Source organism: Salminus brasiliensis, chromosome 11 (assembly GCF_030463535.1).
Source record: "Salminus brasiliensis chromosome 11, fSalBra1.hap2, whole genome shotgun sequence".
In the NCBI taxonomy this organism is placed as follows: domain Eukaryota; kingdom Metazoa; phylum Chordata; class Actinopteri; order Characiformes; family Bryconidae; genus Salminus; species Salminus brasiliensis.
This window is the reverse complement of record NC_132888.1, coordinates 5,165,422-5,237,510: the sequence shown is the minus strand read 5'-3', so window position 1 is coordinate 5,237,510 and position 72,089 is coordinate 5,165,422. Positions and strand designations below refer to the sequence as shown.

Genomic DNA, 72,089 nt, shown 5'->3' with positions numbered 1-72,089 from the left:
TGCTGTCCATGAAGTTGATCAGAAAGTAGCTAAAAAGGTTTTCAGAGAATAGCTAAGAAGGTTTATCAGAGAATAGAAAGGTCCTAAAGGTGGTGTAGAGGTAGACCAAACAACAGTCATAAAAAATAGACGCAACTGAATGACAGATCTCTGTATTACCAAGTTTTCAATGCACAAGACTTATTAATCCCAACAGATGTCTTTTCTTCTGAGAATTTCTCTCAGTGTTTTTTTTTTTTTTTTTTTTGAAGAGGAAGATTAATAAAGCTCCATCATGGAGAAATCTCACCAACCAAACACATTTGCTGTAAGTAAGTATATTTGGACCTCCTTACCAATATATACTGCATTCAGGTTAAAAATGTGTGTTCTTTTACATACAGCCTATGTTTATAGCCATTCAGATATGTCTTTCAGGCTTAATTTGACATTGTACTTATTTATTAATGTTTTCCAGCCCAACATTTGAGCATATCTTTATACATATAGGCTTTATACATGTTGGCTTTACATTGTCCTTTGGAATGTAAGCTAGGAAAAGGAGATTCCAGCATATCTGCAGCATGAACGTACAAAGAAGTGAAGCTAAGAACAGTGGTGTAATGTATATTTCTTTCTTTCTAGGTGGAGTGATTGAGCTGTGAAGAAGTTTAAAAACATGGCTAACGTGACAAAAGACACTATTGATGTTCTGAACACAGTTTTTGTTATGAGAGGCATGAATCTATCTCGTGAAGGTGTCTATGCAACAATTATTATCGCTCTCCCTGCTTATATATTCTCAGTGGTATGTAATTTGCTGCTAATCGGAACAATCATATCAAACCGGACCTTACATGAGCCGATGTACATATTGCTGTGCAATCTCTCTGTCAATGACATCTTTGGTATCAGTGCACTGGTTCCAAGGTCTATTTTTGAGATCATGTTTGAGTATGGCCTCATCACATTCCCTGCCTGCTTCGTTCAAGCCTGGTTCATACACATTTATGGTGGATCCACTTTACTCATCCTTTCTATCATGGCGTTTGATCGCTACATAGCCATTTGTCACCCTTTAAGATACCATGCAATCATGTCCAAAACTATTCTTATGCGTCTCATAGGTTCATCCTGGATCACTGTTTGCATCCTGTGTTTGATCCTGTTTTGCCTCACCTTGCAGCATCCTTTCTGTAGAAAAGACATTGCCAGCTATTACTGTGACAATGTGACTATTTTAAAGTTGACCTGTGCTACTGACACTACAGTGAACAATATCTACGGCCTGTTCATAACTGCATTTTTTCATGGCATTGGTGTGTTTTCTGTTGTGTTCTCCTACACATGGATTTTGATAACATGCTGCAGGAGCAATGACTCTGAGTCTAAGTCCAAGGCCTGGCATACTTGTGGAACTCACCTCACTGTGTTTCTTGTTTATGAGATTTCAAGTTCTGCCATTGTTCTGGTTCATAGGTTTCCTAACACCCCACCTACTATTCAGAAAATCATGGGATTGGTATATGTAATTGTTCCTAATTGTTTCAATCCAGTCATTTATGGGCTCAAAACAAAAGATGTTAAATCTAAGTTGACAGTTTTTAGGAACAGACTTTTTGGCCTGGATAAACATAAATTATCCAAAACTGAACGTGTGAAGGCCATTTCTTCAGTTTGATGGTGAGAAATGTCTCAATTTTACATGCAATCTTAAAATGAAGGTGCTACAAATGGTTCTTTGAGAAATGTCAATAGAAAAAAAAAACACATTTGGTTCCAAGAAGAACAATGTTTGTAGTAGAGATATGTGAGTGTGAAGAACCTTTAAAGGTCTAAATAAACTTCACTCGATGTGAAGCTTTTTAACCAACATATTTAAAAGTTCTTCATACTCACACACACATGCTTTTTAGGAAACTTAAAATTATAATTTTATGGTATCAATTAAATAACCATTTGATTTAGTATGAAATCTAATCAAATCTGATGTTTTTTCTGTCTTTGATGGGATGTAAAATAACATAAGGGTTTGGTTCCAAAATGTAAAATTAAAATTTCACCACTTGAATTGAGCATTGCTGTGAGGTTGGCACATGCAAGAATTTTTAGTGCTATATGATGGTTGAGGAAAATGTTTTTTTGTTTAAAACAAATGTTTTTTTTTGTTTTAAAAAAGTTTTTCTGATGTATGCAGTTCCATAATAGAAGACCACTCTCATTGATTTAATCCAAATTATATATGTACACCATGTATTTCTTAGATATATAGTTTTTAGATAATCTGAACACCCTCCACCATAATGATTATTAGTGTGATATTTTGTGTAGAAGTTTATTTTAAGTTGATGGAGTTCATTGCTGTATTATGTGCACTCATGGTCAACAGAGTATACAAATGTGTAGCTAATACTGTTTGTTACTGTAGTTAGTACTGTTGATCTGAATAAAGTCTACATACTATAGTTAACTTGGCCCAATAAACAAATACAAGGTTATGGCCAATGAATTTGCATGATTAAATTCAATGTAAAAATGACAATGTATTTTATGTTACGATCAATCTGTGGGAGGAAAATACAGAATAATGAAAAATAATGTAGCCTTTTGTACACAGAAATAAATAAAGCTGTTTAAACTAATACAATATGTAACTGATTTTAAATCAAACAGTCTTTGAGGTCTCAAGGTCTCACAGAAAACTAAATAAACAGAAACACTGCTGACTCAGACATTAGATTGTTAGACGTTATGTTCTGAATAACTATTGCTTACATCCGTAATTCTATGTGCAATCACTAGCTCTTGATGTTTGTTAGGAATTACTGTGGCAAGCAAAGATGTTGACTGTGTCGATAGCATCAAATGGTCCTGGGTTGGTGTGAATAGCACTGCAATTCTTACAAATGAATAAATGTACATTTTTTAACAGTTAAAAATTGTAATAAAAGATAATTATTTAAAGATAAAACATTAAAATGTTAGAAAAAAATCTACTAAGCCTAATGCCCAGAAGATGGAGACGTTTCTCTTCTCATAAGCAGAAATTAATTAACTCTTGTGGCCTTTTATTTCCTCACCTTTTCTTTACACAGATATTTACATGGCAGTGAATAAGACAGCAAAAATTAAGCATTGATTAATCATTACCTTTTTGTTTAAAAGCAGTGCCTTAAACCACAGAGGCAAGTAAAGTAAAAATATATAACTTACACATGTTTCTTATATGCAATATATATATATATATATATATATATATATATATATATATATATATATATATATACGTGTACTCATCCTCTGATTTCTTGACATAAAGGTAAGGAGTAATAACATAAACGATTAAAAAAACTAAAAGCCATCATCAGACAACATCAGCCAACATCAGAATAATCTTAATTTTTGTTTTTTGTTTTTTTTTCCAGAAGAGGGAGACATTTCTTTTCTTACAGCATTTATCAATCTTTACCACAGGTATGTAACTCTGTAACAAAGATTACCCAAAGTGTGATTTATTAAAGTGTTATTCAAGTTAATTTTTAACATTTTTATTTATTTTTATTTATTTATTTTATAAATATATATATTTTTTATTTTTACTTCTGATCAGTCAGGAGTTTATTACACCTGGGTCACTCAGTAGCTATTACAAAAAAAGAAGAAAAAACAAGGTCAAATTCAAAATAATCTAAACAAATAAAAGTATCTTAAGGACTGGTTTTGTTATCATGGCTTAAGACTAAACTTACACACTATATAGACATTATAATGCCAAAAATGTTTCAATATTATTTTACATTTTGAATTTACCTGGTTCTTAGAAACTGGTCCTGAATGAACTTATCTGAACAACCCTAAAGGCTTTTTCTGATGCCTGATAACCCTAGTATACAACATGCTTGTTACAGTTTCTGATGTCAATTCAATTCATAAACCAATCTTAAAAGCATAATCATAATTACTGGTCTTAATTGTTATCAATATATTGATACAACCTTACAAACAATAATAGGAAATGTTATATTAAGTTGTTTAAAAAACAATGAATGAAATTAAAAATTAAAGAAATAAAAAAAATGAAAAGAATGTTCTTTTACTAATTTTACTAATTTTTATGTAACATCATAGATTTTGATGTAAAGAGACTCAAAGAATAAAAGTTGACCTGGAAAATTAGTGGTTTATAGGCACAATGTGAATAAATGTCAGCCTTTTGCTAACAGTAAAACATGGAAACTTTTATGTGTCTGTAAACATTTGTGTGCATAGACTATGAATTCCTGATTTAGTCTTGTTCCAATATGCAGATACTGTCATCTGGCGAAGATACTTACTGATACGAAAACCTAATAATTATGTTACAGAGTTTAGTAGGTGGTCAAGTTGATAAAGAAATGCAAGACTGCAATTATTTGAATGTAGAAGAGAGATTTACAGAGTGAAGTAAAATAAAATAGACAACACAATCCCTTTTAACTACAAATAATACACTTAAGCAAGAATGCAGCATCATATTGATACATACAGCAGATTATGAGGGATTAATCCTTTGCTGGAAAAACTTTAAAGCTTTAGCCCTGATTTCTTTACTTTTTAAGCCATACACAATAGGATTTAACATTGGAGGCAAAATCATAGCAATTACTCCACTGAATCTTCTAAAATAAGGGGAAGTGTTTGTTAACCTGTAGGAAATAATTGTGAATAGGCCTAAACACTCAAAAATGAGAAAGACTATTAAATGTGTGGCACAGGTTTGGAGGGCTTTGCTGCGTGTGTCTGACCTTTTGTTTCTGAAACAAGCTATAAGGATCTGTATGTATGTAAACATAATTGAACTTACGCTTAAGACCTGACACACGGCTACAGTCATGAGTCCATATATGTTATTAATAGTCGTGTTGGCACAGACCAGTTGAAGCAGAGAGGGGTTGTCACAGTATGTATGTGTCAGGAGTGACCTGCACCGTGGTAAACGCAGTAAGAGGATGAAGAGCACAGCTATCATAAGGATGTTGGAGAGCCAAACTAAAGAAATGATTTTCATTAGGTGTGCATTATTCATAATTGTGTTGTATCTCATAGGTCGACATATAGCCAAATATCTGTCATACGCCATAGCAGTTAAAATGAACACTGCACCTGTTATATAAATATGTATAAAGAAAGCTTGGGTGACACAGGATGAAAACTGAATTGTCCTTGTATCCCATAGCAGTTCCTTGATGATCTGTGGGAACAGAGCCGTGGAGCCGATGAGGTCGTTAATTTGCAGGTTTAACAGCAGAACATACATGGGCTCATGGAGGCTCTTATTCACAATGATGGTGGTTAAAAGCACAAGGTTGCAGAAGATAATGAAAATGTATCCTAGTGTTGCAAAAATGAATGCAGGGATGATGGTTCCAGGAGGCAAATCGAAACCTTGCAGTGACAAAGTGGATGATACATTTGAGAAATCGTTCATTGTTAAGTTCTTCTTTGATCTGTCGAGAGAAATCAGATGATTGTCATTCTAGTGGAAATTAGATGCACTCTTCAAAAGAGTGCTACAAAGACTTCTTAAAGCAATGCCACTGAAGAATCACATTTGGCTCCATGAGGAACCAATTTTTCAGTCAAACCTTTTAGAGGTTCAATTAGCCTTTACTTCATATAAGTGTTCTTTACAAATTGAAAGGTTCTCATCTTTTACAAAAAGAAAACCAGGCCTTCGTCTTCTATGGCACTGTAAAAAATCTCTTCTGTAGCATTTTTATTTTTAAGAATGTATTTTAAGTATATATATTAAAATGGAATATATGAATACTGATTTGCATTCTTTGTTACTACACTCTTTTTTATATCACTAATGAGATGTTTTTTACTTTGCAGGAAAATAATGTGCACAATTAGAAATACAATACAAAATTTATTATAACTTACTATTACCTTAAGGAAATCTCTTCAAATCTCTGATAACACCATACAACAACCTAACCTAACCTAACAACCTAACTTTTTTAATGTAACAGTCAAAACTCACCATCTAAATGTATATAATCTGGTATAATGTCTGTCATTGTAGTTATGTTATAGAAGTTCCTACTGTATATGTATGTACAGAGCATTCTGCATGCCTTCTTTCATGAAAACAGTCTAACTATCTTCTTCACCATGACGTGTCTGCACCTTATATTTATCAGAATACTGGTTGTGCAGCAAGGGGTTCAAATGTTTATTTTCTCAGGAGAGGATGTGCACAAAAGTGTACTACAATGTAAACACAATCCTCCCAGTATGAAATTACATCCAGTGCACAAACATAGCATGATGGCACAGAGTTTGTTATTTTATTAGAATGTACTGTGCACTGACAGATCAAGTCAAAACAACATACATACATAGTACATAGTAATTTGAATTTGCCATGGAGTGCTAAAGTTGTTCATGCCAGGTCTATGTTTAAATGGTTAGTGATTGCGCAATCAATAAACAGTAGAGACCTACATAAGGTAAAATCTTCCATTTCCAGCATTTAGGTCTTTTATTTTCTTCAGGAAAGAGCAACATAAAAAAGGCCTTTGTTTTTTTAGACTTTCTTTTTCAGTCATTGGGAGGGTGTTCTTGATATAAACTAAAAATAAAAGTAACTAATGTTTATGATACGCTCATGAAAATGTACTCTCAGGCCAACTTAAAATAATACAGTAATTGTTTAAAGAGCATTTTACAGCTTAGTTCTTAAGCCCAGTAACTCAGCTTGGTTCAGTCAATGTTCTCCTAACATTTTCACTCCTGCATCTCAGTTTACAATTTGCACTTTACAATTTGCGAGTTACAATTCCATTACTGCATAATCTTACTGTGAAGGTGAATATATATTTACCATTAAAATGTTGTCTTTTTTTACTTTTGGTATCATTTGTTTCTTGTTTGTGCAAGGCAATGATCTTTTCTCTGAACCTTTTGGACAACTGAGCTATATTTCTAACATGTACACCTGAAGTAAATATAAATAAAAATAAAAATAAAGGTGCATGTATTTGGCACTGTACAGTGAAATGTGTCCTCTGCATTTAACCCATCTGGTAGTGAACACACACTCACACACACGTGTTAGGGGCAGTGAGTAGACACACACACACACACACACACACACACCCCAGAGCGGTGGGCAGCCAACTCCAGCGCCCGGGGATCAGAGAGGGTAAAGGGGCCCAACAGTGGCAGCTTGCCGAGCCCGGGAATCGAACCCACAACCTTGTTATCAATATCCCGGCGCTCTAACCGCTGAGCCACCACTGCCCCACCAAGTACTGAAGTCCCCCAATGAAGTCCCCCTGTGATTTGGAGAAACCATATTATTCTATTAGTTTTTATTAGTTCTTATAAACTAGATTCAAGTAAAGTCCAGAACAGCTTATATCGACGTTATTTTAATCTGGCCGTCATTCTGTACATGGTGACAAAAATTCCTGATGAACAGACTACATGAAATGCTTCAAACTGAGCTGAAATATAATCTTTTTACACTGACTTTAATAGGTAATGTATTGTTTTTAATGTGGCATTTGGAGACTAGAAGTCATACTCCTCTTTACAGAAACAGCAGCAGGAAAACTAACTAAAATAAAATCCTGTTTAGAAAGTAACTCGTTACTTCTATCTTTAAGGGGATGAATAGAGTACCACCTGCATTACTCGCCATGTTCCAACACATGACCTTTGATCTTCAGATTCTGTGTAATGTACAGAAACATTGTAGATGCCTCTTTCTGTTATTTTACTTCTAAACAGTGGAACTAAATTTTACGATTTAGGGATTGTTAACCTAAGATACAGAGAACTTTCTGCGTGACATTGACTTTTTTGAAACTGTTAATAAATGTCACTTGTCTGTAAAGCACTTTAAGCTGCAACCTGTTTAGATATTATCGCTATCATTATCATTATCATTATCATTACTATTATCACCATCATCATCATCATCATCACCATCATCTCTGAAACCACTCTAAATATTGAAAATGCATTCAGAATGAGAAACCTTTTTTCTGAAAAAGCATAATGATTTTGCTTCTGATTTCTTTGGTTTTAATTCCATAGATGATTGGGTTCAAGGTTGGTGGGAAAATGAGTGTGGTTACCCCAATAAAACGTCTCGAGACTGCAGACAGGTTTTTCAGCCTGTATGAAATAATGGTAAAGAGTCCCAAACACTCTAATAAGAGAAAGACAATTAAGTGTGTAGCACAAGTGTGTAGAGCTTTACTTCGTGTGTCAGACCTATTGCTTCTGAAACAGGCCACAAGAATCTGAAGATAAGTGTAGAATATGAGTCCAAGCGAAATGACCTGAGTGATGGCCGTGACAAAAAGCCCATAGATGTTGTTAATAGTCGCATCTGCACAGACCAACTGCAGCAGAGAGGGGTTATCACAGTATGAGTGAGTCAACTGAGATTTGCATCGAGGTAAACGCAGAAGCAGGTAAAACAGTATGGCCATTAGGATAAAATTAACAACCCACACACCAGTGATTATTTTCACAATGTGGGCATTGGTCATCACAGTGTTATACCTTAGAGGGACGCATATGGCCATGTATCTGTCATATGCCATGGCAGCCAAAATGAACACTGCTCCCCCTCCGTACACATGTATGAAGAAAGCTTGAGTAACACAGGATGAAAATTCTATGGTCTTGGTGTCTAGTATGAATTCCTTAATAATATGTGGGAACAGCGCAGTGGAGCCCATGAGGTCATTAACAGGCAGGTTTAACAGGAGAAGGTACATGGGCTTGTGAAGGCTCTTATTCAGAATGATGGTGAGCAGGAGGATGAGGTTACAGAAGAGAATAATCATGTAGCTCAGTGTTGCAAAGAGAAATGCAGTAAAGCTGCTCTCAGAAGACAAATCGAAACCTTGAAGTGACAGAACTGATGATATATTGTAGACATTCCCGACTGATGCCATTACTCCTGGAACCTCCTCCTGGAAAAACAGGTTGCTCTTACCTAGAACCTTTTAAAAAAAATGTAAACAAAGTAATATTTAACAATCTAAAATTAGTAAAACTGACTATTAAAAAACATTGTTGATGTTATGCCAAAACCTTTTTCATCATCTTTACACTGTGTCACAAATACATGAAAAAACACAAATAACACACATGATAAATGGACTGCTAGAAATACAATAGAAATTAACTCAAATTATATTAATCAGTTCTTGTTCAAGTTTATTGGTTTTAGCTTTGGTATGATGGCATATCAATGCTGGTCGGCAAAAACCTAGAAATCAGAAATGGCAACTTAAAAGGAGAAAGAAAAAAAATTAGTGGATGTCACTGTCATTTATTTTATTAATAAGTAATTCTCGAGCATTTATGTTGGTTCAATTACCATGAAATAATGACAATACATTGGAACCATAAAGAATGACTAACAGATTCAAATTATATCAAAAAGTAAAAAAAAGAAAAAAATTATGTACAAGACTGTGTGACAGCAATATTATGAACAACATATTGAGTCCCAAGATATAAACATAAAGAAGATATAAAATACTCACTTCTCTGAATATTCACCTTTAATGTTTTCACTGCTTGCACGTTGAATATGCTAGATAATAACTTACGATGAAAAATAGCAGTATGAACATACTAATCATTGTAATATGTTGTTATAATATTATATTTGCCTGTAATGATGAGCTCTCCAGAGAACACAGAAGGGAAGCCTTTCAAATCTGGTGAGGGTTTCTGATGCTGAGGTATTTTATAGTTGCTGCTGAGCTTATAGCAGAATGGATTATCCTCTAGAGGAACTCAGAACAAGCATATAGTAATTAGTACAGTGAATCATTATACTCATGTGGTTAAGTTAAATGAGTGAGAATTAGTATTATTTAGAAGCAGAAAAGTCAGTTTTGATGTCAACAAAAATTTCCAAAATATTAGAGTAACCTGATCATTTCTATGAACTGCAATGTGTAATGAATTAGTATGTACAGCTCTGTGCATATGTTTTTGGCATCTGTGAAAATGACATAGAAAGTCATTTATCTGGGTAGTAAATATCTATTTGAGCTAGAATACAAAAGTCACTGATATTCTCAGAGTTAGCAGAGGCTTGGTGAATGATCCCAATTCAACTGAAATGTATTAGTTAAGTGCTTTTTGTGCTAATTTTGTCACTGATTTTGCTGCTTTATAAGAATCCAGTAATAAGACAAAAGATCAACAAATCATAAAACATAAACATAAAAAAAATAAATCAGTGAGCAAGCCAAAGGTGACATCGGCAAGAAAAAAACGCTTTTAAGACTGGAGGAAGATGCCTTGGATTAACCAGACTCAAAATGTGAGCTAGTAATATTAGTTATAATATAACTAATAATAATATAGTTAATATAATATAGTTAATATATATATATATAATTATATATCTAAATCAATTACAACCTTGACCAGTAGCAACATGAATAATATAAATGGTAACGGTCCTAACATAAGGCCTTATGGAATTCCTTATCTCACTTTTGTATAATTTGAAGATACATCTTCATTATGTTTAGTTTCATATAACTTAACCCACGATGGAGCTGTTTCTGTGATTCCAACCATGTTTTCTAACCTTTGTAGAAGCATATTATGACCCTAGCAAAGCAATATTATTGCACCACAAGACAGGCCATGCTGGCAGTAGTGGAGTTTACCTCTTATGTCCACCTGTACTTTCTGGGCAGATCCTTCATTGTATGCACAGATCACAGTATCCAGGGCAATGCTAGAACAAATTGAAGAAGTGAATGGCAGCCTCTCTGAATTTAACAGGCAACCAATGCAATTCCTAATGTTGGACTTCAGAGCAACTGTGTGAGCAACAAAAAGCTGATCCCAATACCCACCAGTTTGGAGTTGGCTGGATGAGGGAAAAGGACATCCTACTTGGAGAGAAATATACCCTACAAGGCCTAAGGAATATTAGAATCAGTGGGACTGATTATACATATTGAGATAATATACATGTATGCATGTTTCTTTCATAATTTTACAAAATCCCAGGCAAATGACCAAGCAGTAACAGAAGCTTATGTGCTCAGTGCTGAATAGGTGTGCCACAATAGGGCTCCTAAGACCATGCACAGAGATTCTAAGTATTTCAGAGAATGTGTCATCTGTTGATTATCAGTCATATGGGCAGGTTGAGCATTTTAGCACCTTGCAACTGTCATTGCAACTGGGATGTCATGTCCCCATTTGCAGTGATGGCTTACTGAGCAATAAAATACAGTTCCACTGGTTTCACACAAAACATGATGGTCTTTGGACAATAAGTGATTAGGACATTTCTAATCTCTTCACTGAGGAACAAGCAGACCAAAGTAAAGTGGCTAAAACAGTGTAACTCCTTGGATGTCCCTGTTTAAATTTCATGTAGTGAGGGTAAAGAATTCATATGGAATCAGAACATACTTCGCAGATTAAGATTCGCACTTCAATAAAATTATCACCAAGAAATACAAAGAGAAATAGAAAGGCTTCAGATAGGTATGACAGTTGTTTCATGTATTGAAAGGAGGGGAAATTTTGTTTACAAAAGATTTTGTTGACAAATTGTTTCTTTTATTATTCATTGGTTGTTCTGGTATTATTAGAAAAACAAAGCATATAATGGCACTGTAAAAAAAATATGTAGCTTTTACTGAGAAATGCATTTTTTAGTTAAAGATGTACCTTCAGACAAACAATCAGAAATGTTGAAGCAGGATAATTACAATCCAGAGACATTTTTTCAAAAAGCAAACAACAGAACAGTACACTGATATTTATTAGCGAGGAAGGAAATAATGATACTACTACTACTACTAATAATAATAATAGCAACAAAATGACACACTCCTGTCTGAAGAAACACCAATTAGCCAATTGTAATGTACAAATGTCTTTGTGGAGGAACACCTTTAGTGGGTTTTTATATATATATATATATAAATATATATATATATAAATAAATGGAGTTGATGAAGTTTAGTAATAACAGTAGATGACAGATTTCTGTTATTTTAGGGATAATTTCTTTTTGTATAAGGCAAAAATATTATTTCGAATTTCCTGTGTTTTCAGTCCATATATAAGAGGATTAAGGAAAGGAGGAAATACCATTACTGAAATACCAAAAGCCCTTCGTAGGTGAGGAGATACATTCTGAAACCTGTGAGCAACTAGAGCAAAGAATGCATTAAATTCCAAGCACAGGAAAACAATTAGGTGTGTACCACAGGTCTGAATGGCTTTACCTTTGGCATCAGACTGTCTTTTAGTGACAACTGTAACTAAGATTTGGATGTATGTGAATACTACAATCAGCAGTGATAGTCCTTGAAAAAAAGCTAGAGTAAACAGGCCATAAACATTATTAAGCTGTGTATCCCCACATATTAGCTTCACCAAAGATGGATTATTGCAGTGCATATCTACTATATTGGTGAAACAAATTTCTTTGCGGAATGAAAGTGCAAGTAGTAAACCAATTATAGTTAAATCTAAGGTCCATATGCTAATTATTATTTTCAGAAGGTTATTTGGAGACATCAAAGTGTTATATTTCAGTGGCCAACAAATGGCAATGTATCTGTCATAAGCCATAGCAGTGAGAATAAGGAGCGACCCAGCTCCATACAGGTGTGTTAGTAAGGCTTCCACAAAACAAGCAGAGTAGGTAATTGATCTATTATGTAACAATATACTAGAAACCAACTGAGGAAAAAAGGCTGTGGCACCCATTATATCATTGATTGGCAAGTTAAATAACAGTATGTACATTGGTTTATGAAGTTTCCTGTTCAAAGCAATTGTTAGCAATACAGTCAGGTTGAAAAACAGAATGGCACAGTACGTAGCAGTTCCAAAAATAAATGCTGGGAAAATATCCGATGGCAATAAGTTTAATGATTCCATAGTAAGGAGAGTTGTATATATTGACAAATTAGATTCCATTGCTTCCGATTGTATAAGTTTACTGAAAAAAGGAGAACAGGGTTATATAGAACAGTTCAATTGAGCATGTATATCATATGCAGCGTCTGTAAGGTTGTTCATGAAGTTGCTCTGTACAGTATTTTTATACTTCATTAATTAGAGGAGTGTCTTTTCTAAACCCCAAGTGGTCAGCCTGGTTCAGGTTTACTTTTAAATACTATGCAGAAGAAAAAAAGTTTGGAATGATACATTTACTAGATACATTGCTTGTGGAATAAAATAATTTTGTTTATGTGGTTTCGTTCTTTGTGGCCCTTGGTACTATAACTTACCTCATAGAACCTTTCAAGCTTACTCAGCTTGAGCTCATTTACAGGGATTTTTAGAGTTTAGGTGTCTGTGATCATCCTAGAAGCTTTTCCATCATACTGATCATTCTTGACCTTTAATTTCTTTCTGTTTTTTATACTCGTGCCATACCAAGAGAAAATATTGTAAGTCAAACCCTCGCAATACATTTTTATAAGCCAGCATTAGAATGTCAGTGCTTACAACAAATTACCCATTTCCTATGCAAATGTAATTGTTGCACAGCCTTTTATAAATATATATTAAAATTAGCTGTAAAGCTTAATACAATAGAGCGCCTATATACTTAGTCATCCACCACACTCCTAAAAACAGAGGTGCCACCAAGGAATCTTAAAGGCTTTTTCACACTCATTTGTCTTTTTTTTTTTAAAACATATTTCTTTATAATAGGTTATACATAATAGGTATAATATAATAAGTTATAAGAGGTTCTTCTGTGGCATTGCTTAAAAATCCTTGGTGCACCTCTTGTTTTAAAGGGATATGACTATAAAGATGACACAGATTGGCAGCTACCACCATTGATAAGAGCCTTGCCACCCCAACTTAAAAAAGATGAATATAAATTGAATTGTTTGGATTAATTACATGTATTTTGAACTATAAACTGTATATGAAATTGTATAATGTTTTGCTCTTTGTTTCAAAATGTGCTATACACAAGTATGGTCAAACCAATGTATTATTCAGTGTGGCCTCTTTCCACATTAAATTAAATTAGATCATAACATCAAACCAGATGCTTGTGGATGTAAAATGTCCAAAACACTTTATTATAAGAGTTAAAGTGGGGCTTCAACAGTCCAGGTAACCCAAGCATGATAAGCAAACCGATCTGAACAGACTTGGGCTTGGCAGAGTCAAACATAAGTGGAAACCAGAAAAACAATCCAACCAGGCAAACAAACCAGAGAACAGTAAGACAAGCAGAGATCAGTACACAATAAGGCAAGTACTAGAGAAACCTGCTCGGTGTCATGCTGGCTAGGCGAGACAAGGGAACACTCGCAGGGACAGAGCAATGCAAGGAAATAGTCTTTAATGACCAAACAAAACAAACAAACACAACCAAAACGAGGCAGCAAAGTACAGGGTCCAATAAACAGAAACAAAACAAACAGGTGACAACTGAAATGGGGCTTAACCTGGAAGACCACCTGAGGCTGGAAAGTAGTCCGGGAGCAAAGCGAGAGGGGACAAATCAAACGGGGGAGGAAGGCTAGAACGCAAAGGAACCAATGAAACTAGCAAACAAAAACCTCACCCCAAACTGCGCTCGTCAGGCGCTGATGAACTTACTCGACTAGGGTGCAAGGGAACCGGACGCCAAATCTCCCTGGTGACCAACCAGTGAACCAGACAGTGAACTCCTGAACGTGAAACCGCTCCAATAGAGCATATACTACTTGAACTCATAGACCTCCCTAGAAGTCTCCTGAACGTGAAGCCAACCTCACAGCTTGGCATCGCAAGAGTAATTCTCGGTGCCGAGGCATCTGCGTTTGCTCCCTTTGTACCCCAGCACTCAGGTGAAACAAATCAGAGATAAACAGAAAACATGGCGTCTTGCTTCGACCGCTGTCAACATAAAAGTCCTTGGTAGACAACGGGTGGTGAAACAGAAAGTACCTGAACATAGAAATCAACTCAACATCAACTTAAAAGACCCCAGGAGCCTGTGGATCGCCCTTCCCAGTCCAGAAGATACTGAAGTCGGCCCCCGCGCCGTCGGGAGTCCAGTACTCGCCGGGGGTCCCCTCCACTTCTACAGGCTCTGGTGGCGTGTCCTCGTCCAGGGGCCCAGGCACCACAGGCTTGAGCTGCAACACATGAAACACCGGATGTATACGTGAGTGAGGGGGTAAACGAACCTTAACAGAAACCTCGTTAATATGTTTGACAACTTCGTATGGACCCATGTACTTAGCTGCCAACTTCTGGGACGGAAGACCAGTCCGCATGTCCCGTGTGGAGACCCATACACTTCCCCAGCTCCTGGTTAGTGCGCTCGCACTGGCCATTAGACTGAGGGTGGTACCCAGAGAAAAGGCTCACGCTTACCCCCAGATGCTCGCAGAACGCCCCCCATACCCGGGATGTAAACTGGGCCCCTCGGTCTGATACTATGTCCTCCGGGATTCCGAAATTCCAGAGGACGTGGTCTACCAGGGCCTGAGCCGCCTGCATAGTGGTCGGCAGCGTAGGGAACGGGATGAATCTAACCCCCCTCGAGAAACGATCCACCACCGTCATTACCACCGTGTAACCCCCCGATTCGGGCAGATCCGTGACAAAGTCCACCGCCAGGTGAGACCACGGGCGGTCTGGGAAGGGCAGAGGCTTGAGCTTCCCCGAGGGGAGCGTCTTGGGGGTCTTGCACAGGGCGCAGGTGCTGCAGGAAGCAACTATACGGTGAATGTCTGCCCACATCCCTTCCCACCAGTACTTGGCTGCCAGTAGGTGGAAAGTACGGGTCTCACCTGGGTGGCCGGCCGTTGGAGAGGCATGGGCCCAACCAATGAGCCTCTCCCGGAACGTGCTCGGTACGTAGACCTTGTCTGGGGGGCACACCGCTGGAACGACAGTGCGGGAAAGCGCCTCGGCTATCTCCATATCTAGGTCCCATTGAATCGCCGCGACTGAGACAGAAGGTGGTAATAAGGGTACCGGGTCGACCTCCCCCCCCCTCCGCCGTTTGGTGAATTCGGGAGAGGGCGTCCGCCTTAGTGTTACGGGAGCCCGGCCTGTAAGTGATGTGAAACTGGAACCTGGCGAAAAACAGGGACCACCTGGCTTGCCTGGGGTTCAGACACTTAGCTTGCCAGAGATACTCGAGGTTCTTATGGTCAGTAAGTACTAGGAATGGGTGGGCAGCGCCCTCCAACCAATGACGCCACTCGGACAGCGCCATCTTGACCGCCAGGAGCTCCCGATCCCCTACCCCGTAGTTCCGCTCTGCTCCTGTGAGCTTCTTTGAGTAAAACGCAACGGGGTGTAAGCGGTCGCTTACCTCCTGTCTTTGTGACAGGACGGCCCCCACCCCTGTACTGGAGGCATCCACCTCCACCACGAATGGCCTACGGGGATCGTAGCGTCCAAGTGATGCGCCGCGGGGCTCCCTTAAGCAATGACGTGATGGGCGCTGGCAAACTACTGAAGTCTCTAATGAACCTCCTGTAGAAGTTTGCAAACCCTAGAAAGCTCTGTACTTCCTTGACCGAGCTGGTATGTAACCCAGAAAAGGTATCTCCGGCACGTGGAACACACACTTCTCTAATTTAACAAACAGCTGGTGGGACCTGAGTCTCGCCAGGACCAGGCGGACGTGGCGCACATGGGTGACCAGGTCGGGGGAGTACACCAGTATGTCGTCCAGAAAGACCACCACGAATCGTCCGAGGTAGTCCTTCAGGACGTCATTAATGAATGACTGGAAGACGGAGGGTCTCCACAGAGGTGGACCCGATGCTAAGGGGGGGCGAGATTGAGGCAGTGTGTGCGGCAATATGAGGACCAAGATACTATCTCCCTGTCTGGCCAGGAGATGTGAGGGTTGTGTTTACTAAGCCATGGCAGACCTAGTATCAGAGCATGCTCGGAGGCCGGGAGTACCAGCAGTGAGACCTCCTGGTGTAAGAAACTCGTGGCTAGGTGGACCCCAGTGGTCACATGGGTAATGGGGCGAGGACCCATGGGCTGCCCATCCAGGGAGGTGATGCGAAGAGGTCTCTGGAGTTCCTCCACCGGGATTCTCAGACGCTCCACGATGTCGGCCCTCAGGAAGCTCCCCTCTGCACCGCAGTCGATCAATGCTGCAACACACACACACTGGGACTGGTAGGTCACTACTACTGGCAACGTGATCGACCTTGACACTAGCCCCGGAATGGGCAGACTCACCGCATTAGTGCGAGGAGTCCCCTCCCCACGCCCATCGGGAAGCCATCAGGATCCTCCTCCGGCAGTCTCTGCAAAGATGCCCCGCATCCCCGCAGTAGAAACACAGCCCCTCTCTGGTCCTACGACTGCGTTCCTCCGGTGCCAAGCGGCCGATACCCACCTCCATGGGCTCACTCTCCGGTGTACTTGGTGAGGCGGAAGCCGTCGTACCCGCTGAACTGGAGAATACTATACTCCCTGGCGCACCTTGGCTGGCCTGCTTCTTGGGGCAGGTGACCGATCCCCCAGCTCCGTGGGTTTTAGGTGAGTAGGGCGACCTAGGAGCTGGTCCAGCCGGATCGTGAGCGCGATGAAGTCGTCCAGCTCCAACGTCTCGCCCCAACAGGCCAGCTCCCACTGCAGACGGGGGTTCAACCCGTTACAAAACAGGGCCAAGAGGGCCGGCTGATTCCATCCGCTTCCTGCTGCCAGAGTACGGAACTCCAGGGAGTTTTGAGCAGCCGACCGGGAGCCCTGCTCCATGCGCAGCAGCAGGTCGCCCTTGGTGAGTCCCTCTCGGGGGTGTAGAAACACTGCCTTAAAATGTTTAAGGTATTCCGAGAGGGATCCTTCGCTAAGCTCCGTCCAGGTGGCAGTGGCCCAATCCAGAGCCCTCCCTGCGAGCCGGGATACTATGAAGGCGATCTTCGCCTGGTCAGTGCCGGTCAGAGAGTCCTTAAAGAAGACCTCGCACTGAAGCAAGAACCCCTCGCAAAGTTCCGGATTGCCACTGTACGTATCCGATTTGCCAACCACGCGCTAGACGGGACTGGGAGAGCTAGCAGGCTCCAACGAAGTCTTTACTAGATTTGTGAGCCCCTGAACGTCACCCACTAGTTGGGTGACTTGGTGCTGCTGGCCCACCTGTTGCTGCGCCAGGTGGCCGACAGTCTCTGACACGCTCTGCAGAGCATGTTGCTGCTGCCCCAAGAATTGACCTTGGGGCGAACAGCGTGACCCAAGGCGTCCATCCCCGCTGTTCGGAGGGTGTCGGCCGAGAATTCTGTCATGCTGGCTAGGCGAAACAAGGGAACACTCGCAGGGACAGAGCAATGCAAGGAAATAGTCTTTAATGACCAAACAAAACAAACAAACACAACCAAAACAAGGCAGCAAAGTACAGGGTCCAATAAACAGCGCCGCTGGGCTGACACTTGGTATGCAACTTTTTTTTTTGTATTTTGTTCCACCCTTAGTCCTTGAGGTTGATATGTAAAAAAAAGTATGTAATTTAATGTAAATATTTCAGGTTTTATTAACCCTGTACATTAAAATTGTTTTAAACAATGTAAGCAACAATGTAAATAGAGACTGTGTATAGCATATGCAGAGTGTGGATTATGTATGTATATGTATAGTATAAATTAATGTAAATATTCAGTAATTCTCGTTAGTAAAAATCTTTTTTTTCATAAGAGATGATGCACCTACATTTTTCACTCACCTTTACATCCGTGTAATGTGACATGACAATAAACATTGACTTGATTTGACTTTTTTTTAATCATCACAATACAATATTAAACAGGATACAAACATTGCTTCAGGTGACAACTATAGCACTGTAATTCAAATAATTTAAGTACAGAATATTTAAAAATAATAATATATGGTTATTTGTATATTAGTCTATCAGAAATGTTTACAATACTCAGTATATGAATTGTCTGCACATAATATGTATCATAACAGCATAACAATATAACAAACCCTATACAATCATGCTATTGTTGTGCACTGGAATTATGTACCAAAAGGATTGTGGTAATGTTCTAGTTATTTTTGCCCATCCTCTCCTGAGAAATGAAACATTTAGGTCCCTGCTGCACAATCAGTATTCTGAGATATATAAAGTGGAGGACCTTAGTGATGAAGAACATAGTTCGATGGTGCTTTGATGATAGAAAGCATGCAGGATGCACTACTTTATATTTAGCTTCCAGCATGAATGTCCAAAACACAATTCTGGTCACAGTCCAAATTTTAGAAGTCTAGGTTTAGAGGGTGAGTTTTTACTGTTTAATGAAAATGCTGGATTCTTGTTGTTGCATGATGTTTTTAAAGATTACATATTTGATGCTACTTGGATCTTGATATTATTTTACTTGGACCTTTTCTTGGTGTGATATTAAGTTATCAATATTCTGCATTGTTTTTCTCCTGTTTGTTGTTTGACTTTTTCTGTAGTTGATTTAGTGTTGTGATCTAAAATGCAGTATTTATTTATCCAATTAGATTCTGTTTAATTTCTAATGATAACTGTCTGATTTCTCACCACAGACCAAAGAAGAACTTAACAATGAACGATTTCTCAAATGTATCATCCACTTTGTCACTGCAAGGTTTCGATTTGCCTCCTGGGACCATCATCCCTGCATTCATTTTTGCAACACTAGGATACATCTTCATTGTCTTCTGCAACCTAGGGCTTTTAACCACCATCATTGTGAATAAGAGCCTCCATGAGCCCATGTATGTTCTGCTGTTAAACCTGCCTATTAACGACCTCATCGGCTCCACAGCTCTGTTCCCACAGATCATCAAGGAACTGCTATGGGATACAAGGACAATTCAGTTTTCATCCTGTGTCACCCAAGCTTTCTTTATACATATTTATGCAACAGGTGCAGTGTTCATTTTAACTGCTATGGCGTATGACAGATATGTGGCTATATGTCGACCTATGAAATACAACACAATTATGAATAATGCACACTTAATGAAAATAATTTCTTTAGTTTGGCTCTCCAACATCCTTATGATAGCTGTGCTCTTCATCCTCTTATTACGTTTACCACGGTGCAGGTCACTCCTGACACACACATACTGTGACAACCCCTCTCTGCTTCAACTGGTCTGTGCCAACACGACTATTAATAACATATATGGACTCATGACTGTAGCCGTTTGTCAGGTCATAACCATAGGCTTAATTGTGTTTACATACATACAGATCCTTATAGCTTGTTTCAGAAACAAAAGGTCGGACACACGCAGCAAAGCCCTCCAAACCTGTGCCACACACTTAATAGTCTTTCTCATTTTTGAGTGTTTAGGCCTTTTCACAATTACTTCCTACAGACTAGCAGATATTTCTCCTCATTTAAGAAAATTCAGTGGGATAGCTGCTATGATTTTGCCCCCAGCATTGAATCCTATCATTTATGGCTTGAAAACAAAAGAAATCAGGACCAAAGCTTCAAAGTTTTTTCAACAGAGGTTTAATCCGTCATAATTTGCTGTATGTATCAATATGAGAACATTGTTGCTGGACATGTGTCAAAAATGTAGTCTTAAATATATAAATATGTATTTGAGTGAGACTGTAGATAAACCACTTCCATTAAGAACCATATTTGTAATACAGATGTAATTGATAGAAGTGTGAAGAACCTTTAAATTGCTAAAGAAACCTTGTATCAAGTGAAGGTTCTTTAGGTTCTTCACCATCTAGATGGAGACTCAGTTACTAATATCATCCTAAAAAATTGTTTCTCTTGTTCTTGAGGAAAGTCCAATAAAAAGACTATGTCAGATTTATTATGTATTTTGCAAAATATATAATTACTACAGCTCTGCTCTTATAAGAAATTATACAAATTGGTAAATGTCAGAAAACTACACATCAGCTTTAAGAAGAAGTTTTTTTTCTGAAGAACAGTTGATGAATAAGACCCAGGGTTCTTATTAGAACCAAATGTGTTTTTTCTATGGCATTGCTCAATAACCATTTGTAGCACTTAAAAGGAGTGCATGACTAGTGTCAGGGATGGTGTTTCTTATTTTATTTTCTATAATCTGTCAAATCTTCCTTAGCAGTGAAAGAACAAAATATTTCTAAAGAAATAACAATAAGCAAACTGACCCTGACTCCTTCTTAACTCTGTAACCTAATTTAATGACCTCATTCTGTTATTTTCTACTTCACAAAAGGTTCTCTCAATTATTATATTTGCTAACTGACAGTGTCTTTAAATTGCATTAAGGTCAGCAGGAATTCATATCCAATGGTTCTTTGTATTATCTCTGAGAGGTCCATATTTTTTAACTTTTATACTGTGAGCAAAATGCTTCTGTTCATTTCATATGTCTAATATGAAATTAACAGAAGTGTCTAATAAGCTTAGTTAACTTTAGTTACCCAGATTCTTTCAAACAAAGGTTTTACAGTGTTTCTGTATCCAGGAATTACTTATGTGGAGTATATCCATTCCTAGTCTCAGATAAGATCTATTGGCACTTGACAATTCACACTTCTGACAATATAATAAAAACACCAATAATGATATTCAGCTGTTCTAATTGGTTTAAAGATTGAATTTCATATCAGAACTTTAGGAAGAAGAACAATTAGGAACCTAATACACTGTCTTTAGGGTAGCTCAGGTAAGTACATTCCCATTGAAATGAAGTCAAAAATTAGGCTTAATATGAGTCTGGGAAAATCTTTTTTTTCTGAAGGGTCTGATTTTTTAAAAATTGTATTAATCATGTCAGTGGTCTCCACTCAAAAGCAAAACACCCACCCAGATTCCTGCTAAAAAAAAGAAAACAAGAATCCTCCCCCAGAATGTAAACTCCTCCCCTTGATCTTTTTACCCTTAATTTACCCTTCTTCTCAGTTTAACTATGTGTCAAAGAAAATCTGCACCCAACTCCTCCTTTTCTACCTTCACTCACCACACCAACAGGGGAACCCTGCTTCATGCGCTGACCACAAAAAAGCCGACCCAGGCCAATCCAAGCTAAAATACTCCATAGACAACACTCCCCTTCTATCTAAGGGAGTGCTCTGCACTAGCATATACTTATAATGCAGGATGAATCCAAACATGCTGAATTCTTGATTTCCCACCAAACAAAATTGACTACTGTCATGCTGCCATCAGTAGTGAGTAATCACTGCTTTACACCAATTCTGCAGTAAGGCAGGGTGTTAATCTATAAACACAGCATTACCCTGCCCCACTGTGCTCGCATATCTTATAGTAACTAACATTAGAGTATCTAAATAATCTAAAATTAAACATGTTTAAACATTTAAAGCTGTAAAGAGTTAAGTATGTTTCAAGAAAGTAGGTTAGTTGGCTATTTGGTGGTTATCATCCTCACAATAGGGATGTCTTTGGGGCGGTGTTTCCTAGCTGACTCCCTCCATTTGTAATAAACTACCCCAAATTAAAATTGTAATTGTTTCCAATAAAAAGCTTACTGTTTACTGATCACTTTGTAATCCATCATTTATTGCTGCATTTTAGGTTTAAGCTTACCTTGAGTGACTAAAAACCTTGATGGCTAACAAGAATTAAGTATACAGTCTTATGAACTGTTGCTGTTTGTAAACATTATTTATTTTATTTTCATGTATATTGTTGTTGTTGGTTTTGGACAGCATTTTTGTTAACCAATAAAGTGCACTAAATGTTAATAAATCCCACTTTCAATTTAATTATCTTCACTACAATGTAAATATTCATTAAAGATGCTTTGGCTAGCATTCTGCTCACTGTACATTAGGAACAAAATGGGTGTGGGAAAAAGTACCATAATCAAATAAACCTCTGACTCTGCCATCCTACATTACCTGTTTATCTTAACTCTTAATCTTCCCAAACGTATTTCGCTTTCACACAATAGATTATAATTACAATATCAACATCTAACACAACATAGTTTTAGCTTTGTTTAACTGGCAAAACAAAGCACAGACAAAAGATCTTGCATAGCAGGGTAAAAGAATAAGAACATTGTGTTTTAATGAAAATATGAAATGCTAATGCATAATTATTTAAAAATAAAATGCATAAATTAATTCAGAGTGGTTTGTTGTGAAGTAGTTTATTTGTAAAGAAATGTACAGACTCTGATGTACAGCTAATGCAAAGCTTTAAAAGTGAAACCATTTAATGTAACAAGTTTCTGTTAGAGAGCTTGGTCATGCTGTTCATTGTTTGTATATATTCCAGAGCATCAGTCAACAGAAGTAGTTAGCATGAAGCTATCCATAAAAAAATATGCTAATAAAAGACAGTGGGAAGAAGAGTACAAGTAAATATAATATCTAAAATTCCTTGCATTAATCCACTTAAATATATTTTTTCTATTTTGTTGGGGAAACTTTCTTCCTGAAGAAAAAAATTAGATGCTGTTGAATTTCCTTTGTTTTCAGCCCATATATTAGAGGATTAAGTATAGGAGGAAATATCATTATTGAAGCACCTAAAGCCCTTCGTAGGCTTGGGGATGCTGACTCAAATCTGTGAGCAATCAACGCAAAAAGTACATTGAATTCCAAGCATAAAAAGACAACTAGGTGTGTACCACATGTCTGAATTGCTTTGCTTTTAGAATCAGACTGTCTTTTATAGACAACTGTAATTAAGATTTGAATGTATGTAAATATCACTAACAGCAGAGGCAAGCCTTGGAAAAATGCTACAGTAAATAGTCCATAGAAGTTACCCAACTTTGTGTCATCACATATGAGCTTCATTAAAGATGGATTATTGCAGAACATGTCAACTATTTTTGTGCTACAAATTTCTTTGCGATAATTTAGTCCAAATGCTAAACCAATCATAGTAAAATCTAGAGTCCATATTACAATGATTATTTTCCATAAAGTATTTGGTGACATCAAGGTGTTATATTTCAGGGGGCAACAAATGGCAACGTATCTGTCATAAGCCATAGCAGTTAGAATAAGAAAGGATCCAGCTCCATAGAAATGTATTAATAAAGCCTGTACAAAACAAGCAGAGTAGGTGATTGATCTATTCTGAGTCAGTATACTAAACATCAGCTGAGGGAAAAAGGCTGTAGTGCCCGCAATGTCATTGAGTGGCAAATTGAACAACAGAATATACATTGGCTTATGAAGTTTCTTGTTGAAAACAATTGTTAGCAATACAGTCATATTGAAGAACAAAATAACACAATATGTAAGAGTCCCAAATATGAATGCTGGGATAATGTTAGATGGAAGTATTTCCAATGATTCCATAGAAAGGAGAGTTGTATATATGGACAAATTAGATTCCATTGTGTGCTTAGTTATGTCTCAACCAAAAAAGACCTAAAGAAAAAATGCATTACTAGCCAAACAGTTTCATAACGTGGTCTTGTTGTAGTAATAGGATAGTTTACCTAAAATATGCTTTCAAGCCAAATTACATCATCACATTAATTACTGAAACTGAGACATAATACACAGAAGGGCTCAGATTTCCATCAGCTAAAAGGTCTGTTGCAGTTAAGCCTTACGTGGCAGTTTTATACACTTGGTTTATCCAGGTACTATCCAAATCCCAGCTGAATACAATGCCCGGGCCATGGCTTTGGAGGAAAACAAACATGTTTGTGGCTGAATTCATCCTTCAAACAGGATCTTTAAACAGTTATGCAACAGTTATGCAAAAAACCCATATTATAAAATATGTTGTTGAAGAAAGGGAATATTAAAACAGTGGTTCAATATCCAATCTGACATTGACAACTTAAAGCACCTGGTGGGACATCAGCAATAAAGGCTTGACTTCAGAGAGGGACATCCTGTTTATAATGTTTTATTTCAGGTAGGACAAAGGGACACATGTTGTGTACAGATGTTTTAGGGTACATCTAGGGCATGCTAACCGATTATGCATCAAAGGTAAAAGGAGCCTTACAAAAGCAGACCTGCAAGCATAGCCAGGACAGGAACCATGGTTCCAGTATATAAGCACTTCAGAATCAGAATCTGATTTTATTGGCCAAGTATGCTTTCACATACAAGTAATTTGTTTTTGGTTACACTTGTCTTTGCTTTAGGAATCATTCAGAGTTGATACACTTACCAAACACTTAGAAACACTGAATTGAGTATATAAACTTTGCACAAAAAGTAAAGGAAAATTGTGTTGGTAGATAATTAGATAATTAGATAAGTAGATAAGCAATCTTATACTATTGAAAAGCCTGTTAATTTTTCTTTTAAACGGTGCCACATTTGTAAAGAATATGCATTTGTGGGATGAGCAGTAGAGCTGAGCATGTGGGTTGTGTCCATGAGAAATTTGCCAAATCCTCTCTGCCAGTGCCAAACAACTTATTCTGCCATTGACTTGTTTGGTGTTTGGTGGACTGGGTGATAGAAGTATGAAGAAACAAGACATATTGACAATTTAACTATATATTTATTTCATAAACAGGAGCCTGTCTCTAGTCTGATGTTTTTTGCTCTATCAAAAGACACATGGAAATACATCAAGAATATATTTGTGAAGTTTACTGTTTTTCAATGGGAGAAAAGGTGAAAAAGCATATTATACGTCACATCTCTTAAAAGCATGGATCACTGTGCCAGTGGCAAATCCGACTTTGTAGTCTGCCCACTGCCCGTTGCATCCACAAAGCAACCAGCATGGTGGATGACTCCACCCACCCTTCACTGCTCTCCCTCCTGCCATCAGGAAGAAGGTACCACAGTCCAACATGACCAGACTGCGCAACAGCTTCTTCCCCCAAGCCATCAGACCTCTCAACTCCAGAGACTGAACTGATGTTTTTTCTCTCTCTCTCTCTCTCTCTCTCTCTCTCACCAACCATTTACCGCATACAATATGGAAAGCATTGTGTATATATTTTGTAATAACTTTACTACCTCACCAACAACAAAAACAAGTCTCAGGTTGAAAAATAGGACTGTTGGTGCAAAACAAGTGATGAAAAGTTTCATTCTATCTAATTCTCTGCTTAAACACTGGCAGGCCACCCTGAAAACACTTCCCCTTGCAATCAGGCGTATCTCATGACCAGTCATTAGATGTTACTGCATGCAGTAACTGAGGGATTTCTGTACTTCTAGTTTTACCCACCACCTATATCAATACTGTACCAGGCTCTCTATGATATGACATAACTGTTACAGTGGGGCATTTAGTCAGCCACTGATTGTGCAAGTTCTCGTACTTAGAAAGATAAGAAGTCTGTAATTTTCATCATAGGTACACTTCAACTATGAGAGACAAAATGAGGAAAACAATTCCAGTAAATCTCATTAAAGGATTTTTAAAGAATTTATTAGTAAATCATGGTGCAAAATAAGAATAGCAATAACAATAACAAAAGCTCAACTCAATACTTTGTAACATAACCTTTGTTTTCAATGACAGAGGTAAAATGTTTCCTGTAAGTCTTCACCAGGTTTGCACACACTGTAGCTGGTATTTCAGCCCATTCCTCCAAGCAGATCTCCTCTAGAGCAGTGATGTTTAGGGGCTGTCACTGGGCAACACAGACTTTCAACTCCCTCCACAAATTTTCTATGGGGTTGAGGTCTGGAGACTGGCTAGGCCACTGCAGGACCTTGAAATGCTTTTTACAGAGCCACTACTTCGTTGCCCGAGCAGTGTGTTTGGGATCATTGTCATGCTGGAAGACCCAGCCACATTCCAACTTCAATGCTCTCACTGATGAAAGGAGGCTTTGGCTTAAAATCTCATGTTACATGGGCCCTTTCATTCTTCCCTTAACATGGATCAGTCGTCCTGTCCCCTTGCAGAAAAACAGCCCCAAAACATCAGGTTTCCACCCCCATGCTTCACAGTAGGCATGGTGTTCTTGGGATGCAACTCAGCATTCTTCTTCCTCCGAACACGACGAGTTGAGTGTTTACCAAAAACTTCTATTTTGGTTTCATCTGACCACATGATATTCTCCAATCCTCTTCTGGATCATCCATATGCTCTCTGGCAAACTTCAGACGGGCCTGGACATGTACTGGCTTAAGCAGGGGGACACGCCTGGCACTGCAGGATTTGAGTCCCTCTCGATGTAGTGTGTGGTACTTTGTTACTATGGTTCCAGCTCTCTGATGGTCATTGGTCAGGTCCCTCTGTGTAGTTCTGGAATTTTGTTCACTGTTCTCATGATCATTTTGACCCCACTGGATGAGATCTCGCGTGGGGCCCCAGATCGAGGGAGATCAATGGTCTTGTATGTCTTCCATTTTCTTACAATTGCTCCCGCAGTTGTTTTATTCACACCAACATGCTTGCCTATTGTAGGTCCTGTAGGTACCCTTGCTCACCATTAGGTGACAGCACCACCAGAAACTCCCAATGCATGTTTAACACCAGAAGAAGAAAATGGGTGTGGCTACACAGGTGATAAAAAGACTGTCCGAACAAAGAATCAATCTCTCTGAGTTTATCTACACAGGTAAACACTTAACAGAGAGAATCAACAGCACTCTCTGAGTTTACCCACCAAGGTAAACACCCAACAGAGAGAAACAAAGGAACCAAAGGAGCCATCAACCATTGTCCTAACAAAGGACAGCCAGCTCTTGATGGGCCTAGCTCTAATCACCTTAGGAGCCTTTAGAATTTCAGCTGGACGTCTGATCAGCGTTTCCACAGCTACTTTCTTCAAGTCAAGCTTGCAACGGGTGGTCACGACCTGAACGAGAGTAAAGCGAACATTTCCTTTACTTGCAACTGTGAACTTTTCCTGGACCAGAAGCCAGAAGGACGAGCATTCCCAGAAGCAGTACCTGGACGGCACGTCAAGAATCTTCATTCTTCAAGGAATGGTGAAAATTCCCTCAAATCAGCTGAGGACGACAACCACTGGATATTTGAGAAAATATCCGTCACGTGAGACTGAACTTTAACATCTGGGCATAGTTTAACAAAAGATTTCTTTATCTTAAGGTTTAATGCAATGCAATGTATTATTTATTTTTCTGAAAGGGCAGTGGTGGCTCAGCGGTTAGAGCGCCGGGATATCGATAACAGGGTTGTGGGTTCGATTCCCGGGCTCGGCAAGCTGCCACTGTTGGGCCCTTGAGCAAGGCCCTTTACCCTCTCTGCTCCCCGGGTGCTGGAGTTGGCTGCCCACCGCTCTGGGTGTGTGTGTGTACTCACTGCCCCTAACACGTGTGTGTGTGTGTGTGTGTGTGTGTGTGTGTGTGTGAGTGTGTGTTCACTACCAGATGGGTTAAATGCGGAGGACACATTTCGCTGTACAGTCCACACTGTACAGTGACGAATACATGCACCTTTATCCCTTTATCAGTAACTGTTAGACCCTGCAAACTCAGATCATACATCGTACATAGCAGCAGCTTTAACACACGTTCTTACAGTCAGCTTCACTCTTTGTTCTAGTTGAAAGCAGAACAAAGACCGACTGACCTCATTTACATATAGTGGCGACCGCCATATTTAAACATTCAAACTCCGCGCCTTTCTCTTCCTTTGTTCACAGAACAAAGTAAATCTCCTCCTCTTATTGCGTCATCGCGCACCGGGAAAGCACACGCGCATACTCTTTTTATTGTTAAGCGCTCTCTCTCTCTCTCTCTCTCTCTCTCTCTCTCTCTCTCTCTCTCTCTCTCTCTCTCTCTCTCTCTACCACACACACTCTTAGCTAGCCATCTAGCTCTGAGACATTGTAAATATACTGACTGATGGTGTAATTTGTGTTTAGTGTAGTTTGTGTTAATAAATGCTTCATTTATGTACACCAAGTTGTTCGTCTTGATATCATTTAATACTGGTTGTTGCCAATAAGTGTAAAAAGAATTCACATTTATTAAAACCTTCAGAACTCAAATCATTAATATAGCTTTATCTAGTTAGAAATTAGTGATTGAGATATTAATGATTTGAACATATATATGAGACTGATTTAACTTATTAATGAGACTGATTTATTTAATTATTTGAGAATTCTGAGGCTGGGTATCCACCCAATTTATGATGCCGTTGTGAAAACGTGCCCATTTCCCCCACAGTCCACTCTTCCCAGCCTGGTGCAGGTCAGCAATTTACTTTCTTGCGTCCTTCGACTGTTTATACTAATATAGTTATAGTCTATTATATAATACTGTAGGTTTCTTTTTCTAATATCCGTCTGACTACTCATTGAGTGATTATACTGTGCTGCTGGGTCCTTGTCAAGCCATTATTGGATCGTAACAGGTGCTGAGGGATGATGACTCCTGAACTGAAGTCTATGAACAGCATTCTGAAGTAGCTGTCTTATTGTCCAGGTGGGTGAGAACCAGTTGGGGTCTGGTGGTGATGGCATTGTGTGTTACACAGTTGGGACGAGACGCAAACTGCAGTGGGTTCAGAGAAGGGGGGAGCTAGTCTTTAATGTGCCTTATGATAAGCCTCTCAAAGCAAGTCAAGTCAAGTGAAGTCAAGTCAAGTGGGTTTTTATTGTCATTTCAACTACATGCAGAGTACACAGTGAAACGAAACAATGTTCCTCCAGGACCATGGTGCAACACAGACACAGTGCATACAGAACACAAGTGCAACACAATACAAGTGCAGACAGACAACACAACACGGTACAAACAGAGAATAATAAAGTGTGCAAATTATGCAGTGTGTAATAGATATTGAGTCCAGTGAGGTAGTAAAGTTATTAAAGGTAGTAAAGCACAGTACCGGTTCATCTGGAAGAGGTGTGGTCATCCTTGCTGTTGTGCAGTTCTGTACTTTAAACCAAACATAGAAGTTGTTCAGCGCATCTGGAAGGGAAGCATCACTATCACAAGCAGAAGATGGTGCTTTGTAGGTGAAGGACTGGATGCCACACCACAAGTGCAGTGTGTCTGCTGTTTCTTGAAAATGATTGTGGATTTTCTTTGCGTAAGTGATTCCACTGTCAGGCGTGACAATGGCGTGACAAGTGAGTTCTCACAGGAGATGTCAAGTCCAGCAGTTCCCAGAATGTACAGCAGCTCTGTCTTGCTGAAGTTGAGTCTGAGGTGATGAGCTGCCATCCAAGAAGAGCAAGACATGCTGGGATGTGGGTAGAAACCTGTGTCAGAAGGTGGGAAAGAAAGGATGAGTTGAATGTCATTGGCATAGCAACAGGTAGCAACAGATGAAGGGCTGTGTATAGATGTTTTAAGGAACATTGGCAGTCTAATTGATTATGCTTCCAGAGTCTGGTTTGAGTGCTATACAAAAGCAGAACTGAAAACACATCCAGAGCAGAAACCATAGGTACAAGTTTACAAGCACATGTTTTTGCCTTCTGAACCATCCAGAATACACTCACTAAGCACTTTATCAGAAAGTGCTATTTCACCCGCCAGTTCGTGTTCTTTTCCTGGTTACAGACCGCTGAACCTTGTTAGTGAGATGCTCCCAGCAGTTTTGGGTTGACTTGGATTAGAGTGCTTGTATCTCTGAGTTTCAGATTTTAATATATCCTGCCTGAAATCTAATATCCTGCCCCCCCCCCCCTACAAATCTCAATGTTGTAACACTTCAAACATCTTCATCTTCCTGGTCATTAGAGGTATTGAGCCTCCCTAAAGTCATTAGATGCAATTGCCTAGTCGTAGGGCCAGTCAATCACAGGGTACCACACACACATTCATTTACTTATGCCAAGTGAAATGAAGTGAATTTATGTTTAACAAATGCGTAACTATTTCTTTGTCCTTTGAATGACCAATGAATTTGTTATTAAATGATGTTATATATGGCAAGCCATTAAAAATGCACAATTGAACATTTATTGTTTTGTATTTTATATTTGTTAAACTGACAGAACAAATCAAAACATGCAAAATAATATTGCTTAAGAAAACATTGACAAAAATAAAGCATTTAACTTTTACTTAAGAATTAAGAAGGTGTTCTTAATTTTCATTTTTTACAAATTTCTGTTTTTTACACTCTTAAAAGTACAGGTAAGCATATTTGTAACCTTTCCATGTAACAAGTTTTTTTGTTCAACACCATGAACAACTCTGACTGTACAAGGTTCTCTAATTCACTTTGAGCTTATTTATAAATAAACTAATACATTATACAGATTTTGTGGGAAATATGTGCATGGCAATGAACATATTGTCCAACTTGATTAGAAAGCTTATATTAAAAACATGGTATAAATATTTGCACTTTTGTATCCCATTAACATCACTAGCAAGAACTGAAATAAACCAACCTTCTTTATTCTTTATTCTTCTTACTTTATTTCCTACATTTTTTGTTTTTGGGCAAAACCTTTTTATTGGAGAAGAAAATTAGATGCCGTCGAATTTCCTTTGTTTTTAGTCCATATATTAGAGGATTAAGTATAGGAGGAAATATCATTATTGATGCACCTAAGGCCTTTCTAAGGATTGGGGATGCTGACTCATATCTGTGAGCAACCAAGGCAAAAAGTACATTGAACTCAAAGCATAAAAAGACAACTAGGTGTGTACCACATGTCTGGATTGCTTTACTTTTAGCATCAGACTGTCTTTTATAGACAACTGTGATTAATATTTGGATGTATGTGAATAACATAGTTAGCACTGTAAACCCTTGTTTTAAAAATGTAATAAGGAGTCCAACATAATTGTTAACACTTATGTCCCCACAAATGAGCTTCAATAAGGATGGATTATTGCAGAAAATGTCAACAATTTTTGTGCCACAAATGTGTCTGCGAAAACTCAGGGCAAACACTATACCAACCACAGCAACATCAAGACTCCATATTACAATTATTATTTTCAGCAGGTCATTTGAGGACATCAAGGTGTTATATTTCAGTGGACAACAAATGGCAAGATACCTGTCATAAGCCATAGCAGTGAGAATGTTAGTTAACCAACCTACATACAGATGTGTAAAAAAGGCTTCCGCAAAACAAGCAGAGTAGGTGATAGATCTATTCTGAGTCAGTATACTAAACATCTGCTGAGGAAAAAAGACAGTGGCACCCATCATATCATTGACCGGCATACTTAACAACAGAATACACATTGGATTATGAAGTTTCCTGTTGAAAACAATTGTTAGCAATAGAGCCATGTTGAAGAACAAAATAAGACAATATGTAAGAGTTCCAAATATGAATGCTGAAATAGTGTTAGATGGAGGTATTTCCAATGATTCCAAAGTCAGGAGAGTTGTATATATGGACAAATTAGATTCCATTGTTTGCTTATACTTCAACTGTGCCAAATGCTGTAATCACAATAGTTAGCTAGAAATGAGGCATCATGGAGAACATTGCCTGAAATGTTCAGTAGTTCATGCCTTGCATGGCAGTTTTATTCACCACCTACAGGAGGCAAGCCCCCTCTAAATCCCAACTGATTGCTCTGTCAGTACCATTGATTTGAAAAACAACAAAACAAATCGGAGCCTGAAAAGCCCCAAACATAAGAAAATAGGACTGTTTGTGGAAAGCAAGTGATGAAAAATGTCATTCTGTCTTGAACCATGCTTAAACACCAGCAGGCCACTCAGAAAACATGGAAAACAGCACAACTTCTCCAACTTCACAGTAGAATACCATCCACAATATGGCTTCAGTTATGTCAGTTATGTAGAGAGGGGGTATTGTTTATTTTGGATATTTTAGAACAAAAGGACAAAAAGCACCTAATACATGCACATTGGGCACAGCCCATCCACTACATCCATATTTGGGTGATTAGGATTAGCAATATGGCTGAAGGGGTTCTCTGGGCCCTATATGTATGTATTCCAGTACCGGTGTCAATGGCGCCCGCCGTGTGTGCTCCAGTGCCAGCCCCCAGGTCTTCTGGTCCTGTGCCGGCCTCCCGTGCTGGTCTCCAGGACAACTGCTCCTGTGCCTCCTTTGACTCCGTGGCAGTGGTCCCGGCTGCCTCCGCTCCTGTGGCAGCGATCCCGGCCACCTCTGACTCCGTGGCAGTGGTCCCGGCTGCCTCCGCTCCTGTGTCGGCCCCAAGGCTGTCTGTTCCTAAGCCTACTTTTAAGCCATCAACAACGGCATCTGGCCACCAGAACCTTGCCCAGGCTGGCTCCTCAGACTGCGCTCCAGCCTTTTGCCAGTCCTGAGCCTAACTCTGCGTTGGTTTCTGTCTGTCCCTCTTTTGGTTCCCATTCCTGCATATGTTCCTGTGCCTGTTTCTTGTTTTGTTTCAGTACCTGCCCATATCACTTTATCTTGGTTCCTCCAGTCCTGTCCTTTCTTTAGTCATGCCTCATGTCCAATCAAGTGTACAGTCTTCTGTCCAGCCTACTCTCTAGGCTTCTGTTTAGTCCCCATTCCATAGTCCCTTCTGTCTTTTCATAGTCTTCTGTCCAAGTTCCTGCTCCGTCTGCTGTCTGAACCCCTGTCTGAACTCCAGGGGAGTTGCACATTTTGGGTTTTGCTTCTGTCACATCTGCCCCTTTGGTTGGCTCTGGTTGTTTTTCAGTCCTAGCATGCACAAGACCAGTCAAGGGAGGGTTGAAACAAAGTAGTACTTATACACAGGGACACATGAGGAACACCTGGGACTAACAAGGGGCATGTCTAGTGAGGAGGCACAGGTGGAAACACTGATGAATAGTGTTTCCACCTGTGCCTCCTCACTAGCCACGTCCCCTGGAGGGCACCGGTACTCAATTCGGTGGTACTAGAGATGTTGTTGCCTATCGTGACTGAGGCCCAGTAGGCTTAGTTTTCAGATCAGGTGCATCAGGGAGGATGGATGCTGAACTGAAGTCTATGAAAAGCATTCTGACATGGTTGTCTTTATTGTCCAGGTGGGTGAGAGCCAGGTGGAGTGTGGTAGTAATGGCATCATCTGTTGAAAAGTTGGGATGAGAAACTGCACAGATGTAGTTGTTGAGGCAGGACACTGGGGACTTCTTTGGCACAGGGATGATGATGGTGGTGGTCTTGAAGCCTGTTGGGACAATTGTGTTGTGAGAGATGTTGTAAGATGTCTGTAAAAACATCTGCTAGCTGTTCTGCACATTCTCTGAGCACTCTGCCAGGAATGGTATCTGGTCCAGGTGCTTTTTGTGGGTTCACTCTGAGCAGAGTTTTCCTCATTTGGACAGGTACAGTGCCTGTTCATCTGGAAGAGATGTGGTCATCCTTGCTGATGTGCAGTTTTGTGCATCAAACCGAGCATAGCAGTTGTCCAGGTGATGGTGTTTTGTAGTTGGTGACAGCCTGGATGCCCTGCCACATGCACCTGTGCCTGCTGTGTCTTGATAATGATTGTGGATTTTCTTTGTGTAGGTGCGCTTCACCTTTCTGATAACCAGGAGAGTTCTGGCTGTTCTGTGGTCTGCCTTATCGACTTACATGAAGACCTTGTCACAGTTTCTCAGCAGCATGCAAACCTCTGCAGTCATCCATGGTTTCTGGTTGGGGTGAGTGGTGAAGACCTTGGAGACATTGTAACATTGTCTTCAGTATATTCACATGTGTTATGGTGTTTTTTTTTAATCATTACATTGATTGTTTCTATGATTATACATTCTTTTAGTTGCTAACATGAAGAAACATATTTTGGACTAACTTTTACTGTATTTGTTAAACCTGAATATATTGGTCAAGTCAAATCAAGTTGCTTTCATTGTCATTTCAGCTCTGTACAAGTACACACTGCATTTTTCCCTGAACAAAGGTGTAACGTTGAACAAACTGAGAACAAAATAATACAGTACACGACAGACTGCAGAAAGTGCAACGTGCAGACATGGGTGACAACTGGAAACTAGAAAGACAACACAATAAATACACAAAATATAACTCATTGCTGAGTTAACGTGCTTTAACATAATTATTTTAAAAAGTAAACTCATTAAACAGGCCTGGAGAGAAATGATGGTACCCCTAAAAATAATGTGACCAAAGAGACATGTTAAATTAAGGCATGTCCACAAATTAGCACCACAGGTATCTACGATCTTGTAAACAGTCAGTGGGCCTATATATAGGGCTACAGGTAGTCACTGTGCTGTTTGGTGACATGGTGTGTACCACACTCAGCATGGACCAGAGAAAGTGAAGAAAAGAGTTGCCTCAAGAGATTAAAAAAATATAGACAAGCATGTTAAAGGTAAAGGTTATAAGACCATCTCCAAGCAGCTTGATGTTCCTCTGACTACAGTTGCACATATTATTCAGAAATATAAGATCCATTGGACTGTAGCTAACCTCTCTGGATGTGGCCTCAGGAGGAAAATTGATGACAAATCAAAGAGATGGAGAATACGAATGGTAACAAAAGAGCCCAGAAAAACTTCTAAAGAGATTAAAGCTGAACTTCAAGCTCAAGGAACATCAGTGTCAGATCGCAACATCCATTGTTGTTTGAGCCAAAGTGGACTTCATGGGAGACAACCAAAGAGGAATTGAATATAAATTGTTGAAAACAAATCATAAAAAAGCCAGACTGGGAGAATGTCCTATGGACAGATGAGACAAAGATGGAACATCTTGCCAAGGCACATCAGCTCTATGTCCTCAGATGGAAAAATGAAGCATATCGAGAAAAGAACACTGTCTCTACCGTGAAAAATGGAGAAGGCTCTGTTATGTTCTGGGGCTGCTTTGCTGCATCTGGCACAGGGTGTCTTGAATCTGTGCAGGGTACAATGAAATCTCAAGACTATCAAGGGATTCTAGAAAGAAATGTGCTGCCTAGTGTCAGAAAGCTTGGTCTCAGTCACCGGTCATGGGTCTTGCAACAGGATAATGACCCAAAACACACGGCTAAAAACAAGTAAAAAAGTGACCTTCTATGAGCCCTGACCTAAATTTTAGTCCAGTCTCTGTAAGTTTAACGGTCTGACTGCTTGTAGAACAAAGCTATTTCTCAGTTTGGTGGTACTGGCGATGTTGTTGCCTATCCTGACTGAGGCCCAGCAGGCTTCGTTTTCCAAACATGTGTGCGGTGTACAGTACATGTTTATTTGGAAGAGGTGTAGTTGTTCAGCGCATCAGAACAGGTGATGGGGTTTTGTAGTTGGTGTTGGCCTGGATGCCCCGCCACATGTGGGACCTTGGCTTTGAAAGACAACAAACAAGCAAGGGATTGGAATAAAAATTAGCTAATGCTGACCATTGCACTGAAGGAACAGATGGGACACCAATGCAGCAATGCAGCTTAGGCCTGACTCAAAAGAGGAACATCATGGTCATGCAGAATAAAACATGTATGCAACAGCTGAAGAGCTGTGTACAGATGTTTTTGGCAACATTGGCACCCTAACTGATTATGCCCCCAGAGTTTGTGTCAAGAGTGCCTTACAACAACTGAACAGCAAACACATCCAAAGCAGAAACCATAGCTACAGTTAACAAGCAGGTTACAATGTTTTGCCTTCTGAATCATCCAGCATATACTTAATGAGCACTTTATCAGGAAGACTGTGCAAATACTGCGTAGGGCCATTGTGGTAGGAGGAGGTGGAAGTGCTGTTTCACTTGCCAGTTTGTGTGTGTGGTCCTTTTCTTGGTTACAGACAGCTGAACCTAGTTGGGTGCTTTCAGCAGTTTTGGGTTGATCAGAGTATGCTTGTGTCTGTGAGTCCTTTCGCAGACATAGATCAAAAGTAGTGGAGAATGCGAGCACATTCCCTTAGAGGTGGGGTGCCCTATTTTTGACTGGAGGACAAGTGAGTCTCAGAGAAACATCACAGCTCCAGGTCTATGCAGTTGGAGATGGGTGGTGGATTGCTTGACTCCTTTGTCCTCCTTTGCCTTGTCTTTACTTCCTCCCTATAACCCTCATCTCTCTGTCTGTATCTCTTTCTGTGGCTATGCTTCTGCTGGATGCACCAGGTGCCACAACTGAAGCAGAGGTCTTCCCGTAATTGGAATGCCTGGAGTGGCCCACCACTCAAGTACCTTGTCAGCTGTTTTGATGTAACCAGCACAGCCACATGTCCCAGTGGACCTGCTTAAGCAGGTGTGGGGCAGAGAAAACCTGACCCTGTTGTAAAACATTTGTACACAGCAACACCACATACTTTGACCTATCTCCTCAGCACCTGCCCATACAACTATATCCCATCAAACACTTAGCACTCAATGAAAGCCATTTTAGAGCTAGAAGTAAGATTTGGCTACTTGATGACAGGAGCTGGAAGTCAGAAGCTCCCCAAAATGTCCTAAACTGAGCGGGTGAATTTTTACTTGGTAAAGGAAGAACCTTAACCATGTAATTTCTTTCAACTTGCCTGGTGCGGCTTCTTCTTTGAGCCTGTCACAAGTTCCAGAACTGCCCACAGCTGTGCTGCAATTTAGCTCTGCATGGGTGTTTCATACACATGGCTACCTAATACCTGCCAAGACACTAAAAATGCTGGAAACATTTTTTTTTCAGATTTCAGATCTTTCAGAGATTCATCAAATCTTTTATTCCATGAACGTAAAAAACATCTCAATATTGTAAATGCTTCAAATACATGCATCCCCCCTCCATTAGGGGTATAGAGCCTACATAAAATAATTAGGTGAAATTGCCTTGTCTTAGGGCCAATCAATCACTAATGAATTTATGAAATTATGCTAAAACTGGCTAGCCATTAAAAATGCATTATTGAACATTTATATTGTTGTATTTTATATTTGTTAAACTGGCAGAAAAAAACCCCAACCAAAATCATGTACATGGGAAATATGCAGAACTATATTGCTTGAGAAAACATTGACAAAAGGGAATCATTTAACTTTTACTTTTGCCATGGCAGGCTTTAAGGCTTTTTGCAATTTAATATTAATTTTCCACATATTTGTGTTTTTTGTACTTTCAAAAGTTACAGGTGGAGCATATTTGTAACCATTCCATGAAACATTTTTTTTGTGACAGACCTTATAGACATTAATCACTAGATGTTCTATTTTGCTGATCAACACCATGCACAATTCTGACTTTACAAGTGTCTCTAAATCACTATGAGTTTGTTTATAAATACATTAATACATTATACAGATTCTGTGTACAATCAGTGCATGGAGATAAACACACTGTCCAACCTGATTAAAAAGCTTATATAAAAAAAAAAAAAAAAAAAAAAACATGATATAAATATTTGCACTTTTGAGTCTCATTAACATCACTTCCAGTAACTATAATAAACAAACCTTTTGACTTCATTTCCTACTACATTTTCTGTTTTTTGGGCAAAACCTTTATCTTGGAGAAGAAAATTAGATGCCGTCGAATTTCCTTTGTTTTCAGTCCATATATTAGAGGATTGAGTATAGGAGGAAATATCATTATGGATGTACCTAAGGCCTTTCTAAGGATTGGGGATGCTGACTCAAATCTGTGAGCAACCAGGGCAAAAAATACATTGAACTCAAAGCATAAAAAGACAACTAGGTGTGTACCACATGTCTGGATTGCTTTACTTTTAGCATCAGACTGTCTTTTATAGACAACTGTGATTAATATTTGGATGTATGTAAATAACACAGTTAGCACTGTAAACCCTTGTTTTAAAAATGTAATAAGGAGTCCAACATAATTGTTAACACTTATGTCCCCACAAATGAGCTTCAATAAGGATGGATTATTGCAGAAAATGTCAACAATTTTTGTGCCACAAATGTGTCTGCGAAAACTCAGGGCAAACACTATACCAATCACAGTAACTTCAAGACACCATACTATAATGATTATTTTCAACAAGTTATTTGAGGACATCAAGGTGTTATATTTCAGTGGACAACAAATGGCAACATACCTGTCATAAGCCATAGCAGTGAGAATGTTAGTTAACCAACCTACATACAGATGTGTTATAAAGGCTTCTGCAAAACAAGCAGAGTAGGTGATTGATCTATTCTGAGTCAGTATACTAAACACCTGCCGAGGAAAAAAGACAGTGACACCCATCATATCATTGACCGGCATACTTAACAACAGAATACACATTGGATTATGAAGTTTCCTGTTGAAAACAATTGTTAGCAAGACAGTCATGTTAAAGAACAAAATAAGACAATATGTAAGAGTTCCAAATATGAATGCAGGAATAATGTTAGATGGAGGTATTCCCAATGATTCCAAAGTCAGGAGAGTTGTATATATGGACAAATTGGATTCCATTGTTTGCTTTGTTATACTTCCACTGTGCCAAATGCTGTAATCACAATAATTATCTAGAAATGAAGCATAATGGAGAACATTGCCTCAATGTTCAATATCCATGCATTGCACGGCAGTTTTATTCACCACCTACAGGAGGCAAGCCCCCTCTAAATCCCAACTGATTACTCTGCCAGTACCATTGCTTTGAAAACAACAAAACAAGTCTGAGGCTAAAAAGCTCCAAACATAAGAAAATAGGATTGTTTGTGGAAAGCAAGTTATGAAAAATTCTGTCTTAAACTATGCTTAAATACCAGCAGGCCACTCAGAAAACACTGAGCACATGCCTGTGGACCACCAGCTTTGTCGTTAGTGGGCCAACGGTGGTCCGCTATCCTGTTGCTATCAGGCGTTTGTATCTCATGACCAGTCACTAGATGTTACAGCACACAAAGTATACTGAGGGATTTCTGTGCTTACTGCTAGTTTCACTCATTACCCATATCAATACTGTTTACTAGGCTCTCTATGATTTGACATAGCTGTTACTCGCTGTTTACTTTTTGTTTCATCTACCATACAGTACAACACAAATGGTTTACAACAGTACAGCGTCTCAAACTTCACAGTGTTACACCATCCACAATATGGCTCCAGTCTTGTTGTAGAGAAGGGGTATTATTTATTTTGGATATTTTAGGAAAAAAAGGACAAAGTGTTTTTAGATCTTTAAAACAACAGTCAGACGAAAATTACAGTATGTCTACTGTAGTCTTTGCACATAATACATGCACATTAGGCACAGCCCATCCACTAAATTCACTAAATTGGGTGAATAGGATTAGAAATATGGATTAAGGGGTTGGCTGAGCCCTAGATCTATATTTTAGGTGCAATTCCTGTGACTGTCAATGAGATTTCTGCACCTCTCAGCAGGTATTTTGGCCCACTACTGAGCAAACTGCTCCAGTTGTCTCAGGTTTGAAGGGTGCCTTTTCCAGACGGCATGTTTCAGCTCCTTCCAAAGATGCTCAATAGGATTTAGGTCAGGGCTCATAGAAGGCCACTTCAGAATACTCCAATGTTTTCCTCTTAGCCACTCTTGGGTGTGTTTTAGCTGTGTGTTTTGGGTCATTATCCTGTTGCAAGACCCATGACCTGTGACTGAGACCAAGCTTTCTGACACTGGGCAGCACGTTTCTCTCTGGAATCTCTTGATAGTCTTGAGATTTCGTTGTACCCTGCACATTTTCATTTTTCCATCTGTGAACATAAAGCTGATGTGCCTTGGCAAAAAGTTCCATCTGTCTATAGGACATTCTCCTTCTTTGGGGCTTGTCAACATGTCGTTTGGCAAATAAAAGTCTGTCTTTTCTATGTATTCAACAATGGTGTCCTCCTTGGTCATCTCCCATGATGTCCACTTTGGCTCAAACAATGACGAGTGGTGCGATCTGACACCGATGTTCCTTGAGCTTAAAGTTCACCTCTGATCTCTTGAGAAGTTTTTCTGTGCTTTTTTGTTCCATTCGTATTATCCGTCTCTTTGATTTGTCATCAGTTTTCCGCCTGTGGTCAAGTCCAGGGAGGTTGGCTACAGTCCCATGGATCTTATATTTCTGAATAATATGTGCAACTGTATTCACAGGAACATCAAGCTTCTTGGAGATGGTCTTATAACCTTTGCCTTAAACATGCTTGTCTATAATTTACCTGTAGCCCCATCTATAGGCCCACTGAGCGATTACAAGATTGTAGACACCTGTGATGCTAATTAGTGGATACACCTTGATTTACCATCATTTTTGTCCAGGTCTGTTTAATGAGTTTATTTTTAAAAATAATTATGTTGCATGGTTCCATGAAGTATGGTTCAAAATCATATTTTCATTTGTTCATTTTCATTTTTATAACTTTAACAGATTAAAGTTATTTCTGTGACCATTGTGGGTTTTTCTTTTATTAACCGAGGGTACCAACAATTTTTTCCACGTATGTACTAATATCATTATAGTATATTATATATTACTGTAGGTTTAGTTTTATAATATAGGTCTGACTAGTCAGTGGTTGGAGCATGAACATAGCTTTATACTGTGCTGCTGGGTCCATGTCAAGCCATTATTGATTGTAACAGTTGCTGTGTTCTAAACAGAGCAATATAAAAAAATTGGTTTAAATACTTAGTTGTTGATATGGGCCTAACTCTGTGAAAACTGATAAAGGGAAGTGCTTAGCTAATGTCCCCTGTGAAGAGTTTGCAATGTAGTGGTCGGTTAGAATATTGGTGAAAAGAAGGGCCCTACATTGGCCCTATGTTTATAAGGTGCAGGATGACTTTCATCTTTTCCTGTAGTATTTTACTTTGGAAATTAGAGTCCAAATGGACAACACTATCAAATTGAAAAGTATAAATCATTACATTATTGATAACATAACTTAACATAGAATCAAGTCAAATATGATGTTCAGTTTTTTTTGAGCAAGCATTCTGATTGTCATTAATATAGTATACCAGAAAAGAGAGGGCATTAGATCTTAATTACTTTTAAAATATCACTGGTACCTCAGAACCGGTGAAGAAAAAGATGGCACAATAGTGAGGCGTGGAGCTTTGCAACATGCCTGCAATGTTTGTATACACCAAGTCCAGCAAGTTTAGCCCCCTGTGTTGCCAAATTTGCATACTGGTGAAATTTTGGGAAGACCAGTTTGAAATAAAAAATGGGTGACATGTCCCATAATTGTCATATGTATGACTTCATTAAAATCTTATGTTTTCATTGAATAACTACTACATAAAATTGCCCCTTTGATTGTGCTATAGATTTAGTGGAAGGCTCCACATTGCCCAAGGCTCTGATCTACCCTGTCATGGGGGAAGAAGAGCGGGCGATGGAGGAGTACATAACTCTGTCCAAGTCTCCTGTAGCATCAGGGTTCTTTTTTATCCAGAAAAAGGGAGGGGGCATAGTCCATGCATAGACTATTGCGCCCTGAACGTGTTAATGAAGTGCTACCCTCACCCCATGCCCCTGGTCCCGTCCGCCCTTGAACAGCTGCAGGTTGAACATACGTACAGGTTGGCCAACGCCCCCTCCGTCTCCCAGGCCCTCATAAAGACTGTCCCTAAAGACTACCTCAGATGCTTTGTAGTGGCCTTTTTGGACGACATTTTGGTCTACTTCCCCAACCTGTCTATGCATGTGGATCAGGTTCGTCTAGTCCTGGCGAAGTTTAGGACCTACAAGCTCTTTGTTCCCTTCTAGAAGTCTAACTAGAAATGCATATCCCATGTTTCCGAGATCCCTTTCCTGGGGTATATCATTAGCGAGCAGGGGGTTCAGATGGACCAGGCCAAGGTTCAGGTAGTCTCCTTGCTCCATTAAGGTGGTCCAGCGATTTCTGGGGTTCGCCAACTTCAAACATAGGTTCATTCGAGATTTTAGCAGGTTAGCAGCGCCCATCACATCCTTACTTAAAGGAGGTCCCCGACACATCACGTGGACTCTGCAGGCAGAGGAGTCCCTTGTGGTGCTTAAGCACGCATTCATGTTGGCCCCATTGTTGCGCCACCCCAACCCCCTAAAGACGTTCGTTGTAGAGGTGGATGTCTCCAATACTGGTGTGGGGGCTGTTCTTTCCCAGCGGCATGGGGACAGCGACAGGCTCCTCCCTGTAGCCTTTTACTCTAAAAAGCTCACTGGGCCGAACGCAACTATGGAGTTGGGGATCGGTGAGCTCCTCGCTGTTAAGATGGCGTTAGGAGAGTGGCATCATTGGTTGGAGGGCTCTGCTTACCCGCTTCTGGCGCATATCCTACCTCCGGCGGTAACTATCGGGGCGATCCAGTGGGACCTGCATACAGAGATCAACCAAGCTCACCACCGTGCACATCACCGCAAAATCTATATACCGGCCCCGCTTCGAGAGTGTCTCGTTGCCTTGGCGCATTCATCCCCGGCCCCCGGCAAAAGGTTCCACTTTGGGTGTGGCCATTTCATTCTGTTCTCTGCATTGCCTTCAGCAGTTCAAACAGCTCAGGCCTTGGTAGATCATGTCCTCCGGAATTTCTTGAAATCGTATCAGATTGCGGGGGCCAGTTTACCTCTCAGGTCTGGGGGCATTTTGTGAAAACCTAGGGGTGAGTGTAAGCATCACCTCTGAGTACCACCCCCAGTCTAACAGCCAGTGCGAGTACACCAACCAGGAACTGGGGAAGTTCTTACAGTTGTACTGTCACAAGTTCTCCTTCTTCTTGGAGAACATTGGAGTTGGGAGAAGATATCATCACAGAGGCACCTAAGATCATTTGTAGGATTGGGGATGTTGTCTAAAATCTGTGAGCAACCAAGACTAAGTGAGTGATCGAGTGACAACAAAACTGGCCCAAGAATGGAACCATGGGGAACCACATATGAGAGGTGCTGAAGAGGACACAAGATCACCAAGACTGACAGAAAAATCTCAATCCAAAGCAGTGTCTTATATACCAACACATTGCTCCAACCGAGACATAAGGATGCTGTGGTCCGTCATGTCAAAAGATAAGATAAGTATTTTTTTTTTTTATTAAATGTTGCACCAAGCCACTCATTTAGTTTATTTATTTAATTATTTTAGTGTGGGCTGGCAAGAATATTTAAAGAGCAGGGGAAGGGATAGGGCTCTGCTGGATGCACCAAGGTTACACCACCCTCTCCTAGTTTAACTAGGTGTGCAACTGCTCCCATGCTCATGCATGATGCCCCTGGCCCTGGGCCAGGTTCACAGGGAGGGGGCAGGCACCAGGAGGTATGTGGGCCCCAACTGAAGCTGAGGACTACCCATAACCGAATGCCTGAAGTTGTTCACCACTCAGGTACCTTGTCAGCTGTGTTAATGAACCAGCACAGCTGCATGGCCCAGTGGACCTGCCTAAGCAGGTGTGGGCCTGGGGCAGAGTAAGCCTAGTCCTGTTGAAAAACATCTGTACACAGCAACACCACATATTTTGACCTAGCTCCCCAGTACCTGCCTAGACAACTACAGCCCTTCAAACAATTACCCCTGACTGACAGCCATTTTAGACCTTAAAGTGAGATCTGACTACTTGACAGAACCTATTGAGCAGAAGCTCCCTAAAAATGTCTTAAACTGAGAGGGTGATATCATTTGCCTTGATAAAGGAGGAACATCGACCATGTCATTTATTTGTCCACTTGCCTGGTTCAGCTTTCTCTCTGGGCCTGTCATAAGGTCTTAGGGTCAGTCAATTACATCGTACCACACACATTCATTTTCTTATGCCTAGCCTAAATTATGCTTAATGCATACGTAACTATTACTTTGACCTTTCAACCAATGAATTTGTTATCAAAACATCAAATCATTGAACATTTCTTGTTTTGTATTTTATCTTTGTTTAACTGACAGAACAAGCCACAGAATGATTTAGCATGAGAGGGTGTCAGTGTGTGTCCCAATGAGTATTAGTATTAAATACAAATGCTGGACCTTATATTGAATTTATATAAATGATTAAGTATGTATTTTCATTAAAAATAAAGATTTCCTATGTAAAACTGGGCAAACATATAATCTTTAAAATAAGAAAGAGTTGTAAACAATTTATGATAATGTAGATGTATACTCCTGTGTACATATTAGTATTAGTAATCTTGAATATTTATGCTTTTGTAAGCACTAATAAAATACATGTACAATAGTTTCCATGTCCTGTGCTTAATGTTTGTATAGTTATTATTATAGTGTTTTGTACAGTTAATTATTTAGTGTTTTGTTAAAACTATTGTCTGTATTTAAATTCTTGTTAAAAATTGTCTGCTGTTCTTTCATGGTACTGTAGCACCATATTCGAATACGAATATACGAATATACGAATACGTGCACCTTTATCCTTTATCCTTTAACCTTTATATTCGAGAATCTCAACATGTTAAGAAGGAATGACAATACATTTGTTTTAAAGTGAAATAGTAAAATCAAATACCTATAAAGTTAAAATGATTAGGCCATCTTTTTAAATAGGATTTTATTAATTATTTATTAATTACTCATTGCATGGAATGTGGTCAGATCAAATAACAAATTACATTCCATTCATTCATCTTATTTGCTTCCTCCTAGTCGGTGTCACAGTGAGTCCAGAGCTTACCTGACATCACTGGGTACAAGGCTGGAATGCCCCCTGGACAGGACAATCGTCTATTAAAGACCATCCCAAAATGGACTTGGTGTCAGTGAAGTTTTACAATCCATATAGTTTCATATATATAGATCCACATTGTTTTATTTTTTTTTTATGTACATGGGAAACAAACAAAATTAACTTGCAGAAATATATTGATTGACAAAACATTGGCAAAAATGCATTTAACTTTTACTTTCATTTTAACTAATGAATCTGCTACTAAATGATGCAATGACAGGCTTTAAGCTGTGTTTTTTTACACTCTTAAAAGTACAGGTAGAGTATATTTGTAACCATTTCCACATGTTTTTGTGACAGAGCTTCTAGACTTTTATCACTTTAGATGTTTCATTTTGCTGATCAACACCATACACAATTCTGACTCTACAAGGTTCACTGTGACCTTATTTATATATAAAAAAAATACATTTAAGCCGATTTTGTGTGCATGGAAAATATTTTTTTGTCCAAATTGATAATACAGCTTATAATATATATATATATATATATATATATATATATATATATATATATATATATATATATATATATATATATTTAAGTCATATTAACATCACTAACAGGAGCTAAAATAAATAAACCTTAATTTCTACTTTTCTTTTTTTGTTTCTTGGGGGAAACCTTTTTCTTGGAGAAGAAAATTAAATTCTGTCTAATTTCCTTGGTTTTCAGTCCATATATTAGAGGGTTAAGAATAGGGGGAAATATCATTATGGATGCACCTAAAGCTCTTCTAAGGCTTGGAGATGTTGACTCAAATCTGTGAGCAACCAGGGCAAAGAGTAAGTTGAACTCAAAGCATAAAAAGACAACTAGGTGTGTACCACATGTCTGAATTGCTTTACTTTTAGCCTCAGACTGTCTTTTATAGACAACTGTGATTAAGATTTGGACATATGTGAATAACACTGTAAGCACTGTAAATCCTTGTTGTAAAAATGTTGTTAGAAGCCCAAAATAGTTGTTAACCCTTATGTCTCCACAAATGAGCTTCAATAAGGATGGATTATTGCAGAAAATGTCAACAATTTTTGTGCCACAAATGTGTCTGCGGAAACTCAGTGAAAAAATGATACTAATCATAGTAACATCAAGACTCCATATTAGAATGATTATTTTCAACAGGTTATTTGAGGACATCAAGGTGTTATACTTCAATGGACAACAAATGGCAACATATCTGTCATAAGCCATAGCAGTGAGAATGTTAGTTAAGGCAGTTCCATACAGATGTGTAAAAAAGGCTTCCGCAAAACAAGCAGAGTAGGTGATTGATCTATTCTGAGTCAGTATACTAAACATCTGCTGAGGAAAAAAGACAGTGGCACCCATTATATCATTGACCGGCATATTTAACAACAGAATATACATTGGCTTATGAAGTTTCTTGTTGAAAACAATTGTTAGCAATACAGTCATGTTAAAGAACAAAATAAGACAATATGTAAGAGTTCCAAATATGAATGCAGGAATAATGTTAGATGAAGGTATTTCCAATGATTCCAAAGTCAGGAGAGTTGTATATATGGACAAATTAGATTCCATTGTGTGTTTTGTTATACTTCAAGTTTAAAAGGACCTACAGTAGGAGGAAGAAAGCAACAATTCTGAACAAAAAGAAACATCTGATCATACAGTTTATTCGTGTGATCTAATCTTTTTATATTAAGTAGTAAGAGGATGGCTTACCCAGAAGAGGCCTGCATGCCAAATACTCTGATCACAATATTTAGCTAGAAATTAAGCATAATGGAGAACATTGCCTCAGACATGTAACAGTTCACACATGTAAGTGTGCATCAAGTACGTATTCTACCTTGCATGGCAGTTTTATATACTTCCTACATGAGACAAGCCCCTTCTAAATCCCAGCTGATTACTCTGCAAGTCCATTGTTTAAAAAAAAAACAACAAAACACCTCTCAGGCTGAAAAATCCCATTTGGATCCCAAAAGAAAAACCTCTGTTTTGTTACTGTTAAGAAGAAAGAAGTTATGTGACATTCAAAGTTTTATATCCTTTACACAGTTCTCAATTTTCTTTAATCTAGATTTATCATCAGGTTTGGCTGATATAACATGTCTGCTTTTAATTGTACATGTAGAATGTAAATAATAGCGGTCCTAAAATAGAGCCTTGCAGAACTACATATCTCACTTTTGTGTAATCTGGAGATCAATCTTTTATCTTTACAAACTGATAGTGTTTGGTTAGATATGATTTGAACCATGATAGAGTTGTCCCTGTGATTCCAACCATGTTCTTTAACCTTTCTAAGAGAATAGTGTGATCTATAGTGTTGATCACACTAAGGCTGCACTGAGGTTGAGTAGGGCTAATAAAGATATGTAGCCTTGATCAGAGGCAAGAAGCAGATGGTTTGCAATCTTTACTAGGTCTGTCTCAGTGCTATGATGGGGTCTGATTGGAATTTGGATTTAATAAGGAGGGTTGGATTTGTTGTCTATTATTTTCTATTTTATTATTTAAATAGTCCATAAAACATTACTGGGATCTGAGGTTGAGTATGTGCCTGACTTAAGTTTAGAAATCTCACTAAGAAGTACTGTTAGTATTGTTTTTGCAATTCAGTGAGCCAAATATGCTGAGCGAGCTTTAATGAGTGCCTGTCTATACCCACTAAGGCTCTCCTTCCAGGCAGAGTGGAACACCTTTAGTTTGGTCGTCCACCATTTCTGCTCTAGTTTCTGCACTGTTTGGGCGGGCGGACAAATGAATATTTTGCCTAAGATGTAGCTCATAGGAGATTAGATCATGGTCTTTTAATACTGAGCTTTGAAGTAGAATATTTAGATTATTGTGGTGTGGGTGTGGTGTTCCGGTGGACTAGCTTTGGCCTTAGCGCTAGCGCTATGCCATCGACCTCACCCAGTGTTCTAACACCAGAGTGTGGTTTGGGGTGCTAACTCTCCCCAAGGCATCCGGGGCTGCTATTAGTGACTCTTGCTCTCTATCCTTTAACACACCTAGGATGCACACCTCTAACTGGTCCACTTTAACCACCAAAGGTTCAAATTGGTTCACATTTAGAGCAAACACTATCTTCTATATTTTTTCATTAAAATGAATTGTGAAAAAAAATCCACTCCACAATGTTCACTCCTCTATTTGTCCTGTGAGTTGGTAATTCTTTAATGTAACCTTGCTTTTTGAGTGGTGATGAGAAGACTTCTGAGCTGTTTTGTCTGCTTTACTCTTTATGTTACCTGCCATACAGTCCAATGCAAATGGTGCAGTACAGTAAAGCCCTTCCATCTTCACAGTATAACAGCTTCCCACAAATGGCTCCAGTCTTGTTGTAGAGAAGTGGTATTGTTTATTTTGAATATTTTATAAGGAATTTAGAGAAATGTGATTTTATACCTTCTAAAACATTCTGAACAGTCTATGGGAAATTACAGTGTTTCTCCTGTAGTCTCTATACATACACATTGGGTCCAGCCCATCCCTTTCATCCATATTTGGGTGATTAGTATTTTGGGTGAAGGGGATTGGCTGGACCCTATGTGTAAGTACACTATAGCCCATCTATTGATTCACTGTTTGTGTTAGTGGTACCATTACCATTAGTCAAGTAAAATTATAAATTAACTTATGAATTAATTATAAACACCATAAACTTTTTTACCATAAGTTTAGTTTTTACTTTGAATAAATTAATTAAAAGATTTTGTCACAGTTAATTATATTTTATCTATAATTATACCTCAATCAATATTTTTTTTCATTTGTCACAGGCTTTAACCCAAAATTCCAGCTGATAGGGAATAACCTTGCGTGTTTAAAATAAAGTTATTATTTCCTTCATTAGTTTACTTAGGGCAGTTGTGGCTTAGTGGTTAGAGGTCTGAGCTATTGATGACATGTGCTTGCATGGGACAATCACTATGTAGTTCTCAATGGCAACAGACTAAACTAAAAAATGATCATATATGTTCATCTAAGTCAAAATAGTCGGGTAGTGGGATATTTTCATTTTTACATGCAACAGACTTTAACCAACTTTAGCAATCAAAACACAAATACTTTTTAAGTGCAGTGCATTTACCACAATTTATTTAAAAATGAGGAAACAACATTGAGAAACATTTCATATGGACACCATGAAAATAAGTAGAATCAAAAACTGGAATCATGAGTTACTGCATGTGCATAGCTGGAGAAAAAAAAAAAAAAAAAAAAAAAAAAAACACTATTAAAGCAGCAAAATAGTAGCCCAGTATGAGAATCATGATACAAATGTACAAATTGGAAGTGACAGCATTCAATTACAGATTTGAACTCAATATTACATCATACATGAGCTGATATAATGTTTAATTAAATAAACCTTTCTATTTATCAATTGGCGCATACATTGGTAGAAATACACTAATACATAATAATTGCAATAAAAGTCATTCAGAGGATTACAAGCTTTGTAATCTACACAAATATTAATACAAATATTTAGGCTTAATTCATCTTGCATTTCTTTGTTACTGCATTCTAAGACCATTTTTCTGAAGGTGAAGTTTATTAAGCCTTGTTTAAATACAATATAATAAAAAATGGACATATTTAAGATTCTGCATCTGGGAAGTTTGTCCTGAAGGGAGAATAGTGAAGCTATTAGGGCAAAGTCCAGGCCCCAAACTAAGCCAATGATAGACACCACAACTCTGGGTGTCATAAGTGAGATCTTTTGAGATCTTTAATAAAATGTAAATTTTTACTTTAAAGCATTTTTGTTGTTGAGAATGTATGTTCAAATTAAAACACAAACACATATGCACCATATGTAAACTGACTTTTAAGCAAAAATCTTCCTGCGTAAAACCCTTAAGAAAGTGTTTCGCACTTCACTGGTGTTCAATCCATAAACTACTGGATTCAGAAATGGAGACACTGTAAAAATGAGCATGCCCATAATCTTCTGCAGATCTGTGGAGACATTTGTAAACCTGTGCGAGATAATTTTAAAAGTCCCAACAATTTCAAATATGAGGAAAATAACCAACTGTGTCACACATGTTTTTATGGCTTTGCTCTTTGCCTCAGATCGACTTGTGGCCAAGCAGGTCAATAGAATCTTTATATATGAAAAAGCCTGAATGGAAACACTTATAATTTGCATGATGGCAGTGTAGAGCAGGCCAACAACATTGTTGATCACAGTATTAGCACAGGTAAGTGACACTAGTGAGGGATTATCACAGAAGACATTCATAATGTGGGTTCTGCATCTGGGAAGTTTGTCCTGAAGGGAGAATAGTGAAGCTATTAGGGCAAAGTCCAGGCCCCAAACTAAGCCTATGATAGATACCACAACTCTGGGTGTCATAAGTGAGTTGTAATGCAGTGGCAGGCAGATGGCTACATAGCGATCAAAAGCCAGGGCTGCCAGGATGAACAAAAGAGCACCTGCATACATATGGAGCAGGAAGCCTTGAAGAACACATAGAGGATAATAGATTTTGTTGGTTTCAGTTACAATGTCTGACAACACTTTGGGAAGCATGGCAGTAATTCCAATGAGGTCATTCAGAGGAAGGCTGAGCAGAATGAAATACATGGGCTTGTGGAGGCTCTGTTGCATTATGATAAGAAGCAAAAGACTCATGTTGCAGAAAAGGCAAAAAATGTAGATAAAAAGTCCAAGGAAAAATATGGGATATTTTGCACCAGACGGGATAAAGAAGGGGTTCAAACTGAGCTCCAGGTCAATTGAAAAAGATATGTTTTCCATTGGAACGCATGCACTTTGATCTACACAACACAATATGCAACAAACAGTTTAGCAATCCCACGAATGATGCTTTTAAATGCTTTCAAATGAGTACATATAGACAAAACAAATTCTATTACCTGCTGTGTACAAAAGACAAAAGATGTGAAGACAGCAAAAAAGTAATGTAAAGGAGAGCAGACATGTCTCCTCCCTACCAGACAGGCAGCTAAAGCAATGTGCTTTTATATGTTAACAATTTGCCTTAATTACATCATTCGTGACGCCCAAGCATCACTAATACATTAGATTGAGCCCCATTTAAGGATCAATTTAGGAAGTGTGTTTTCTGTCATGGCCAGGCAATGTTTTTAATGATCTTTACTAATTAATGTATTTTTATCTGTGATCTCTAAATGAAAAAAGGCTTACACAAAACACTGGTCGAACTGTACACCTTTTCGTCCATGCAAGTAACTGATCAGTCAATTGTGTGCCAGCAGTGCAATGCATAAAATCATCCAGGTATGGGCCAGCAGGTGATTTTGAGCATGACATGACTGTTGGACAGGTTGGCTAGTTTGAGTATTTTTTTAAAACTGCTGATCTTATTGGATTGTCAGCACCCCAATCTCTTGAGTTTACTCAGAGTGATGAAATGCAGAAAAAAGCATTCAGTTTGTAGCAGTTCTGCAGATGGAAACATTTGAGAAAATTGATGAGAAAGGCTAGACTGACCAGACTACAAAAGCAGAAGACCATGTCAGATTTCACTTTTGTCAGTCAAGGACAGAAAGCTGAGGCTACAGTAGGAACAGGCTTACCAAAACTGGACAAATTATATAATGAAATAGGAAATGTTTTCCTGACCTACTTTGGGCTTTTTAATACCAGTAAATCATTGCCACCGTCTACATAAGTATTGAGAAATAATGATCCAGAATTCTTGTATGTTTACATCCAGTTTTGAAGAATCTTACTTGATAAATTCCCAAAATATTGCTATTCTATTTGACAATGCAATTCCTTGCACATAGATTTGATTTACAATCAGAAATTCAACATTTACTCAAATATAAAGCATTGAGTGCCTTCTGTGCATGTACAGGGCAGTGGTTAATTCTACTTGCTGATTGGATACCCAGTTTAAACATGTAGGTCCCTTTTTTAGGTCTTGATCTTGGGCGAGCCATCAACTGCACAACATGCAGACTTTTGGGGGTCTTGTCTTTGCTAGTGTAACAACTAGAAAAGTGCACCTTGTGCTGCTCAAAATGCATAAAAGGCATGTACTAAGTCCAAGATCGCAACAAACGTCTGACTGTTGACTTCTGCCTAGGTTGTTTTCAGTCAGTGGTGCTTCTGTGTTTTCCATTGCCAAGAGAGCAATATGCCAGAAAATTACCTGAACACACCTTATTTCGAGACCGCTATGCCCATTGGTGCCCTGTTGGTGGGGTGTAAGATAGGGCCCATAGTGTCTTTGTAGAATTATTTGCTTTAATCTTTGGATATTTTAATCTTTGAAATTCACACTTGAGATTTGATTGAAGATAAATGACTTAATGTTTCTGACCTTGTGGACTTTTGGTCCAATTTATTTATTTTTTAATTAATAAGTACCTTTAGGTTAGAAAGCTAGGGTCAGAGAGCAGAGAGAGTCTGCCTTGCTTTGGCATCCTCCTGGATCAGAGAGGGTTATGGGCCTTGATCAAGTGCCCAACAGTACTTAGGCTTAAGCTTAGGCTAACCACATACTTGAACAGACAAAACACTAAATTCTCTCTCCCCTTTAATGACAACTTGCCATTACTTACAGATGATTCTGCAAAGACTGAGCATCTTTGGAAAACTGCAACAAAATTCTTTATGACATAATTTCCCATCAGGCTCCTGGTGGAAACCTACAAGAAGAGAAACTGTTAAACATTAGAGCTAAAACAGAAACATCTTTTGGCCATGGCTGCCCTTGTTTGTTTGTGAAGTAGTTTGTTCAAAAAAAGAAGTGACAGAATGACACATGACCCTGGTTAAATGAATGTGGACAGTAAGGTGCTTCCTGTTTGGTGCTGTAGAAACCTCATTTATTGGTTATTCACAGTGTCGATGTTACAACAAAAGACTAAAAACGTATAAAAAACTTGTGATTTACAGCCACTATTTGGAGTTTGTGTCAGCTAAAGATGACAATATCAAGGTTTGTTGTCAAATCTGTGCTGGCGACAAAATGCTATCTAGCTTCAAAAGCACTACGTCAAATTTGAGGAAACATTTGGATTCACAACAAGGTTGATAAGAGTTAAGAGCTTAAAAAGGTTTAAATGTTTGATACCCTCTTCAGGAAAAGTTGATATTTTATTGCAGTGGTTGTGGTATATTCTTCTCTGCAGGTTTTTGCATAGTAGAAATATCTACATTCAGATTGTAGGTATTGTGAATTGATTGGAAATTGTCGTCTTAGCAAAATGTAAATATACCCTTCACTGAGAGGTGTAATGTTGCCATTGTGTGTAAAATTGTGTTTTAGGTGTTTAACCCCTTAACCCCTTAACTCAGAAAGGCTATTTACACACTCAGTAACAACATGAACTTCTGCACAAACTGGTGTGGCTATTCTTTTGTAACAGAAGAACACTTTTGGCCTGCTGGTGGACCATAGACTGTTTAAGGGAGTAATGCAAACTGGAGTAGGATCTAAACGCAATGCAGTTTTGACAAAATTTGTTTGTTTTAAGCACTTCAGCTGTTTGTCAGCAGTTCTATTCTTTAGTTATCGTCATTGATCACTGGGTTAATGCTGCAGCCAAGACATACAGACTAGGCCTGTTTTGAGTGCCAGAACAGTTTATTTTGAAACAGTTGCACAAACATGAATGTATTGATCTTTTGGGACAGTTTTAACATCAGACTGTTACATCATCTAAAAAAGTGTCTCATTAACGAGACAGACATGGGAAAAGGTTAATGATGTTTTCTTATTAGTGGTACCATGTTGTAATTAATCCTTAGAGCTTTGGAGGTGATCCTGTACACATGCTGCTAATAATGCCATTGGGATGGGCTTTCTTTATACTGTGAAGCTGATTGACAACATGGGTTCTTTATTGTTTGAGATATGAAAATGATCAACACTTGGGTTTATTTACATTGCCTAACAGTCTAAAAATGTTAAATAAAAACATGTTCATAAATTAAACCATTTTTTTCTGTTGACATTTTAACAGACAAGTCATTGATTGAATCAAAACAAACATAATATAATAGAATCTCAAAATGAAGAACAGAGCCTTCAAAACTTATAATTATAATTATATAATTATAATTGTAAACCTAGTGACAGTAAGAATATATATATATATATATATATATATATATATATATATATATATATATATATATATATATATATATATATATATATATACACACTCTTAAAAAATAAAGGTTCTACCAAGCATTCTTTGTGTGATGCCAGAGAAGAACCTTTATGGTAAATATAAGTTTTAAATATTCTTCATGTGATGTAAAGGTTCTTCATGAATTTAAATCTTCTTTACACACACTTCTCTTTAATAAACATGTTTTTCACTGAAACCAAAAAGGGTTCTTCTATGGCATCGGTCAAAGAATCATTTGAAGCACCTTTATTTTTAAGAGCGTAGACTGTCTGATGTAGCCCTTTAACAAAAAAGAAAGTTAAGACCTCAAAGATACGCAGGTGCAGTTTTTGGAGTCACTTATTCCTTAAGAATATGACTTAACTTAAGCAAATAGATCAACCTCATTTTAGTTAGTAACTCATTACTGTAATCTGACCCCTTTTTCAATAACGAGTAATCTAATGAGTTACTATTTCGAGTCCAGTCATCAGATTAAAGTTACTTATCCAAGTCAATGTGCATTACTGTTGTTGTCATTTTTCTTGCGTCTCGGGGAGTGACGTCTGGCCTATGCAACAATTAAGTGATGTTTGCAGCATGAGGACAACTCACATACAATACAACGCAACGACACAAACGTAAACAATGGAGGGAAGAGAGAGATGTACATTTTCTAGCTGGAAATGCGGCCACTATTTTGAGTTTGTGTCAGCTAAAGATGACAATATCAAAGTTTGTGGTACACTCTGTGCTGGCGACAAAGTGCTATCTAGCTTCAAAAACACAACGTCAAATTTGAAGAAACATTTGGAGTGCAAAGCAGAAAGCTGCAACTAATGCAGGAGGTCCCCCGCCATCCAAACAATAAAAGCTGGACTTCGGTGTAAAACCAGTAAGTGGGGGAGAGTTGAAGTTGGCCGGCCAGTATGAGGTAGAAGTAAAACTGGTTGTCATTTTTATGTTGGGGCGGTGGGGGGGGTGTTGTTGGCAGCTGCAGAATGTAACTTATAATGTAACCTGTAATGTAACTTAGTTACTTTTAAAATCAAGTAAGCAATAAAGGAACTAAGTTACTTAGTTTTTAAAGGAGTAAACAGTAATCAGGAATCAGATTACTTCTTTAAGGTAACAATGCCATCCCTGGTTAGATGTGGGAACTCCTGGCCTACAGGGACTGAGGACTAAGGGCCCCTTAATTAGATGCTAGCCCACTGGTCAAGGGACGACAGGGAGTTCAGACAGAGCTTAATTTAATCAAATCTTGGTCATTGCCCAGGGTAAAGGCCTCTGAACATATCGGTGCTTGTGTATATAATGTCTACATAATTGTCAGTGAGCACAAAAACAGAAAAAAAAAGATAAGATAATCATGAAGATCCTTGACAAAAATTGTGAAGCAAACATAACACACATTTTTATAACTGGACTTGAATGCATGTTAATTTGTTCTATTTTGTTAAACAAGGTTCTGTTATTGAGAACGTGACCAAAGAAAAAAAAGTTGTAAAAACAACATTTTTTTTTTCCATTTGTATTATTAGTGTTATAAGCCTCTTGAGGCCACCAGTACACAGAGAGCAGCCTAATTAGCTCTCCTGATGCATAGGCCAGAGGATGTGTGAATGTGTTTTGTTAGTGTTTCTAAACTGGTTGCTGCCTGTAATTATTGCCCAAAGTGTAGTCTTATAAGGTCTCATAAGGTTTCTACATAATAATAAACAAACTATTAGGAAAATAACAATATTTGACCTTGTAAAAGAATAAATCTAGATAATGTGTGGTGTGGTATTAAAATAATATTCTGCAAGATGCAAAAAGTGAATACACTAAAGTAAAAATTATATACTTAATAATAATAATAATAATAATAATAATAATAATAATACTTTAATATATGTTTGTATAAACTCAGTTTAAGTCTCTCTAATGTGATGATAGCACTATGATGGCTCCGTAAGCTCTTGCAAGAAAACATTTCCTATATAAGCTCTCAGTATAGGACTTTACTGCTATTATAATGCTCTTTTTATCTGCTTATTAAGCCACATCAGGCCAGATGTGGCATTTAACTGGCTTTATGTTGTCTGACACATTATACTGTCAGTGTAATGCAATAGAAAACAGCATAATACAGTTTTCATTTGATTATTTTGCACTATTTGACAAAATAAAAAATACCTAACAGAAATTAAATGAGGCCTCTTCAAAGGATATTGGCAAAGTGGGACTGTCAAAATGAGTTTATTATTATTATTATTATTATTATTAGGAACTGGGCTAAAATGGCCTAATGCACATGATTTATTTTTCTTATAGATTTAAACACACAATAACATACATTATGTTTTATTCATCATGACATATAGCCTAAAACATAAATTATTTAATTTGCTTCTATAAATCCATGAATTCACATATGAGGAACGTGATGTTTAAAAAAAAAAACACACAACCCAGTAACACAAATTATTAAAAACTAAATTGTTATCATCAGATGTCTTTAATCCATGCTGACCGATATTAATTGACAACATTAATTAGGTCTATTAAAAAACATAGGTACATGTCATATGTCTCAGACTGATAAATATACTAGAAAGACAGCATATAGAATCATTAATAAACATATCATTGCTGCTACGCCAAAACCTAATTTCTCCAAATGGTAAAAAAAGCTTTCAAATCTTTTCAAATTTTTCCCCAAAAAATTCAATGGAAATCATTGTAAAAGATTTTATTCCAAGTAAGTAAGGCACAATTAAAAAAACAAACTAACAAGCGAAACAAACAAACAAACAAACAAACAAAAAAAAACAATTGTCTGGATTCAAATTATGTCAAAAGTTGAAAAATGTAAAAACTGGAGATTTAAGACTTGTGTGCAGTGAAAAGCTATTTCAGATCAACTGAGATTGTACTTGGAACATTATTTATGGGACATGCTTGTTCAGGACATGTCAAAATGAAACCTGTGGGCATTAAATGAAATGTGAATTTTAAAGGAAAGAATTCATTTGTGGCAGATTAGTCACTGGAACAAAACATGTTGCTGCCAAACCACATGCTGAAACACATTCTTACATAAAAATGAGTGAAATGTGTAGATATACATACATATCAATAAAAGTTCCTAGCTTGACTGAAATATGTGGGGGAAAATATTTCATGAAAGCATCCGTAAAAGTCATTGAGTGTAGCTCAAATCTAAATGAAAAGATCTAGAAGTACGGTTTGATACAATGTTCATTTGTTCATTGTTCATCCATATAAGACAAAGGATTGTCACACTGTGGGGTGGGGGTGGCAGCAACTGCTGTAAACAGTACAGTACTATAATGAACAACATGACACTGTGACTAGTCTCTACAGTTTAAAATACAGATCATTTAAACCAGCAAAAAGGTTTGAATGTAGCTGTAGTTTTCTGTGGTTAAGGATGAAAGCCTTGGTAATCGTGACCCCACCTACATCCTCTCTGCTAGACAGACATTGAAAAGCATTGTAAGCAAGAGATACTCGAACCAAAAAAGCAGTTTTTGAGTTGAAGATAGCTAAACATATGAGGTGTGCTACAATGTGGATATGTCTACTAACACTTTGCCTTTATTGGTAGCTGTTTCAAGCATGCACATTATCACAAAACAATCTTACATAAACCTGCAGTGAGCCAGTCAAGGGTGAAGGTGGCAAGGAAACTGCACTTGGTGCTGATAAGAACTGGCAGCTGTTCTTCTTGGTTTCACCAACATGCACAGCTGAGCACACTAAGGAACTACGGTTGGACTGCTACATAACTGAAGCATAACTGTGTGCATATATATATATATATATATATATATATATATATATATATATATATATATATATATGCAATTTGGGACAAACAACAACAATTTCATTTCAGTGAATGTGAATCCAGATTGGGTCAGCACATAGACCCTCCTGTAGTCCTGGGCGATATGACCTCAAATGAATATCACAATTCATTGAACGCTTTTTCTTGATTGCAGTTAATGAACGTTTATTTAGGCTGCTTGAGTTGCTTAGTTGGCTCAGTGTTTGAGTGCATGAAGCAGACTGGGCGAGGTCCTGAATGTCGGTTTAGATGGGTTAAATGCGGAGGACACATTTCGCTGTACAGTCCACACTGTACAGTGACGAATACGTGCACCTTTATCCTTTATCCTTTAGATAAACTTTTCAATCATTAATTATCCAGCCCTACTCTCCTGTTCTGAGTTGATCCAGGCCTTTTCACACTTGAAGGCCATGTTATTACATTCCCTCATGCCATCACCCTGATAATTAGCTGACCAGTAATATCCTCTACTAGTCTATAGCTGTTCCGGCCTTCCTCAGATAATTAATAAACACTGCTTTATATCCACAGCATTGTTCACCACATTTTTCATTGCCATACTTCTGGTACTCTATATTGTTTGCACTTACACACACCGGCTTTATATTGTGTATTTCCTGAATAATTCATCCATTGTCTGTATATATAAAATACAGAGGCTACAGTGCAAGATTCAAACCACTACAACAGAATGGCCAGATTACAGTTTGCAAAACATACTTAGAATAGCCTGCAGAAATCTGGACAAAGTTCCTGCTGCCCACAATCAAAAGCATACCACCTAACCTGTGAAACACAGTGGTGGTGCATTATACCTTGGGCATTTATGGCTGCCACAGGTACCGGTGCAGTTATCTTTATTGATGATGTAACTGAGGTACACAGTAGCGCAATGAATTCTGAGTTGTATAGGAACATCTTATCTGCTCAAGCCTCCAAACTCAATTGGTGGCTCTTCGTCCTACATTGAGATAATGATCCCAAATATACTGCAATGGGAAACGTAACATATGGAAAGTACTTGCCAGTCACCCAATTTGAATCCAATTGAACATTCTGTCCTTATGAAGAAACCTGAAAGAGAACAAGGCCCCAAAAACAAATAAGAGCTGAAGAGGGCTACATTAGAGCCTTGGCAAAACATCACCAGAGACAATGGTCAGCACCTGGTGATGTCTATGAATTGCAACCGTCAAGCAGTTCATTGCATGCAAGAGATAAGCAACAAAAAGGGATATATGATAGCTTAAATGTAACTATCATTGCTATGTACTGAACATTATGGTGCCCTGAAATTTTAAGACTGAACCCTTAAATTAAAGTTTATAATGTGTGCTTTAATCACACCTGATTGGTTTGATTAGAAATTTGATAAAAAAAAACATCATTGAGAGCATTGAGTATGCATACTCTCTGTATATTGCTTCCAGGGTGCCAGAGAGACACCAATGGCCAGAACAATGCTCTTGTCCAGAGTGGCTAACATGTGAATCATGCTCCACAGAATGTAGAGTGAAAAATCTTGCCCAAGGACCCTTATTAGTTTGGTCTGGTGTGCTTGTCCAGCTAGGGAATCAAACCATACTCTGCCACAAGCAAGGCAGTGTTGTTACCCAATACACTACATCAACCACTACTTTCACAAGTAATGTTTGAGGTTTGTGAGACTGCACACCTTCATACTTGTCATGAAAGTTCTGGTAAACACAATCTGGCATCTCGTTGAATCATGTACAAAATGTACTCCCACTGAAACTGAGAACTCAACTGCAAAAACAAAAGCACCACAGAGTCGTTCTGCATGACATTTGTGCATAAGCAGTCACGCACAGAAAAACTGTACTAAGAAAAAAAGTGTAAAAACAAAAACTGTAAAAACAAATGTGTCTCAGAAATGTTCCAGTCTGGTGGTGGTAATCTAGATGTGACTGTAGATGTGACTCGCCGTCATGTGTCAAAATCTGTTCACAGGTGAGGCTTGTGCAGGTAGAAGGCCATGTTGACTGGAATTTTGACATCTCATATTCACAATTAATCTCATAATTATATTAAATTAGGATTATTTATATTAAATGATACATTAAATAAAGGGGGAAGACCATGTGCAAAAGGGGCTATACATACATTCTACTAGTTTTTTTTTTAAGTTCAAAGGATAATGGCAATACTTGCTAAGCCATCTGTAAATTTCTGATCAATTATATTTATTTATTAATACTTTCATTTGTCCTTCAGCACATAATTAGGCAGCTATTGTCATTACCATGTGTTTCAGTTAACGACACATTATCATCATTTACTCTTAGGAAAGGAAGGAGATTATCAGTCATTATCTATCATATTGACATTACATCATATGGTAGAAATGATTAATTGGTAACATTTTAAAATGATCCCCTCCCAACTGTTTACTCTAAACTCTAAAAAGAGTTCTCTAGTTTAGTATTTTAAACAATGCCCATATGTAGACTGATGTGCAAACTGGCAAAATGCCAAATTTGAAGGTGAGTATCCCTGTCTCTTTAAAGGAAACCTCAAACCATTAGCAATAAAAAATAAATAAATCAATAAATAAAAAAAATAATAATAATAATAGAGGTCATTAATAGAAAAGCTGTTCATTAGTAGTTTAAATAAAAAGGTATAGTTAGTATGCAGTTCTCCACAAGACATGGGACTCATTCATTCTTGTTTAGTAAGTACCAGCAATCATCAGTCCACTATGACCTTCTAAATAAATAACGAGAACTCCTCAGTACTTAATAAAAGGGATTTAGCTATTAATGCAGCACTACGCTACACTATGCATTCCTACTTAGTCTATGTATAATTGCCTAATAATTATGAAACAGTATTATGAAATGTAATTTCTTGACAATGGAAAATCAGAAGTGTGGATTCAAACTGGACAATACAGAAAGTTGAATTTGAATATGATTAATTGAGTATGTCAATGTATATCATTGCTGTCACACAAAAACCTGGTATCTCAATTATTTTTTTTGGTAATCTGAATCTGGTAGTTCCTAACATGAAGTATCAGAAGGACTTGGAATAAAATCTTTTTACATTGAATTCCATTAAAAATAAAATGTTTTATTCCTACTGCTGTAAAGTTTTGAAGATCCCGTGACATTTTAATAGCATACCACAGCAAAATGACTGACTTGACCGCTTTGTTCTAGGTAATAAAGGAAGACTTAAAGAATAATCTAATTGTTCTTTGCACTGCTATGACTCACTTGCTGTGCTTCCGCTGGGGTGACCACACCATTTTAGCATGCTGACAGCTACAAACTGGGGGCTGCTACAAGCCTGCCTGTGTACATAAATGGCATTGTGAATATTGATTAACTATTATAAACTAATTAGTAGATTTGGAGACAATCTAACACTTTAATTTAATGACAGTCTCCAAAACACTCACCAGTAGAGATGCCAGTAGAGATGAAGAAAGTATGTGTATTACCAAAACCGGCCTCAAGAGGGTGCCAGTCATCTGAGCCAGGTGAAGTAGAAAGGTAAGCAGTTGTGTTTGTTTGTTTTTTGTTGTTTTGTTTTTTTTCAGATGAACCAGGACACTTTTTTTTTGGCTGGTGGCAGTTATAATGCTTTAATTAATTAACTGTACAAGTCATAGCTCAAAATAGCTCATGTATAAAAATATGGTATGTAAGTTACTACCATTTTACATCATTAGGTCACTGTTACAAAAAGCAATAAGAGCATGAGAACAAATCCTACATGCTGTGATAAACTCACAAATTGAGATGGTCTGAGAGGCATGCAATATCAGATAAAATGGGGACTTTTATATAAAATATAATAATATAAAACAATATAAAAAAAGAGAACGATGGGGAAGGATGGTTGGATGAGCTCACTACTTTGACCTGCTCATGCATACGGCATTGTAAATGGCATGCTACTTATACTTATTATGCCAGCTACTGTGGCTGTAGCATGCAAGCTTGTGAGGAAAACACTGATGATTATTTAAAGACTGATATCTTTACACATAATATCATGTAAAAAATAATATAATAAAATATCTTTAAAAAATAACTTATTTGATGGATATTCTGGTTTTGGATATTTGGTTTTAAAAGCAGGCTTGGCTTGTTTAGCAGAGCTGGATGTTAAGTGTGGCAGGTATAGAGGTAGGTGCTGCTCAGGCTCCAGTTTGGGGGGAAGTCCTGGCTGGAGTGGCCCTTCAGGTGCTTCTGCATGGTAGCCAAGCTGCTGCAAAACTCCAAGCACAGGGTGCATTGGTAGGGCGTGGCCCCGCCGTGTGTGCGCAGATGTTTGATCATAGCTGAATAGTCGCGTGAACGCTGACCACAGAGTCGGCACTCAAAGGGTTTTTCACCTGGAGAGAGAGAAAAGAAGAGAAATGCTATCTAGATAAAAATGACATGTACAAGGAGATTCTCTACAACCTTAAAAATGGTTTATTTCAGGGTTGTTTAGTAAAGGCAACAGTGTATTGTGTTTGTTAGCAGTGTTAACTCTGAAGAAAGAGTCAATATATGGCTGGATTTTAAATGGCAGACCATGAACCAATCTTTACCATTCTTTTAAACCATTAAAACCGATGCACACACAGAAAACAGTCAACGGTGCTACCCGGGTTGGGCAGTACCGCAAAACATGGGCAGTGTTACGGTAAATGCTGTTACAAGTGAGCAATTAGATAACAGGTACATTTTAAAAATGGGGTGATTACTTGCAGGCATTACATTGCTGTCTAAAAAGGGTCACTCATTTTACTAGGTTTCTAATTGAGTAAATAAGTATGTGTTCATTGTGACTTTTAATTTTTTTAATAATTTAATTTGTAATGACTCACAAGAAGCTAGTTAAGGTGTCGCTTAACTATGGCATTGCTAAAATAACACTTTGTAGTACCTTTAATTTTAGGATTGCATCAAAAGATTCCAGCTGACCACATGAGTATGAAGATAAAAATTGCCACTGAAAATCAAGTTTTCAACAAAGCAAAGGGAATTTTAGTTATAAACTAACTATAGCAATATGCATATCCTAGTTCAAAATGTTTGGCAGTGATAACCAGAGCTGTGGATGATTCCAAAATGACTGTGAAAGCTGTAGAGTACTGAATATGATATGATACTACTGGAAATAAAATTACAATAATAAATACATTGTAATTAAATTGACAGCTTTCATAACTACCTTGTATTTCAGAAAAGTTTGTTTTTCCCTTTCCTTTTAACATTTGGTTGCATATTGGGGGAAAAAATCTAGTCCTCTAGTCCGTCATCAGTGCCCACAGGACACTGTCCACAGGATGCTGTTGGATTTCTGGTTGGTGGACTATTCTCTGTGCAGAAGTGATTCTGAAGTTTTTAAGCACTCCAGCAGCATTGCTGTCTGATTCACTCGCACCACTGATGCAACACACACTTCTAACACACTCCCCACCACTATGTCAGTCAGTGTCACTGCAGTGCTGAGGATGACTCATCACCCAAAAAATATATGCACTTTGGTGGTCAGTTCTGTGGGGTCCTGAGCATTGAAGAACAGGGTGAAAGAAGGCTAACTAACAAAGTATGTAGAAAACAATTGTATCTGCTCCCATATGGTAAAAGTGGAGCAGATAAAATGGACCAAATGGACTCACTGCCCCTAACACACAGGTGTGTGTGTGTGTGTGTGTGTGTTCACTACCAGATGGGTTAAATGTGGAGGACACATTTCGAGGTACAGTGTACACTGTACAGTGACAAATACATGCACCTTTTATATGTGTTCAGAAAAGCCTGAACCTTATTTTATGTTAATCCTTGCTTAATATATAGTCAAAATATACTGTAGAAAGTGCCTCAACTGAGGTTCAACAACAACAACAAAAAAGAATAATGTGGCAACAAGCAATTCAACTGGTTTATTCAACTCAAATAAATAATTTGAATGAATCCTTCTCTGATGAAAGAATCAAAGTGTTGAGTTAAGTTGAATAAACCCAGTTTAACTGCTTGTTATCACATACATTTTGTTTAGTTGAATAGATGACACACTTTTTACAGTGTAGGTTTTAATATTTTTAATATATTTTAAAGGTCTTGATTTAAAATAATGACTAAACTGCTGTGGATTCACGGCTCACAGAGCTTGAAAGAGTAATTTTCAAGTAAGTAAAATAACCACACAGGTGTGATGAGACAGGATTTACTGCTTTCTTCCTGTATGCATGGTGCACACACGGCTAATCAGCATTTGGATCTTCTCAACTGCACAGTGAAAGAGTGAAACAGTGAAACTGCGCAGAACCTACACATCATTACATACATCAGAATGACTGGGACAGTCTAAAGACTGTCTGGCACCGTGTGTGTTCACATCAGTGTGCAATATTCTGAAAGCAGTTAATGTGTTTTGCAGGGAATATAGTTTTAACATGCAGCCCTTCTCAAGTCAACTGCGAGGCCAAGGACTTTCAGACAGAACAGTTGCCTGCTTTTACCAAACATGTCTTTGAAGGCAGACTGTACGGTTACACATTCACCGCCACTGCCAAACGCTTGACATTACTTATTACATTAATGAACTGAACATCAAACAACATGGTGATTGGTTGCGGCAAATGTGAGCTAGGGCTCCCTGTTGTGAAACTGAAAGGCTAAACACATGGCTTATTCTAGAATCCGGCGTTCATCTTTATTAAATCGGCTTTGAAAGATGAATTTATATTAAATGGTCACTGTTAATAATGAGGTATGATTTAGTCACAAATTATAGACAAAATATTAACTAAATGACTACTTTATAGCCACACATTATTTACTGTCATTGGTTCCTGATTCAGACATTCAACTTATTTATTTTACTATTTTTTTACTAATTAACCTAAAATAATCTATTTTTTTTATGCTTATTCTACCAGGAGTTACAAAGTCAATTGCATGGAAAATCTATTTTTCTGTAGAATATGTCATTTCAATAATTAAAAATATCTTTTATGTATGTGTGGGATGTGTTCAAGGCAATGTGATATGTCAAACATCTTCTCTCATTATTATGCATTAAATGTTAAGGCTACACCAACAGTATCTTAATTATCTTAATTAATCCATGAAATTCAGTTTTTAGACATGGCATGTGGAATCTAGTTTAAGGTTGGCACCTAGAGTTAAGGCACACAATAGTGGAAAATGTCTCTCCACTCTGTTAATGGTTTAAATGGTTTAAACAGTTTAACGATAACAGAATTGAACATGAGTCAAATCTTTCCATACCCGCAATTCTATTAAATATTTTTCTAAATCTAAATTTAACACTAAAACTAACTCTAAAACTGCATATTGAAGCTTTAGCATGAACCAAAATGATGAAACTCAGCCACAGGTCAACCTGAAACTAACAAATACCGAGCCCCAAAAGGTGCCATAAGCCCTGTGGTCTGCACTCAGATGATGTCAGTGACATTCGCACCTATAGTGCAGGGGTTCTCGAAAGTGCTAGGTTTAAAAATTGTTCAAGGGGGCAGACTGATATATATTTATTGGAATGAAAATAATTATGTCACTTATTATTATTATTATTATTATTAGTAGTAGTAGTAGTAGCGGTAGTAGTATTATGATTATTGTTATACAACAATTATAAATGTGTCCTAGAATACCTAAAAGGTATTTGGCTCGGGTTTCTCTTCATATATCGGGTTTCTCTTCATATATATATATATATATATATATATAAGGTGAACACCTCCCACTGTAAACCTCAAAACATACAACTGAACTGTACCAAACCGGACTGAACAGCTATTTTGCACTCTGCCTATTTGCACTATGTCTATTTGCACACTGTACAGATGTTCTTTTCTGTAAATATCAGCTCTTTACTTTCTGTAAATATCAGCTCTTTATTACCTTTAGTACTTTTTGCTTTTTTAATTTATCCCCTACCCTATTTATTGTTTAGTGTCATTTTCCTTTAGTTTAATACTGTAAATAATCTGTATTCTGTGTTTTTTGTTACTTGTCATACGTGTTGCTCTCACCAAGACCAATTCCTTGTATGTGTAACATACTTGGTGAAATAAAGAGATTCTGATTCTGATTCTGATTTGAGGACACTAATCTTTGAATAATCAAACATGTTGTTATTAAAAGGGAATTAAGGAAATTAAGAATTATAAAAGGGAATTAAGGCTGCTGCTGTTAAGTCTGATTTATAGTGGTTCTTGCCAAAGGGCTTATTAAGGGTGGATAAAGGACACTTGTGAACACCTTTTACATCTGCAGATTGAGAAATAAGACAACAGCCTTATGGTCCTCAGGGACATGAGGACTACAGGACCGCGAGTGTGCTTTTTGGGGCTAGGCTTAGGTAGGCTCTAAAGAACTCATGGTGAGGCTTTAAAAACTTGTTTAAAAATGTCTTTCAGTCGAGGGTTTTGCGGGGAGAGTAAACTGCTTTACACTGCTGAACTAAACTAAACTAAACCAAAAACAGGACTAAAATGTGAGGTGCAGGAGTGCTTCAGGACCAGGCCTGAGAAACAGTGGTGCAGACTAATCCTGAGGAGCTCACTAAAAGGATAATTTCATTTAATTTGATTTTAAAAGCCAGAACCAACTGTTGTGCACTGTACCTGTGTGTACTCTGAGATGTGTGTCCAGCTGGTGTTTCAGGCTGAATCTCTTGCTGCAATGTTTGCACTGATAGGGTTTCTCACCACCTAGACCTCTTCTGAGTGATCGCAGCGATCTCTTCTCCCTCATACCTCTCCTGCAGAACTTACACCCATGATATTCCTCTGAACCTAGTAATGATAGAGAAAGAGATACAGAGAGCGAGAATAGTAAACATGCAGTTCTAGGTTCGTCTGTTCAATCATCACAGAATTAATGGATTAAGACCTTAAGCATTAACAAGGAAAAGTTAATCACATCGACTTATTTATGCTTCATCCACAAACAATACAGTATATTCTTTCATAGTTAATGTTGCCAGGTTAGACTAGCTTTACATAATTTAGAAAAAAATCCTAAACATCCAAATAGGAAAAATATGTGAATTATTTATATTAGATTACTCCCATGTTTGTTAATTATAGTCATTATATTAAGTCATTATATTATAGATAGATAGATACATACATATATACATTATAGATAGATAGATAGATAGATAGATAGTGCAGACTGCATCAGTGCATATTACTACTGCTTGTAATAACACCTTAAGGCTGCTTAAAGGGTTAAACTTGTATAAGCCAATGGCAACAGACTAAACTTAATATAAACAAAATGAGCTGATTTTAATCAAATATCCCATTTGAATGTAGAAAGTGACTATTTAACTATTTAAACTGTAAACTATTTAACTAACTCAATACAACTGACACACTTCACTTTTACGAAAATAGTTCTTTATGAAGCCAAAAATGCTTCTTCTACAGCATCGTTCATAAAACCCTCTTTTGAAGTGTGGACCAGGCTCACTGTGGGGTGAGGCAAAGGAGGGATAACTCAAGAAATGTGGGCTGGAGTTCTGGGCAGCTAAGCTTTGCTAAGCAAAGGAAGAGAATTTTCATTAAGAGAAGGAGTGATTTTTGATAATTAATAACTAAAGCTATAAGTAAATAAATTACAAATAACATAAATTAATTATTTTAATTGAATTAAATTTCAATGTGACTCAATAAATGTAACACTGATAACTGTTAGATGTCATATAGAGCTTTTAGAACTTCAATGACATCTAACAGTTATTAATGTTACATGTATTGAGTCATTCTTCTTTAACTACATAAATAACTGTAAAATATATAAAGTGTCAGGTTGTGACATTTAGGTAAAGCATTAGGCTGACCTCATATACACACTTACACACAAGAGCTACCTATTACAGATGCATCTGACATGTGGGCAGTCGACCTGTGTGCTCAGTGAAACGGTTATCTCCACTTCAAAGCAACGTAAAGTTTTCAGAAAATTAAAGGTGTCAACAAAGGACAAGGTAAGCAGTAGACCTGGCCAGTCTATGTGTGAAAATGTGCATCACACAAACATTGACACGGCCTATTTCCGTCTTTGGCTCAAGGTCAGAGCTCAAGCGAGATAACAAAGAAGAAAAGGGGCTTATTTTTTTATATTATGAACTATTGACCTGTCCATGCTCCACTCTCAAATGTGTTGTTGAAGCTACTTTTTGTTTTAGGACTTTATAAATTTATCTGATTTGGTTCTTTAACCCTTTAACACATCCAGACTTATTACACATTAAGGTGTATTACGCAGTAACTACAGAGACTGTACAAACTGGTGGGGCTGTTCTCTGGTAATAGAAGCTTGTAATAACACTTTTGGCCCATTGGTGGCCCATAGGGTATTTAAGGGGTTAATTTAGTTAGATTATTTATTTACCGGATTTACTCCTTTGATTTACTCTGCTACCCTGGTGTGAAACCTGATAGTTACCTGTAGTAATTTTCCAGTCACTGCTACTTGAAATGACATTAGCTTAATATAAAAGTCACAGATGACCCAAGGATAATACACACACATTGGTTAGATAGATAGATAGATAGATAGATAGATAGATAGATAGATACTTAGAACTTACATAGAACTTAATATAAACATAAGCTGATTTTAAACGAAGATCCCATTTGAATGTAGAAAGTGATCAAACTATTTAACTAACTCAGTACAGCTGAGTCACGTGTTGGATGTATCATTTCTGTTTTCTCACATAGCTCAAGTAATCTACAGAAATACACAGCTAACACCATCAGCTCACACAGTGAGAGTGTGTGCTGTTTCAGGATTTTGGCCCAACATCCATACTCATGTATATTGATATGCCAACTTCTGTAACAGCTACACTGTCTAAAAACTGTCTACAAATGTTTGTGGACACCCCTTGTCGTGAATGCATTCAGCTACTTTCAGTTTCACCCATTCCTGACAAAGATGTGCAAATGCACACACACATACTGCCAATAGAGTAGGACCTTCATGCCGCCTAAAGGGGTATAAAGCCCCCCCCAGCTGTGAGCTGTGGAGCAGTGGAAAAACTGTGTTTTCTGGAATAATGGATGGTTCTCCAGTACTTTCCAGTAATTTTGGGATCAGGTGGGGTAGGGTGGTGATCATCCAACATCCTGACCTCACTCATCACTGAATGTAATCAAAACCTTCAGCAATGTGCCTTCAAAATCTAGCAGAAAGCCTTTATCCCTGGACAGTTGAGACAATTATTCCAATAAGAGCAGGATCAACTCTTTTTTTAATAAATGAGCAGTTGTCTCAATACTTGTGCCTTGTATGGCAGTTAGGCAGTCACTCCATCCGTCCATTGATCCATACCATTGCATACAGTCCTATTAAATGCATTAAATAATTCTGTCATGCTTTCATTACAAACTGAGAGTAAAACAAAAAAAAGTTCATATCATCTAATAACTTTAGCCTGTTTTCGTGCGCAGAAGATAAGCAGGTCACTGTGGTCAGTAAACCAACAGACACCATTGACACTAATTTTCATGCTAAACTGACCTATTTCTCTTCACAGGCAGTGGTTGGCTGGTCTATTTATGTATCTATTTATTTGGCTAGGCCATCAGTGTGCCTGTAAATACAGTAGATCACTCATTATAGCAGCTGTATGAGACGTCCCTCAGCTTCAGCATGAGTGAGCGCAAGCTCCATTTGCGTTCCACCTAAATGTCCAAGTCTAGGAAAGAGCGGCGGCAATGCAATCCTATTTAAAACCTGTTTTTACATGATCGTTCCTGTCTTTTCACACATACCCAATTGCAAATGGTGTGTAAAAAGTGGATAGGAGGGTGAGATGTAAAAGAAAAAAAAAACTTAAGGCCAAGGGTGTCATCCCAACGTTGCCATCATGCTGCGAAGGGGCCCATTTTTAGATAAGAACATCCTGTGGCAACTTTCAACATGCAACCTGCTGTACTGCTCTTCGTGTACACACACACACACACACACACACACACCACATCCTCTCTCATACAGCTGAAAAGATGAAGAAGAAAAGCGTGGTTAACACTTTTGTCTTTGTTTAGACTGTTTGTGAGAACTAAGGACATATGGAAGTTTGTGTCGAGTTGTGCTGCTGCAAGAATGACATAAAGCTTTTGGTGGCCTGTCACCTATTTTTCAAACATACAACCTCTTGCACTCTCTCATTCTCTCTTTCTTTCTTGATTTTTTTTTTTTTTTGTTTTTTTTTTTTAACAGTGCCCCCATCACCCCAAACACTCACACACAGGATGCTGCACGGTGTAGCATAAAAACCTGCAATGACAGAGACTAATTGCTTCCCCAAGTTTCAGAGTGAAAAGAAAGTGAAAACTTAGTGCATTAAAAAAGTGTAACAGGGCTGTTTCAGATGCACTATGATCACTCCAACTCAAACACACGCAAAATGAAAGGTGACGTCTGCATGTTTTCAGTGTGCACTGTACAGCCAATCAGCATGCAGTGCAGAACGTACTGTACAGTTCCTTTTGCCAGTCAACCGCAGCAGTGCACCAATGTACCACAAGAGAGCCACAATGTTCCCTTTCTAACTATTTACATATCTATCTATCTATCTATCTATTTATCTATCTATCTATCTATCTATCTATCTATCTATCTATCTATCTGTCTATCTATCTATCTATCTATTTATCTATCTATCTATCTATCTATCTATCTATCTATGTACACTATTAGGACAAAAGTATTGGGACACAGCTCACAATCGTTGAATTCTGCAGTCTGCACTCAGCCTTTCTTACACACATTAGTGAAAGAACAAAAGGGTCTAAAGCGCTCACTGAACTCCAGCGTGGTTCTGTATGTACCAATGCAACAACAACAAATCAGCTGGTGAAATTTCTTCCCTCCTAGATCCTTCTCCATCAGCTGTGAGCGGTGTTATTAAAAAATGAGGGGTTTAAAAACCACAGCAACTCCGCCACCAATTCTCAGACCACGTAAAAAGTTACAGTGGGGTCATCGAGTGATGAGGTTCATACTGCATAAAAGTCATCAACGCTCTGCCGACTCAATGACTGAGTTCCAAACCTTCTCTGACATTAGTTAACATTAGGACAACAACTGTGCACTGGGAGCTTCATTGCATGGGTTTCCATGGCTGAGTAGCTGCATGCAAATCTTACATCACCAGGCACAATAGCAAGCATAGTTCCAGTGAAGGGAAGGCTTAATGGTTCAGTATAGCAGTATAAACATGGTGGAGGCACTGTTATTGGGTCACTGGTAGAAGATGCAGGATGAATTCTGAAGTGTACAGAGAAATACTGTCTGTTTAACATCTGTGATAGGATGATGCTTTACAGTGCAGGTAAAAGCTACCCATGGTCTTGTTAAAGCAATGCAATTGAATGTTCTCAAATGGCAGAGTCATATTCCCTGACCTCAATCCAAATGAGCAGCTTTTCACTTACTGAAGACAGTAAAGGCAACAAACATGCAACAACTAAAGATGACTGCAATAAAGGCCTGGTAAAGTCATCTCAAAGGAAGAGAAAACCCAGCATTTGATGATGTACTTGGGTTCCAGACTTCAGCCAGTCGTTGACTACAAAGGATTTGCTTTCGAATATTAAAAATAATTACTCTAAGTAAATAGCTATGAAATATCTACTTACTTCTGAGCCTATGTATAAAAATGGTGGTAATTTCTGATTGGTTAATGCAATACTGAAATAAGCTGGAGGTCGTTACTTTAATCACATTGTTATGAAGATTGCTTCCCTTGAATTCCACTGAGGTGGTGTAGAAAAAATATAGAAATGTGTCACTGTGAAAATAAGTATG

At 38.1% G+C, this 72,089-nt stretch overlaps 11 protein-coding genes across 13 annotated transcripts in view; 2 read left to right on the top strand and 9 right to left on the bottom strand.

Annotated features, from left to right (window-relative positions):
- Positions 1-658: 658 nt before the first annotated feature.
- LOC140565705 (olfactory receptor 7G1-like) lies at positions 659-1,660 on the top strand. Its single transcript, XM_072691750.1, has one exon. It carries the CDS (start codon positions 659-661, stop codon positions 1,658-1,660), a length of 1,002 nt encoding a protein of 333 aa, XP_072547851.1.
- A 2,850-nt stretch (positions 1,661-4,510) lies between these two features.
- Positions 4,511-5,446, bottom strand: LOC140565494 (olfactory receptor 52E8-like). The gene has a single exon (XM_072691424.1). It carries the CDS (start codon positions 5,444-5,446, stop codon positions 4,511-4,513), a length of 936 nt encoding a protein of 311 aa, XP_072547525.1.
- Positions 5,447-7,994: 2,548 nt separating this feature from the next.
- LOC140565673 (olfactory receptor 52H1-like) lies at positions 7,995-8,939 on the bottom strand. The gene has a single exon (XM_072691714.1). The coding sequence runs from the start codon at positions 8,937-8,939 to the stop codon at positions 7,995-7,997; it is 945 nt and encodes a 314-aa protein (XP_072547815.1).
- A 3,088-nt stretch (positions 8,940-12,027) lies between these two features.
- Positions 12,028-12,966, bottom strand: LOC140565671 (olfactory receptor 52Z1P-like). Its single transcript, XM_072691713.1, has one exon. It carries the CDS (start codon positions 12,964-12,966, stop codon positions 12,028-12,030), a length of 939 nt encoding a protein of 312 aa, XP_072547814.1.
- Positions 12,967-19,558: 6,592 nt separating this feature from the next.
- LOC140565437 (olfactory receptor 52E4-like) lies at positions 19,559-20,494 on the top strand. The gene has a single exon (XM_072691347.1). It carries the CDS (start codon positions 19,559-19,561, stop codon positions 20,492-20,494), a length of 936 nt encoding a protein of 311 aa, XP_072547448.1.
- Positions 20,495-23,359: 2,865 nt separating this feature from the next.
- On the bottom strand, positions 23,360-24,301 carry LOC140565407 (olfactory receptor 7G1-like). The gene has a single exon (XM_072691297.1). The coding sequence runs from the start codon at positions 24,299-24,301 to the stop codon at positions 23,360-23,362; it is 942 nt and encodes a 313-aa protein (XP_072547398.1).
- A 6,946-nt stretch (positions 24,302-31,247) lies between these two features.
- Positions 31,248-32,204, bottom strand: LOC140565459 (olfactory receptor 52K2-like). The gene has a single exon (XM_072691376.1). The coding sequence runs from the start codon at positions 32,202-32,204 to the stop codon at positions 31,248-31,250; it is 957 nt and encodes a 318-aa protein (XP_072547477.1).
- A 5,945-nt stretch (positions 32,205-38,149) lies between these two features.
- Positions 38,150-39,100, bottom strand: LOC140565668 (olfactory receptor 52A5-like). Its single transcript, XM_072691709.1, has one exon. The coding sequence runs from the start codon at positions 39,098-39,100 to the stop codon at positions 38,150-38,152; it is 951 nt and encodes a 316-aa protein (XP_072547810.1).
- Positions 39,101-45,878: 6,778 nt separating this feature from the next.
- LOC140565667 (olfactory receptor 52K2-like) lies at positions 45,879-46,841 on the bottom strand. Its single transcript, XM_072691708.1, has one exon. It carries the CDS (start codon positions 46,839-46,841, stop codon positions 45,879-45,881), a length of 963 nt encoding a protein of 320 aa, XP_072547809.1.
- A 3,268-nt stretch (positions 46,842-50,109) lies between these two features.
- On the bottom strand, positions 50,110-51,045 carry LOC140565666 (olfactory receptor 52B2-like). The gene has a single exon (XM_072691707.1). The coding sequence runs from the start codon at positions 51,043-51,045 to the stop codon at positions 50,110-50,112; it is 936 nt and encodes a 311-aa protein (XP_072547808.1).
- A 10,806-nt stretch (positions 51,046-61,851) lies between these two features.
- Positions 61,852-72,089, bottom strand: part of zbtb32 (zinc finger and BTB domain containing 32) — a 24,849-nt gene continuing 14,611 nt past the window's right edge. For all 3 annotated transcript variants that reach the window (XM_072691102.1, XM_072691101.1, XM_072691103.1), the window contains 2 exons: positions 66,887-67,057; positions 61,852-62,632 (listed from right to left, as the gene is read on the bottom strand). In XM_072691102.1, coding sequence (XP_072547203.1) covers positions 62,403-62,632; positions 66,887-67,057 — 401 coding nt within the window. In that variant the 3' untranslated portion in view covers positions 61,852-62,402. The remainder of the gene's footprint in view (positions 62,633-66,886; positions 67,058-72,089) is intronic.

Coding starts and splice junctions, on each gene's coding strand:
- LOC140565705 (XM_072691750.1), top strand. CDS start 659: ATGGCTAACGTGACAAAAGACACTATTGATGTTCTGAACACAGTTTTT.
- LOC140565494 (XM_072691424.1), bottom strand. CDS start 5,446: ATGAACGATTTCTCAAATGTATCATCCACTTTGTCACTGCAAGGTTTC.
- LOC140565673 (XM_072691714.1), bottom strand. CDS start 8,939: ATGGCATCAGTCGGGAATGTCTACAATATATCATCAGTTCTGTCACTT.
- LOC140565671 (XM_072691713.1), bottom strand. CDS start 12,966: ATGGAATCTAATTTGTCAATATATACAACTCTCCTTACTATGGAATCA.
- LOC140565437 (XM_072691347.1), top strand. CDS start 19,559: ATGAACGATTTCTCAAATGTATCATCCACTTTGTCACTGCAAGGTTTC.
- LOC140565407 (XM_072691297.1), bottom strand. CDS start 24,301: ATGGAATCTAATTTGTCCATATATACAACTCTCCTTTCTATGGAATCA.
- LOC140565459 (XM_072691376.1), bottom strand. CDS start 32,204: ATGGAATCTAATTTGTCCATATATACAACTCTCCTGACTTTGGAATCA.
- LOC140565668 (XM_072691709.1), bottom strand. CDS start 39,100: ATGGAATCCAATTTGTCCATATATACAACTCTCCTGACTTTGGAATCA.
- LOC140565667 (XM_072691708.1), bottom strand. CDS start 46,841: ATGGAATCTAATTTGTCCATATATACAACTCTCCTGACTTTGGAATCA.
- LOC140565666 (XM_072691707.1), bottom strand. CDS start 51,045: ATGGAAAACATATCTTTTTCAATTGACCTGGAGCTCAGTTTGAACCCC.